This window comes from Lolium perenne, chromosome 7, assembly GCF_019359855.2.
Source record: "Lolium perenne isolate Kyuss_39 chromosome 7, Kyuss_2.0, whole genome shotgun sequence".
Classification (NCBI taxonomy): domain Eukaryota; kingdom Viridiplantae; phylum Streptophyta; class Magnoliopsida; order Poales; family Poaceae; genus Lolium; species Lolium perenne.
In genome coordinates, this window is record NC_067250.2 from 227,302,035 (window position 1) to 227,374,123 (window position 72,089).

The following is a 72,089-nucleotide window of genomic DNA, read 5'->3' on the forward strand; positions in this document are numbered from 1 at the left end:
TGCTCTATATGATATGCTTATACAATTCCTATGATTTGGAGTTCAACCTTGAGTCTACCCGTGATTCTAGATGCTAATTGACTCACGCTTTTCCTAGATATTGCCTAGAACTATGAACGCCCACACAACTCCATGTAAAGCCTGGGACTCCATGTGAGTCATAGAAACTAGGTAATGGCAATAAAAGGGAGGGCCTATAAATTGGGGTCTCTTCCCCAATGTGCCAAGGCTTATGTGTCTAAAATTTTCAACCATTTTAAACCTTTTTGAGCTTTATTACTCATCTCCAATAGACAAATCTTTCCGCCTTGAGGACTCGTAGACGTCTGGAGCCCACTAAGATCTTTACGACTTTTGTGGTTTTGCTCCTATGAAGCTTGTGAAGCATGGAGATCGTTGCAAGATCTTCCTTCACTGGTTGAGTTTGGACCTTGTGGTCAATGCCAGAAGGAGAAGGGTTCCAAACCTTTCCAATGGAGATTAGAAGACCCTCCCCCCACCCCCCTCAAGGATTCGAACTTTGGGCTTAAGTTCATCATCTTTATGATTCCCTTTGGTTATCATCTCTATTAATTGTGCTTAGTGTAACCATAGTTGTTTATGCTCTTGATCATGATTGTTAGTGTTGTCTTGCCATGTAGGTTGTATCACATAGTATCTTATTCACCCACTCTAGTTGACATCATTGATCCTCATCTTGTACCACTAAAATTTGGCCGTATGTGACGTGTGAGAATATAATCCCGGTACCAGATCTACACTTAGATCCCTACATTCCATGTCCCCTCTTTGCATTACTGATGGTCTTCTACTTTGCATGGGGAAAAAATATGTGTTCCATTCTTAGGAAAAGTGTTGTAATAACGAGTGTTTAAGGAATATATGAGCACACATTGGTTCACATGGATATGCAACCTCGAAGATGTAGATGTAGACAAATCCATACCATCGTTGTGCCCCAACTTGTTTTGTCTGAAACGTTTTTGCTCACTATAATTGTTTAGTCAATGCAATTAAGGTGTAGCCCTCCACGATGTAAACTTTTCCTCAGGCTCAAGTGCTCAATGTAGTCACGGGGTTACATTATCTATATGTCAAATGTCCATTCAAGAGGCAAATCATGTGTGTTCTTTTAGTCAAAATTTCAACATAATTTGGCCCAACATATTGTGTCTACTTGTTTGGCATGAATTCGCAAATATCGTACGGAAAGCAGTTTGGAGATGCAACCTAATTAAATGGATTCTTGCAAATAAAATTGTGTTTTTTTTCTTTCTAAAGTTCCCTATCATGGCATGATTATGAATGAAACATCTTTGTGTGCAACAATAGGTGTCCGACGTTTGTACATTGGCTAATCTAAAGGTGTGCTGCACTTTGTTGTCTCTCATGGATGGCGCGCGTGAGATGCAGTGTTAGACAAAAGTCGGATGAAATTTGGCGTATGAATGAGAAAGAGGAAAGGTGTCAAATGGTTGTCGTTGCACGTGCACTAGAGGGTGAAGTTAATTCTACTACTTTAAATTTTCTAAATAAAAATAAAAATATGCACTTAGAAGTCCAAGTCTGTCATATTTTTGTGGAGTTTTTTTTTTTTTTTTGCTTTTACGTTCAAGCCAGAAAACTAAATTTCTTCGAAAAATAAGAAATGTGTTGCTTTTCGAAATATTCTCACATCTGGAATATGGCTGGGTGCTTTTTCGCGAAAACGTAAAAGCCTTGCGCTTCGATGCATTGATATGCATTGATAGAAAAGAGAGTTATATGTACAAGTCCAAAGAAAGACCAACACCACGCCATACAACTCAACCCAGAAAACCTAATCTAGGGGAAAAGTTAGCGGAGACCCCGAGCCCCCACGTCCGCCCATTGTCACACCTCGGCCGAATGTTGTCGAATAGGGAAGCCATCGAAGGACGTGCGTTATCGAAGACTGCAACGTTTTCTATGCTTCCATATCCACCATGTTGTGAGCATGATTAGTGATGAGGTGTCTTGCGTAACTGGTGAGAGGCGGTCCACACCGACAGCAATTACCACTCCACGAAGTCACTCTTAACCGTGGTGTGGTGCTTTACAAGCTATCCTGGGTCAAATTTACTCATGGGTTTCTTACAGTGACTAGTATATATTTTCGTGTATACTCGATATTTTCTGCTATATATTCCAATCTAAATCACTTTCCGAAGGTGAAATTCTGTATACTGCTTCAGAGTCCTATGCGTTGTTCTCTGTCTCGGACAGTTCAGTCTCGACGAAAACACAAGCCTCCAGATCTCCCGGTACGAGCCGAAGCTCCCTTCTCCCATGGCTCTTTTTGACTGACCCGACCACGACCGGGAACCGCATTAACCTCACGCGCACCCTCTCTCTGCTTCTTGCACCATGATCTGCTCCTTGCCCGACTTGAATCGCGCGGACATGGACGTCGGCGGCAGCGGCGGCGCCGACCTGAGGAGTGAGGAGCAGCATCAAGAAGTGAACATCTACCCGGTGTACCTCCTCAACTCCAAGAAGACGGTGGCCGATGGGGTTCTTTCGCTCACATATTATTACTTCTGTCTGTTGTTCATTGCTCTGCTTAGTATATTCAGACGAACTTGAAGTTACCATTAGTACATACAAAATTTCTGACAAACTCGCACTTTACTATCAGTTCACTACGGGAACAACCGGCTACACCGACGGCCCCGCACCGTCGGCACAGTAAGGTTCACCGTCGGCACAGGCTCTGCCGACGGTCACCGTCGGCGTCTCCCCGTCGGCACAGCAGGCGTCGGGGTCTGCGCACGCACCGTCGGCGTAGCAGGTCACCGTCGGCACAGTCGTACGCCGACGGCTGGACGGTGGCCGTCGGCCGCCCCATCGTCGGCAGAGCCAACCAGCCGTCACGCCGGCTGCCGTCAACGTGTTTTGCTTTTTTTTCCCAGAACTGGCGGCAAAACGGTGGCATTCAAACTGGAAAAAACGCGCGAAACCTGGGCCGGCTGTTTTTGCCATTTTGGCTCAATTTGCTCAGAAAATCGCACAAAATGCACATATTATAACATTGAATATCCAGTAACATATATAGCACCATATAGCACAAAAATATCACCGTATAGCACCAAATCTCACAAATATAGCATCAAATCTCACAAATAGCACAAATATAGCATACAAGACCATGGTACATACACGGGATCCACTACAAAGATGGAGGGTGTCATCATGTGCTAGTACAATGTAGAAACTATGGTGGTGCACCACCCGGCGGACCCGAGTACTGATCTAGCTCCGACTGGGTGAAGCGAGGCCGCACTACTTCGACGGTGCTCGGGGAGGTAGAACCACGACGAGAGCCACCGGAAGCAGAACCATGCCGAGGTTCGGCAGAAGCACCAGGAGAATGGCTACCGGGGTGCATCGGCGTACCACAAGGAGTGTCGTTCCCGGATTCTCCCAATCCCTACATGTTGGAGGGAGTTAGCAACTTAGCCATGTCACACCAAGTTAGCAACTTAGCCAAGTTAGCAACTTACCGGGGTCAACTGACGCTGACGCTTGTACATGATATAGAACTCCTCCTTGGACGGGAACACTGGCGTCGGCCCCGGATGAGGTGGCTCTGGGAGTGGTTCCTCTCGCACTCCAGTCATCATGAACCGAGTGAAACTCTGCAAGAAACGGGAGAGATAGCTCAGATTCAAACATGGGGACTTATGATGTTTTGCAACCATAGAGATTGAAACTTACCGCCATCTGGTTGCTCGTCCACTGGACATAGGCATCTTTCACAAGGTCATGCTCCTTAATCTTCTCGAGATACTCCTCGTAAGCTACTGCATAGGCCTCCTCGAGCTGAATCTACAATTTCAGAAATAATGCGTCTCATCAACATAGCCATTCAGGAACAAGAGTCAAAACAGAGGATGAAAGTGTGGATGACTTACATCTACCTCTACCCGAGAACGGCATGTAGTCCGCGAGGAGGTAGCGTAGCTACCGGAGGGGAGGGTAGCCTTGATCTGCGTGAAGTTCCTCTGAGGCTTGAAACCCCCAGCAAGGCGGCGGGACGTCCATGCGGCTGGCCGGACCCCGCCACATCATCGCCACCTCGTCGACCGGCTCGGTCATAGGGTCCTCCACCTCTGGATGGAGCTTGGCGTACTCCTCGCAAAGTATCTTTCCTTCTTCTCTTTGGCCTTGCCGTAGTACATCTCGGGCGCGGGCCGAGGCTCGTTCGGACGGGCGTCACCGGCTTCATGTGCGTCCACGCTTCCATCTCTCCAAGTTCCCTCCCGAGCTTCTTCCCCGCATCACAAAACAAATGTTATGCATATCATCGAAAATCAAAAATATGCAGCTTGTTCCATTTTTATATGTACCAGACGCTCCCGATAGCGATCGGTGCTGCTGCTCCCCGCACTGTGTGTTCCCTGATTCCCACGGTTGGCCTTGTTCCGGTCGCTCACGGCCTTGAAATCGGGGTTTTCGCCGACCCAATTCTTGACCGACTCCATGAAGGCGGCCCTCTTATTATTATCAGCCCAATGTGGTACAACCTGCAAAATCAAAACTCATTTGAAGAACAAACAATATAGTTGCAAGTTAGCCGCAGTACATAGAATCGCATTGACAATTACTTACCGACATGAAGTCCTCTATCGTCATAGCCGGGGCGAGTCCCTGCACAATCTCAGGCTTTGTGTACCTTACGCCCTGCTCAGCATAGAAGTGGCCGATGCACGTGATCCTCTGGTTGTACCACTGCTGCCGTGTCAACTTCCGACACATGTTACGGAGCACCACGTCCGCCCTCTCCTTATGCTCAGTCGCCACCCTATAATTGCGCTGCAATCAAGCATAACAGAAAGTGTGAGAGGCATGAGTTATCACGGTGGGGTTATCAACTACATATGAACGAAACCCAAAGAGTATGCATTACGTACCCAAAACTTCTTGATCACGGCATCGGCGGCGGAAGTAAAGCCAGGGTAAGGCGCTATCTCAAAGTCTTCCCAAGTGTAGGCTAGCTTGGACTCGCCCCCAAGGACCGGAGTGTACATCCCCGGCCAGTACTTCCTAATAGCAGCTCCAATCAGACTCCCTGGCACGCGGACATTCTTCCCCGTGTATGTGAAATTCCTGCACAATTATCAAACATTAGAAAATGCTAAGTGTCATAACGAAAATGAAATCACCTTACTACTTACTCTATCTTTCCTGGGACAAGGAGCCACTTCTCATCCTCCGTAGCAGGTTCCTTACTCTCATCGGGAACCTGCGCTTCCCCACGAATCCACAGAATAGGGCGTACCCGGGTAGGTCATGCATCGAATAGTGGAACCAAACTTTCATGATGAAGTTTCTCTTTGATGCTCGGTCGTATGTCAATGTACCGTGATGCCACGAGTGGTGCAAATCCTCCACAAGTGGTTGCATTAAGACACTCAATTTCTTCCCTGGATATTCAGGCCATGGAAGGATCATCGACAAGAATATGTTCTTCCTTTGCATTACGACTTCGGGAGGGAGATTGAGCGGAATAACAAACACGGGCCAGCAGCTGTACGCGGCAGTCGACATACCATATGGGTTGAATCCATCGGTTGCTATCGCAATTCTAACATTCCGAGCCTCACTTGCCTCATTTGGGTGCTTTTCATCGAAGTGCTTCCATGATTGACCATCAGATGGATGTACCATGGGTACCCGTTTCTTCTCGTCTTGCAATCTTATCCCGGTCTTATGCCATGTCATCTGCTTGGCAGTCTCCTCGAACATGTAAAGCCGCTGGATTCTTTTGATGAATGGGAGATAACGAAGAATCTTTATGGCTACTTTTGTCTGCCTCTTCTGACCATTGCCTACATCTACCTCATGATACCTAGAGTGACCACACTTGGCACAGTACTTGTCATCCGCATAGTCTTTCCAAAACAAAAGGCAAAGTTTTGGACAGACATCATATGTTACATAATCCATTTTCAATGCTTTCAAGATTTTCTTCGTTTCGTACATGGTCTTGGGCAAGCAATGACCTTCAGGCAACATGTTACCTACTGTGTTCAGAGTCTTTTCAAAGGATGCTCGAGTACTCTCAAACATGCACTTGTCGGCTAGCAACTGCGTGATGCCATCAAGTTGAGACATTTTTGCACCCGGGTATAGAGGCCTCCTAGCTGAGGCCATCATATCAATGAAGGCCCTCGCGGTTGGCTCGGGTTCCTCCTCCGAAGTTCCTCCGGTTGTGGCGGTCCCTCCGGTTCAGGCGGTTCCTCCGGTTCAGGCTGTTCGTCCCATGGTAACTACGGCATGTCGGCATCCCGAAGATCATCTAGCAAGTTTAAGATGCCATCGTTCTCATTGCCATCGATCCGCTGCCGCATCACCTCACCTCTATCACGTTCGTGCCGAGAAAAGTCGACCGGCGGGTCGTAGTCACGCATATACCCATTCCACCAAAGGTGTTTAGTCATCTCTAGAATATCCTTAGGATGACGCCTCCTGCAGACATTGCAAGGGCAACGGGGACGAACAATCCCATTCGAACCACGAGCTAACTCCTTCACTAACAAATCGGTCTTCCATTTCCATTCATCTGTCACTTGAGTCGAACTAACACGGCCCTTTGTACATCCACTCATTATCAGCCATCACCGCTTTATTGCGTGACAAACAACAAATAGTAGCATGAAATTGAATGCATCATATTTTTACTTTTCTACCGGCGAAACGTGCATCAACCTACATCTCTACTAGGTGGGCTCCTAGCAGCCCCCGGACCCGTAGTTGGGTACGTTCTCCACGTTACGCTCGGGTGCGAGACAGAATTTCGGCGACACCTCCCCGCTGCTCTCCCGATACACGTCTCGGCAAAAAGCCGAGAGGATGTGCATCCGGAGAACAACAAGGAGGCGCTGACGAAATCCTGTCTCGCACCCGAGCAGAACATGGAAAACGTACCCAACTACGGGTCCGGCGACTGTCCCGTAAATACCACAAGCGTTACGGTTCAAAATATGCTGACCACTAATGCATATTTATCCGCGTAACGCTTGCGGACGGGAATTGACACCAAGGTTACGCGACTTGACGGAGAAATTAAATCTAATGACATAAAAAATGCGGAGGGGGAGTCGGCAATTTAGCTCACCCTCGGCTGTAGAGGAAGTAGTCGAACAACCGGCGATGTCGACGGCCGTAGAGATGCGCCGCAAGATCCGGGATCGTCACGCGGGATGCTCACTACTGGACCTAGTTAAAATAATAAAAATTTGTCAATGCAAATTTCAATTTCCATTTCTATTCCTTCATTTTCATTTCAATTTACATTAAAATTTCAATTTCAATTTCCAAATTCTTTACTTCATTTCAATTTCAATTTGCAAATTCTATTTCAATTTGCAAATTTACAATTACAATTCTATTTCAATTCTTTACTTCATTTCAATTTCAATTTGCAAATTTACATTACAATTTCAATTTCAATTTGCAAATTCTATTTTACTTCATTTCAATTTCCAAGTTACCTAGCTAATTGCAAATACTAAAAAGCTAAAAAAAAAAGAACATCCTTACCATGGCCGGCGGGCTGCTGCGGGGACGGCGCGGCACCGGGTGTCTTTGCGGGACGGCCGGGGGCTCTACGGCAGACTGAGCGAGCGGCGGCGGCGCGGGGGCGAAGCGCGTGGCGCGGGCCGGGAGGGTGCGGGGGGACGGCGGCGGCGCTGGGGGCAGGGCGTGGACGCGGGCCGGGGGAGGGTGCGGGACGGCGGCGGCCGGGAGGACGGCGGCGGCGCGGGGCAGGGCGTGGGCGCGGGCCGGGAGGGTGCGGGGGACGGCGGTGGCGCGGCGCAGGCGGCGGCGCCGGGAGGACGGCGGCGGCGCGGGGCAGGGCGTGGGCGCGGGCCGGGGAGGGTGCGGGGACGGCGGCGGCCGGGAGGACGGCGCGCGCGGGGCAGCGAGGCGGCGGCGCGCGCGGGGGGCAGGGCGTGGGGCGTGGGGGTGCGGTCGATCTGGGAGAGGCAGCCCCGCGTCGACCCCCACTTAAGTGGGTTTGTGTGCCGACGGCCAGGTTGTGCCGACGGTGACCGTCAGCACACTTTTTTATTTTTTTTATTTTTTTTGATCTTTTGTTCTGGCATGACTGATGTTGCTACAATAATGCTGAGAAAAAAGAATGCCTTAGAACATCCCCACTTTTGCCCCATCTTGGTGTTTGAGGGGGTGCCCTACTTAATCAAGGGTTTTATTGATTTTTACAGCAACTATGCATTTCATTCATGGAATAATGATAAATCCCAACATCGAGATAAAACGAATGAAACCAACACACAAACACAACTGGAGATAAATAGTTACCAAAGACGCAAACGACTCTAATTGATATCGAGTTCTGTTGGTCCTCTAGTGAACTGTGGACCCCGGTCCAATTCTCTATACTGAAATACAATCTCAAATCATCTCAAATCACTGGCACCGGAATCACTTTTGTGCATGCCATGTGGACACACACAACTTTTGGGGCCATTCCCTAGGTCCGATGCTCGATTTCTGACGAAACCCTAGTTCTGTTGACCGCGCCGTCTACCCCTTTGACTGCATCCCATCGGGGTTCCCCCGGTGGGCGTATGCCTACGTTTGAGCTTGGTTAGGTCATAGGTACATGTGGAAACAAGGATCATACCCTATGATCCCAAGGTTCTCTCCGGTTCACCTCCGAGGGAGTTCCCCCCTATACATGCAGAATCTGCCTAAGTGTAGGAACCCCATGTCCGAGAAGCCGGGCACACCCGGAGGGGGTAGCATTGGATATAGAACCATCTCAAATCACTTTTGTGCATGCCATGTGGACACACACAACTTTTGGGGCCATTCCCTAGGTCCGATGCTCGATTTCTGACGAAACCCTAGTTTTGTTGACCGCGCCGTCTACCCCTTAGATCGCATCCCATCGGGGGTTCCCCGGTGGGCGTATGCCTACGTTTGAGCTTGGTTAGGTCATAGGTACATGTGGAAACAAGGATCATACCCTATGATCCCAAGGTTCTCTCCGGTTCACCTCCGAGGGAGTTCCCCCCTATACATGCAGAATCTGCCTAAGTGTAGGAACCCCATGTCCGAGGAGCCGGGCACACCCGGAGGGTAGCATTGGATATAGAACCATCTCAAATCACTTTTGTGCATGCCATGTGGACACACACAACTTTTGGGGCCATTCCCTAGGTCCGATGCTCGATTTCTGACGAAACCCTAGTTCTGTTGACCGCGCCGTCTACCCCTTTGACTGCATCCCATCGGGGGTCCCCCGGTGGGCGTATGCCTACGTTTGAGCTTGGTTAGGTCATAGGTACATGTGGAAACAAGGATCATACCCTATGATCCCAAGGTTCTCTCCGGTTCACCTCCGAGGGAGTTCCCCCCTATACATGCAGAAACTGCCTAAGTGTAGGAACCCCATGTCCGAGGAGCCGGGCACACCCGGAGGGGGTAGCATTGGATATAGAACCATCTCAAATCACTTTTGTGCATGCCATGTGGACACACACAACTTTTGGGGCCATTCCCTAGGTCCGATGCTCGATTTCTGACGAAACCCTAGTTCTGTTGACCGCGCCGTCTACCCCTTTGACTGCATCCCATCGGGGTTCCCCGGTGGGCGTATGCCTACGTTTGAGCTTGTTTAGGTCATAGGTACATGTGGAAACAAGGATCATACCCTATGATCCCAAGGTTCTCTCCGGTTCACCTCCGAGGGAGTTCCCCCCTATACATGCAGAATCTGCCTAAGTGTAGGAACCCCATGTCCGAGAAGCCGGGCACACCCGGAGGGGGTAGCATTGGATATAGAACCATCTCAAATCACTTTTGTGCATGCCATGTGGACACACACAACTTTTGGGGCCATTCCCTAGGTCCGATGCTCGATTTCTGACGAAACCCTAGTTCTGTTGACCGCGACGTCTACCCCTTTGAAAGCATCCCATAGGGGGTCCCCGGTGGGCGTATGCCTACGTTTGAGCTTGGTTAGGTCATAGGTACATGTGGAAACAAGGATCATCCCATATGATCCCAAGGTTCTCTCCGGTTCACCTCCGAGGGAGTTCCCCCCTATACATGCAGAATCTGCCTAAGTGTAGGAACCCCATGTCCGAGAAGCCGGGCACACCGGAGGGTAGCATTGGATATAGAACCATCTCAAATCACTTTTGTGCATGCCATGTGGACACACACAACTTTTGGGGCCATTCCCTAGGTCCGATGCTCGATTTCTGACGAAACCCTAGTTCTGTTGACCGCGCCGTCTACCCCTTTGACTGCATCCCATCGGGGGTCCCCCGGTGGGCGTATGCCTACGTTTGAGCTTGGTTAGGTCATAGGTACATGTGGAAACAAGGATCATCCCATATGATCCCAAGGTTCTCTCCGGTTCACCTCCGAGGGAGTTCCCCCCTATACATGCAGAATCTGCCTAAGTGTAGGAACCCCATGTCCGAGAAGCCGGGCACACCCGGAGGGGGTAGCATTGGATATAGAACCATCTCAAATCACTTTTGTGCATGCCATGTGGACACACACAACTTTTGGGGCCATTCCCTAGGTCCGATGCTCGATTTCTGACGAAACCCTAGTTCCGTTGACCGCGTCGTCTACCCCTTTGACTGCATCCCATCGGGGGTCCCCCGGTGGGCGTATGCCTACATTTGAGCTTGCTTAGGTCATAGGTACATGTGGAAACAAGGATCATACCCTATGATACCAAGGTTCTCTCTCCGGTTCACCTCCGAGGGAGTTCCCCCCTATACATGCAGAATCTGCCTAAGTGTAGGAACCCCATGTCCGAGAAGCCGGGCACACCCGGAGGGGGTAGCATTGGATATAGAACCATCTAAAATCACTTTTGTGCATGCCATGTGGACACACACAACTTTTGGGGCCATTCCCTAGGTCCGATGCTCGATTTCTGACGAAACCCTAGTTCTGTTGATCGCGCCGTCTACCCCTTTGACTGCATCCCATCGGGGTTCCCCCGGTGGGCGTATGCCTACGTTTGAGCTTGGTTAGGTCATAGGTACATGTGGAAATAAGGATCATACCCTATGATACCAAGGTTCTCTTTCCGGTTCACCTCCGAGGGAGTTCCCCCCTATACATGCAGAATCTGCCTAAGTGTAGGAACCCCATGTCCGAGAAGCCGGGCACACCCGGAGGGGGTAGCATTGGATATAGAACCATCTCAAATCACTTTTGTGCATGCCATGTGGACACACACAACTTTTGGGGCCATTCCCTAGGTCCGATGCTCGATTTCTGACGAAACCCTAGTTCTGTTGACCGCGCCGTCTACCCCTTTGACTGCATCCCATCGGGGTCCCCCGGTGGGCGTATGCCTACGTTTGAGCTTGGTTAGGTCATAGGTACATGTGGAAACAAGGATCATACCCTATGATCCCAAGGTTCTCTCCGGTTCACCTCAGGGAGTTCCCCCTATACATGCAGAATGCCTAAGTGTAGGAACCCCATGTCCGAGAAGCCGGGCACACCCGGAGGGGGTAGCATTGGATATAGAACCATCTCAAATCACTTTTGTGCATGCCATGTGGACACACACAACTTTTGGGGCCATTCCCTAGGTCCGATGCTCGATTTCTGACGAAACCCTAGTTCTGTTGACCGCGCCGTCTATCCCTTTGACTGCATCCCATCGGGGGTCCCCCGGTGGGCGTATGCCTACGTTTGAGCTTGGTTAGGTCATAGGTACATGTGGAAACAAGGATCATACCCTATGATCCCAAGGTTCTCTCCGGTTCACCTCCGAGGGAGTTCCCCCTATACATGCAGAATCTGCCTAAGTGTAGGAACCCCATGTCCGAGGAGCCGGGCACACCCGGAGGGGGTAGCATTGGATATAGAACCATCTCAAATCACTTTTGTGCATGCCATGTGGACACACACAACTTTTGGGGCCATTCCCTAGGTCCGATGCTCGATTTCTGACGAAACCCTAGTTCTGTTAACCGCGCCGTCTACCCCTTTGACTGCATCCCATCGGGGGTCCCCCGGTGGGCGTATGCCTACGTTTGAGCTTGCTTAGGTCATAGGTACATGTGGAAACAAGGATCATACCCTATGATCCCAAGGTTCTCTACGGTTCACCTCCGAGGGAGTTCCCCCCTATACATGCAGAATCTCTCCTGCCCTTTTTTTACCGCCCCCCCGTTTCCCGCTGCTTCTCTCCCGCCCTTTTTTCCCCGCCCACCCTTTCCCGCTCCTTCTCTCCCGCCCTTTTTTCCCGCCCACCCTTTCCCGCTGCTTCTCTCCCGCCCTTTTTTCCCGCCCACCCTTTCCCGCCCATTCTCTCCCGCCATGTTTTCCCGCCGTTTCAGCCCCTCGTCGGCCTATATATAGCCATGGCTTCTCCACTAACAGCACCAGCAACATTTCTCCCTTCATCACTTCTCTCATCCAATAGAACCACAAAATCCTCTGAGCTGAGCTGCCGCTGAGATGGCTCCTCGTCGCCGTAGCAACACGGGCTTCATCGGCGTTCGCCTGCGGCCTGCTGGACATTTCGCGGCTGAAATCACCGCCGGTGGTACGCGTGTGTGGCTCGGCACCTTCTGCACGAAGGAGGCTGCTGCCCGCGCATACGACGTTGCGGCTTGGAGGTTTGGCCGGCCGCTCCACGAAATGAACTTCCCGGAGGTCAGGTCTCTGACGGAAGCTCAGAGTTTCTCTACTGAGCCACTACTTCGCTCACAGGGTGAAGCGCGGCGGTACAGGGCTGGCCAGCGGCGGATTGATACCACCGAGGCGGACGAGCAGTTCATGGCACAGTGGCGCAGAGACCATCCCGGAGACGTCGAGGCAACGCGCGCATTCTGGAAGGAGAAGCAGACGTACAGGAGAGAGAGGAGGGCGGGAAAGCGGCAGAGGAAGGCCGAGGTTGAAGCAGAGTACGCCAAAGGAGAGGCGTCGACATGGGGGGAGAATGATGAACGGTGGTTGTGGAACCTCACAACCACCGCTTCAGAGGACACCCCCAGCGAGGATGAAGATTTCGACTTCTCTGATTAATATGTGTGTGTCGAGTCCGTGTGTCTAGTGGGTCATGTGTCGACCCAGTGTTAAGTGCTTTGTTCGTGTGTGGGTGTAGTTCTTTAAATGCTTTGGTTTGTGTGTAGGTCTAGTTCTTTAAGTGTTTTGGTTCATGTGTGTGGGTGTAGTTTCTTTAAGTGTTTTGCTTTCTCTGTGTGGGTGTAGTTCTTTAACTGTTTCGGTTCGTGTGTGGGTCTAGTTCTGTAAGCGCTTTGGTATGTGTGTGAGTCTAGTTATTTAAGTATTTTGTATCGTGTGTGGGTCTTAAGTATTTTGTATCGTGTGTGGGCCATTCACCCCCTCCGAGGTTCGATTTACGCGAAGGGGTTCTATACCGCCCTTATACATATATATAGGTTTCCCGCAAAGGGGTTCGCCAAAATAGCAGTGAGAAATAAATAAACAAAAAAAATGATTGGGATTAATAATTATATGGGTAATAATTATCTCTTTGATGCAAAAAAAATGGAAAAACAAAAATGTGCATATCATTCTATGTGCCGACGGCCAGCGTTGCGCCGAGGGTCACAGTCGGCACAGCAGAAGGGGGACCCAGCAGTCAGTCCATGTGCCGACGGCCACCGTTGCGCCGAGGGCTACCGTCGGCACAGTGCAGACGGCTCCGTGATAGTTTAATGGCTGGGCCCGCCTATCAGCGCGTGTACCGACGGTCGTTGCTGTGCCGACGGTGACCTTCGGGTGCCATTTTCCTGTGCCGACGGTCCGTTTTGCACCGACGGTGACCGTCGGTGTAGATAGCAGTGTGCCGACGGTGACCGTGCGCCGACGGTCAGCTCCGTCGTTGGTCGACGAGGGCCTCTGTGCCGACGGCCCCGACATTTGGCCGTCGGCACATGGGCTGGCCGTCGGCACATGAAGTTTCTCCCGTAGTGGTTCCTACACCGCCACATATTTTCTCACAAACTTCTACTTGGCAACTAGTAGGTGCAAAGGAGATTACATTTGTTTTTCACCCTTCGATGGGGGATATGTACCCCTTTTTTGGAGTTATTAAAATACAACATTACAAATGTGGAGCCCTGTGATTAGGTCCATAGGCATACGGCATAGCCATTGATGGTAAATTTAGCTGCCACCCTGTCTAACCATGAATGATTCTATCCTTTTCTTATTTTTATTTGTGTGTCCGTATTGAGATTTTTTCCTTGAGTATCAAACTTATGAATGCTGATTATCTGTTATTGTCTAGTCAAAATTGAAAGTTGATCAAGTGATCAACATGGGAATAATCCCTCCCTTTGCTATATATTGTTAGATAGGATGAGACTCTCCCATCGGATTGACATTAGGATGATAACTCGGTTTAAAGTTTGCCCCTTACTGCGAAATTACCGCGAGATGGGGATTCGAACTCGGGTGAACTGGCTGTGCACTCGCTTGCCTTGCCAGTGAGGTAGAACTCAGTTCTCCGTCTAGTCAAAATTTTAGCAGTTCTGGACAAGATAACCTCCAAGTTTCCGATATAAAATATATGCGGTGGTAGTGACTGTTTTGACCTTTCTCGCCTTCTCCAATCTCCATTATTAATTAAGTCTCTTCTCACATCAGCACATAGCATGAGTTTTACCTGAATATCCGATACTTTTTAAAGCTTGTGGTATGTATTTTACGGGAAGCACAATCATTTTAGACCATCTGAGTTCTAAATGTTAGTCATAATTTTGGTTGATAAATCACCTGAAGAGTTGGCTATATGTTCACTAGCATTGTTGCACACTTGAGAGGTTTGGATGTAATTTTCATGTACCCCACTTTGGCATTTTCCCGTTGCCAGTGGAACTAGAATATGGATTGCAAAATTCGATCAAGCTTGGTTTTTCTCCTCATTGCTTTATAGAAATATTGTTAGTTCAAGTAAAAAGATCTCCAAATTTTTTCTCCGATACGGGGTTAACCCCCAGCCTCGGCATCAATCGATGCATACGGCACCTTATTGATTTTATTGAACGAGTGAGTTACAAACTTATTACATATCACGGGTCACTTAAAGTTTCTACGAAAACCAACCATCCAAAAATAACAAAAAGGACAAGCCGCCACAAGATCTTCATGTGAGCCGCTTGTCAGTACGCCAACCGCACTAGCCGTAGAAATCCCGTGCTACCGTCGCCAAGCTGTTACACCCAATATCCATGTCCCGTCGTTCATCCTCTTGCTGAATAAAGGACCACATATGGATCCAATGGGTAACCAAAAAAAACAACCTGCAAAAAGGATGGAAAACTCTTTTTGTTAAAGATAGAATCATTTCGAACCTTCCAGATAGCCCAAAATAAAGCGCACGCACCCACTCTAATGTGGCCTTTATCCTTCTTAGCTACCCCGTTAACCAATTGCCAACATGATTTGATGACCGAAACATTACCCTGGGCGACTGATACGTCTCCAACGTATCTATAATTTCCGATGTTCCATGCTTGTTTTATGACAATACCAACATGTTTTGTTCACACTTTATATCATTTTTATGCATTTTCCGGAACTAACCTATTGACGAGATGCCGAGAGGCCAGTTGCTGTTTTCTGCTGTTTTTGGTTCCAGAAAGGCTGTTCGGGCAATATTCTCGGAATTGGACGAAATCAACGCCAAACCTCCTATTTTTCCCGGAAGCGTCCAGAACACCGAAGAAGAGTCGGAGAGGGGCCAGGGGGCCACCACACCACATGGCGGCGCGGGCCAGGCCTAGGCCGCGCCGGCCTAGGGTGTGGCGCCCCAGTGCCCCCTGCGCCGCCTCTTCGCCTATAAAAGCCCTTTCGACCTAAAAACGCAGTACCAATTGACGAAACTCCGTAAAGACTCCAGGGCGCCGCCGCCATCGCGAAACTCCAATTCGGGGGACAGAACTCTCTGTTCCGGCACCCTGCCGGACGGGGAATTGCCCCCGGAGCCATCTCCACCGCCGTCTTCACCGCCATCGCTGCCCCCATGATGAGGAGGGAGTAATTCACCCCTGAGGCTGAGGGCTTCGCTGTAGCTATGTGGTTCATCTCTCTCCCATGTACCTCAATACAATAATCTCATGAGCTGCTTTACATGATTGAGATTCATATGAGTTTTGTATCACAATTCATCTATGTGCTACTCTAGTGATGTTATTAAAGTAGTTCTATTCCTCCTGCACGTGTGTAAGGGCGACAGTGTGTGCACCGTGTTAGTACTTGGTTTATGCTATGATCATGATCTCTTGTAGATTGCGAAGTTAACTATTGCTATGATAGTATTGATGTGATCTATTCCTCCTACATATGCATGAAGGTGAAAGTGTGCATGCTATGTTAGTACTTGGTTTAGTCTGTTGATCTATCTTACACTATAAGGTTACTAAAACATGAACATTATTGTGGAGCTTGTTAACTCCGGCATTGAGGGTTCGTGTAATCCTACGCAATGTGTTCATCATCCAACAAAAGTGTAGAGTATGCATTTATCTATTCTGTTATGTGATCAATGTTGAGAGTGTCCACTAGTGAAAGTGTAATCCCTAGGCCTTGCTCCTAAATACTGCTATCGCTACTTGTTTACTACTGCTGCGTTACTACTGCTTGTTTACTGTTTTACTGCGTTACTACTGCTGCAATACTACCATCATCAACTACACGCCAGCAAGCTATTTTCTGGCACCGTTGCTACTGCTCATACTTATTCATACCACCTGTATTTCACTATCTCTTCGCCGAACTAGTGCACCTATTAGGTGTGTTGGGGACACAAGAGACTTCTTGCTTTGTGGTTGCAGGGTTGCATGAGAGGGATATCTTTGACCTCTTCCTCCCTGAGATCGATAAACCTTGGGTGATCCACTTAAGGGAAACTTGCTGCTGTTCTACAAACCTCTGCTCTTGGAGGCCCAACACTGTCTACAGGAAAAGGAGGGGGCGTAGACATCAAGCACTTTTCTGGCGCCGTTGCCGGGGAGGAAAGGTAAAAGGCACTCATACTCCGGTTCCAGGTAAAGTACTTTTCTGGCGCCATTGTGTTTGTGCTCGAAGCTATTTCCTTTAGATCCTGCAATTGCAACTTTTTGTTTCTTGTTTACACTAGTTAGGCATAATGGAAAACAACAAAAAAATTAGTGAGCTTTTTAATCTTTTTCCTGATTTAGAATTGTTTGATGCGAAAATTAAAAAAACCTATGGAACCTTATTTGCATGCTAGTAGCGATGTTATTAGTATGAATGCAATTACTGCTAATGCTATGAAGAAGTCTAAGCTTGGGGAAGCTAGTTTTTGTGGTCTTTTTAGCTTCCCATCTTTAGGGGAGAAAATTTGTTCTGATAATGCTTTATCTGCCATATGCGATAACTCTAATAATGCTTCTGATATTTTAAATCCACCTGCTGAAAGTATTCCGTATAAAATACCCATGAAAATTATTGAACGTGTTATGGACAACCACTATAAAGGGGATGGAACTGTCCATCCTAGAGATCATTTACTGTTTTTGCACGAATTATGTGGGTTATTCAAGTGTGCAGGTATCTCTATGGATGAAGTGAGGAAGAAGCTATTCTGTTTGTTTACTGTCTGCAAAGCAGCGCATTGGTATAAATTGTTGGAGAATAGGCATTCTCTTGGTTGGGAGGAAATTGCATCATTCTTTTATTCTAAATTTTATCCTCCGCATGAAGTGCATATTGATAGGAATTATATTTATAACTTTTATCCTCGTGATGGAGAGAGTATTTCTCAAGCGTGGGGGAGATTGAAATCACTAATGCTCAAATGTCCCATTCATGAGCTCCCCCGTAATGTTATTGTTAACAATTTTTATGCGAGGCTTTCAGGACAACACAAGGACTATCTGGACGCGTGTTCGGAGGGATCTTTCACAAGCAAGGAGGTTGAAGCTAGGTGGGACCTCCTTGATCGGATTGAGGACAACGCTGAAGGATGGGAGAACAATGAAGGTAAAGAGTCAGGTATAAATTATGATTATGAATGCATTGAAGCTTTTATGGATACCGATAAATTTCGAAATATGAGTGCTACTTATGGTCTTGACTCTCAAGTTGCTGCAAATCTTTATAAAGCCTTTGCTTCTCATTTTGAATTGCCTAAAAATAATTTTGATAAGTATCATGAACCTTTTAAAGAGGATGGCACGAAGAATGAAATTGTTGTTAATTATTGCAATAAGCATGCTCAAACTCCTAAGAATGCCATTTCCTATAAGCATGTTAATTTTTGTGGAATACATAGACCTTGTGGAATTAATCAAATCAAAGATGAATATTGTATCCATCATGCTAATGAAAAAACTAGAAAGTGGTTTAGGGCTCTAGATGTTCTTGGTAAAAAAGTTTGTGCCCTCTACCCTTTTATTTGTGAAGTTTGCCATGAAGTGGGTCATTTTAATTTTCAATGCTCCTCCAATGATAATTTGAACCCAATGAGTGCTGCAAATTTGTATTGTGATGATGAAATTACTCCTAATCAGCATGATGAACTTACTTTATTTTTGGGGTGTGAAGAACTGTCGAGAAAAATCTCTTTGTTACATATGAGTGATCTTGATATTGATGATGTCCTGCATGGGTGTTTTTCTTATTGCATTGATAATAGCCATACAAATACTTACATACAAAATATTTTAGAAGATGACACCTTGCCAAAATATGATAGGACCGCTGTGTGTTTTCAACTAATTAATCAAAAGGAGGGATCCTCCCAAGTTTCTTCTATTGTTTCTGAAAGTAAATCAGGTTATGCGGACAAGCCACCCTTCAAGCCTCTTCCTCCTGAAGAAGGGAACGAGGAGAAGGAAGAGAAGAAGAAGAAGAAGGGAAAGAAGAAGAAGAAGAAGAAGAAGGAGAATAAAAAGAAAGAGGTAACGGCGTATCCCCGCGTGAATGAGATAACGCTAGGTAACCGAAAGTATGTTGCTGCTAATGATTATTGTGATAATGAATCTGAATATGATGATCTTCCTATGCCCTTTACATACATTAGCAATCATGATTTGAATGAGCACACTACTTTTGATATCGCAAATCTCTGGGAAACTAATTCTGAAAATGATGATGATAATAATTGCCATAGTGTCGATCTGGCCCATGCTTCCTCCCATAATGATATAGAAAGCTCTAAGCTTGGGGAAGAGGTGTTTGCAAATCCTTTAGCTACTGGTCATTATGTTCTTGATACATCTCCTTCTAATAACAATAATGGTGTGGACACAGATAAACCGATTGTGAAGGATAACTATTCTATTTCTTATGATGACACTGTGCCTCCGATCTTTGATGATTATTATAAAGAATGCTATGATATAGGTTCTAACTATCCTTATGAAACTTGTCATAGTCATGATTGGATTACCAAAAACAATCCCCTTAATAGGCAACTTGTTTACCATGTTCAAATTCTTGATAATAATCTTGCTCCACTTACTATTAATGAGAATAACTCTTCTTATGCCAAATTTAATGATACTTCTATGCATATGAACCATGATAAGAATGTTTTAAGTGATGGGTATATCGTGGATTTCATCAATGATGCTACTGAAAGTTATTATGAGAGAGGGAAATATGGTTATATGCATCTTAATAATATTAAGTTTCCCCTCTTTATGTTGAGAATCTTGAAGTTACTCGTGTTTTATCCTCTTATGCTTGTCACTTTGTTCTTCATGAATTCATTTGTGTACAAGATTCCTCTTCATAGGAAGCATGTTAGACTTAAATTTGTTTTGAATTTGCCTCTTGAAGCTCTCTTTGCTTCAAATACTATTTCCCGCGAATGGATTATTAAAACTGCTGAGCCCATCTTAATGGCTATAAAGAAAGAACTTCTTGGGAGATAACCCATGTGTTATTTTGCTACAGTAATTTGTTTTTATTTTGTGTCTTGGAAGTTGTTCACTACTGTAGCAACCTCTCCTTATCTTAGTTTTGTGTTTTGTTGTGCCAAGTAAAGCCTCTAATCGAAGGTTGATACTAGATTTGGATTTCTGCGCAGAAACAGATTTCTATCTGTCACGAATCTGGGCTGTTTTCTCTGTAGAAAAATCAGAAAAATATGCCAATTTACGTGCGTGTTCCTCAGATACGTACGCAACTTTCATTAGTTTTGAGTTTTCTGATCTGAGCAACGGAAGTATTTATTAGAAATTCGTCTTTACGGACTGTTCTGTTTTGACAGATTCTGCCTTTTATTTCGCATTGCTTCTTTCGCTGTGTTGGGTGGATTTCTTTGTTCCATTACCTTCCAGTAGCTTTGAGCAATGTCCAGAAGTGTTAAGAATGATTGTGTCACCTCTGAACATGTGAGTTTTTGATTATGTACTAACCCCTCTAATGAAGTTTATGAGAAGTTTGGTGTGAAGGAAGTTTTCAAGGGTCAAGAGAGGAGGATGATATACTATGATCAAGAAGAGTGAAAGCTCTAAGCTTGGGGATGCCCCGGTGGTTCACCCCTGCATATTCTAAGAAGACTCAAGCGTCTAAGCTTGGGGATGCCCAAGGCATCCCCTTCTTCATCGACAAATTATCGTGTTCCTTCTCTTGAAACTATATTTTTATTCGGTCACATCTTATGTGCTTTACTTGGAGCGTCTGTATGTTTCTTGTTTTTGTTTTTGTCTGAATAAATGCTCGTGTGGGAGAGAGACACGCTCCGCTGGTTCGTATGAACACATGTGTTCTTAGCTTTTAATGTTCATGGCGAAGGTTGAAACTGCTTCGTTAATTGTTATATGGTTGGAATTGGAAAATGCTACATGTAGTAATTGCTATAATATCTTGGGTAATGTGATACTTGGCAATTGTTGTGCTCTTGTTTAAGCTCTTGCATCATATACCTTGCACCCATTAGTGAGGAAATACATAGAGCTTGTTAAAATTTGGGTTTGCATGAGTGGTTTCTCTAGAGTCTAGATATTTTCTAGTAAGATGTTTGAACAACAAGGAAGACGATGTATAGTTTTATAATGCTTGTAATATGTCTTTTATGTGAGTTTTGCTGTACTAGTTCGTGCTTGTGTTTGCTTCAAACAACCTTGCTAGCCTAAACCTTGTATCGAGAGGGAATACTTCTCATGCATCCAAATCCTTGAGCCAAACAACACTATGCCATTTGTGTCCATCATACCTACCTACTACATGGTATTTTCCGCCATTCCAAAGTAAATTGCTTGAGTGCTACCTTTAAAATTCCATCATTCACCTTTGCAATATATAGCTCATGGGACAAATAGCTTAAAAACTATTGTGGTATTGAATATGTAATTATGCACTTTATCTCTTATTAAGTTGCTTGTTGTGCGATAACCATGTTCACTGGGACGCCATCAACTATTCATTGTTGAATTTCATGTGAGTTGCTATGCATGTCCGTCTTGTCTGAAGTAAGAGAGATCTACCACCCTATGGTTAAGCATGCATATTGTTAGAGAAGAACATTGGGCCGCTAACTAAAGCCATGATCCATGGTGGAAGTTTCAGCTTTGGACATATATCCTCAATCTCATATGAGAAAATTATTAATTGTTGTTACATGCTTATGCATAAAAGAGGAGTCCATTATCTGTTGTCTATGTTGTCCCGGTATGGATGTCTAAGTTGAGAATAATCAATAGCGAGAAATCCAATGCGAGCTTTCTCCTTAGACCTTTGTACAAAGTGGCATAGAGGTACCCCTTTGTGACACTTGGTTAAAACATGTGCATTGTGATGATCCGGTAGTCCAAGCTAATTAGGACAAGGTGCGGGCACTATTAGTATACTATGCATGAGGCTTGCAACTTGTAAGATATAATTTACATGATACATATGCTTTATTACTACCGTTGACAAAATTGTTTCATGTTTTCAAAATAAAAGCTCTAGCACAAATATAGCAATCGATGCTTTCCTCTTTGAAGGACCATTCTTTTACTTTTATTGTTGAGTCAGTTCACCTATCTTTCTCCACCTCAAGAAGCAAACATTTGTGTGAACTGTGCATTGATTCTTATATACTTGCTTATTGCATTTGTTATATTGCTTTGCATTGACAATTATCCATGAGATATACATGTTACAAGTTGAAAGCAACCGCTGAAACTTAATCTTCCATTGTGTTGCTTCAATGTCTCTACTATGAATTTATTGCTTTATGAGTAACTCTTATGCAAGACTTATTGATGTTTGTCTCGAAAGTACTATTCATGAAAAGTCTTTGCTATATGATTCACTTGTTTACTCATTGCATTTACATTGTTTCGAATCGCTGCATTCATCTCATAAGCTTTACAATGGTATGATTAAGATTATGTTGGTAGCATGTCACCTCGTAAATTATCTTTTATCGTTTACCTACTCGAGGACGAGTAGGAACTAAGCTTGGGGATGCTGATACGTCTCCAACGTATCTATAATTTCCGATGTTCCATGCTTGTTTTATGACAATACCAACATGTTTTGTTCACACTTTATATCATTTTTATGCATTTTCCGGAACTAACCTATTGACGAGATGCCGAGAGGCCGATTCTTTGTTTTCTGCTGTTTTTGGTTCCGAGAAAGGCTGTTCGGGCAATATTCTCGGAATTGGACGAAATCAACGCCAAACCTCCTATTTTTCCCGGAAGCGTCCGTAACACCGAAGAAGAGTCGGAGAGGGGCCGAGGGGGCCACCACACCACATGGCGGCGCGGGCCGAGGCCTAGGCCGCGCCGGCCTAGGGTGTGGCGCCCCCAGTGCCCCCTGCGCCGCCTCTTCGCCTATAAAAGCCCTTTCGACCTAAAAACGCAGTACCAATTGACGAAACTCCAGAAAGACTCCAGGGGCGCCGCCGCCATCGCGAAACTCCAATTCGGGGGACAGAACTCTCTGTTCCGGCACCCTGCCGGACGGGGAATTGCCCCCGGAGCCATCTCCACCGCCGTCTTCACCGCCATCGCTGCCCCCATGATGAGGAGGGAGTAATTCACCCCTGAGGCTGAGGGCTTCGCTGTAGCTATGTGGTTCATCTCTCTCCCATGTACCTCAATACAATAATCTCATGAGCTGCTTTACATGATTGAGATTCATATGAGTTTTGTATCACAATTCATCTATGTGCTACTCTAGTGATGTTATTAAAGTAGTTCTATTCCTCCTGCACGTGTGTAAGGGCGACAGTGTGTGCACCGTGTTAGTACTTGGTTTATGCTATGATCATGATCTCTTGTAGATTGCGAAGTTAACTATTGCTATGATAGTATTGATGTGATCTATTCCTCCTACATATGCATGAAGGTGAAAGTGTGCATGCTATGTTAGTACTTGGTTTAGTCTGTTGATCTATCTTACACTATAAGGTTACTAAAACATGAACATTATTGTGGAGCTTGTTAACTCCGGCATTGAGGGTTCGTGTAATCCTACGCAATGTGTTCATCATCCAACAAAAGTGTAGAGTATGCATTTATCTATTCTGTTATGTGATCAATGTTGAGAGTGTCCACTAGTGAAAGTGTAATCCCTAGGCCTTGCTCCTAAATACTGCTATCGCTACTTGTTTACTACTGCTGCGTTACTACGCTTGTTTCTTGTTTTACTGCGTTACTACTGCTGCAATACTACCATCATCAACTACACGCCAGCAAGCTATTTTCTGGCACCGTTGCTACTGCTCATACTTATTCATACCACCTGTATTTCACTATCTCTTCGCCGAACTAGTGCACCTATTAGGTGTGTTGGGGACACAAGAGACTTCTTGCTTTGTGGTTGCAGGGTTGCATGAGAGGGATATCTTTGACCTCTTCCTCCCTGAGATCGATAAACCTTGGGTGATCCACTTAAGGGAAACTTGCTGCTGTTCTACAAACCTCTGCTCTTGGAGGCCCAACACTGTCTACAGGAAAAGGAGGGGGCGTAGACATCAGCGACTAGGGTTTGGCTCCTCCGCCGACGCTCGTCATCGGCGTGAGTTTCTTCTCCATCCCAACTCCAACCCCTGTCGTTCCCGAGTCGGTGAAGGAGATCGGGCTGATCAAGGGGGTGGCCTTGCCCACCTACCCGGCCTTGTCTCTCTTCCTGCCTCCGAGCGCGGGTGTCTAGGGTTTGGTGCGTGGATTCTTTTTGCTGGTTCTATCTATGGTGGCCTCAGGTGGAAGATCTGGGGAAAAAACAAAGGGAGGTGATAGTGCAGTTTTGGAGAGGGCACCGAAGAACTTAGAACTGCGGGAAGGGGAGCTCGACGATGTGATCATAGGGAAAAAGGATTTGGTGGTCCTCCAGAAGCAATCGCGATGGATGGCGGTGACGAGGGCTACATATGGAGACTTGCAATCGATCCAGAGCTAAGGGAGGTGGACGACAACCTTTTCACTTTCAATTTTTTCTGTCTTGGCGACTGGAATAAAGTGATGTTTCAAGGGCCATGGCTGTTCCGCAAGCTGGTGGTGGTGATATCTGAATATGATGGCAAAGGGAACCCAAGATCAGTTCCCTTGGAAAGAACCGAGGTTTGGAGTCAAATTCATTCGATCCCAGAACTGTATAGGGAAGTGGAAATAGTTGATCAGTTACAAGGAGGATTGGGAAAGTGAAGAGCATTGAGATGACCCATCAGCGGTGGTTTGAAGGAGATTATGTTAGGGTTCGTGCTAGCATTAATGTCAACGAACCTCTGATTCGGTTCACCCCGTTGAATATAGAAGGAGAGGGAAGACAGATGCTTCAGGTCAAGTATGAAAAGATTGGCTATTTCTGTCATGTGTGTGGTGTTATGGGACATGACATGGAGGAGTGTGGAGATGGCATTCATAATGAAGAAGATGTGCAATATGGTAACTGGATGTATGCGCAACGCCAAAACCAAATTAACAGCCTGCCCAGCTTCAGGGCCTCGTTTGCTGTGAGAGGAAGAGGTAGAGGAGATTGGAATGTGGAACGGAAGCGATCATCCGAGGACGCTTTTGAGGATGAGAAGGTGAAAGATACGGCATCTAGCCCGCTGAAAACTGGTCCGGCTGTAGCCATGGAGGAGGACACTGTGTTGGCTCTGGGTGTTAGAAAGGATCCGATGCAGAGGCTAAATTTTGATGAAGATCCTGGAGAGGAAGGGGCGCTGGGTACATAGGAAATAGGCACTGATGGCAATGGAACTCCCCCAATGTCGCCACCCTACATTGGTCCAAGAGAGAAGAAACGAACCAAGAAAGGAGATGGGAGTACAAATTCTGCTAGCTCGAGTGACACAAATCCACTAGCAACATCGGCGGCCCCTCTCGAGGGGGACCGCCGGGCCCAATGAGTACGTTGGGATGGAACTGTCGTGGGTCGTGGCATCCTGCGATAGTTCGAGAATTGGACTGCCTTGTGCAGACCTACAAGCCTTGCTTGGTGTTTCTATGTGAGACCAGGCAAAGGGAAGAGCGAGTAAAAAAATTACGTTTTCGTATTGGCATGACTGGATGTTTTGTGGTGAATGGGGATGGCAAAGGAGGAGGTTTAGCTCTATATTGGTAGGATGGAGTTACTGTGGACTTAATCTCATTCAGCAAACGACACATTGATGTCCATGTTAGTGGGGGGCCTTATGCTCATAAGTGGAGGGCTACTTTTGTTTATGGCGAACCAAAGGCCATTGAGCGGTATATTTTCTGGGAGACTGTGAAAGGACTCCGAGTTCAATCTAGTGAACCTTGGCTTATGATAGGGGATTTCAATGAAGCTCTGTGGCAGGAGGAGCACTTTTCTCGGACACGGCGGGCAGAAAATCTTACGCGTAACTTCAGGGAAGCCCTTCAGCATTGTAACCTCTATGATATTGGCTTTGTGGGTGTGCCCTGGACATATGATAAAAAAACAACAGGGAGAGAGGAATGTAAGAGTTAGACTTGATTGGGCGGCTGCGAGTCCGGCGTGGTCTGCGTTTCCTAGAGATGAGACTGAGGCACATTGCATCGTCATGTTCTGACCATGTTCCGTTACTGTTAACTGAGGAGGCGGCGCAGAACGCTCGACAGCCTAGACCGATCTGTCGCTATGAAGTGGCGTGGGAGAGGGAGCCGTCGCTAGGAGCGGCTGTTGAGGAAGCTTGGTCATGGCGCCTCCTTGGTAGCGATTTGGGTGATATTAACAATAGCTTAAAGAATGTGATGACAAATCTGCATCAATGGAAAAATAGCCATTTCAAATCGATCCCAAAAAAATTAGAGAAGAAAAGAAAAATGCATGAAGAGCTGGCACAACGCTCCGATTTGGAGGGCACGCAACAAAGGCAGAACCTTCTGACTGAGATGGACGAGCTTCTTTACCATGAGGAGATGGCATGGATGCAACGGTCTCGGGTTTCATGGCTAAAAGAGGGTGACCGCAACACCAAATTTTTCCATAGGCAGGCCTCTAGACGACATAAGAAAAATCGCATTAGAAAATTGAAAAGGCCCGATGGTACGTGGACATGTGATACAACAGAGATGGAATAGATTGCTTCAGGTTTCTTCCAAAATCTATTCTCAAAAGATGATGCCCTTGAACCTGAAATAATTGCTAACCTTATCTAGCCGTGTATTGATGATGATATGAATGGAACTCTTTGTGCAGCGTTTACGGAGCAGGAGATTGATGATGCACTGTTTCAAATTGGGCCTCTAAAGTAGCCGGGACCTGATGGCTTCCCTGGGCGTTTTCTGCAACGGAACTGGGGGATTTTGAAAGAGGATGTTATAAAAGCGGTGCAGCAATTTTTCGCGACAGGAATTATGCCAGAAGAAGTCAATGATACAACAATTGTGATGATACCAAAAAAAGAATGATCCAGAGGAGATGAAGGACTTTCGGCCTATAAGCCTGTGCAATGTTATATATAAAGTGATGTCGAAGTGTTTGGTAAACCGGCTTCGGCCTATCCTTGAGGACATTATTTCTCCGACTCAAAGTGCGTTCATTCCTGGGCGTTTGATCACAGACAACACCCTCATTGCCTTTGAATGTATACATGCAATTCAGACTGGATTAGCGGCTCGTTCTAAGTATTGTGCGTACAAGCTGGATTTAGGTAAAGTGTATGACCGTGTGGACTGGGTTTTTTGGAGAGGATTTTAGCGAAGATGGGCTTTCACAGTCAATGGATACAGTGGATCATGGCGTGTGTGACCTCTGTACGATACTCAATTCGTTTTAACGGACATATGTTGGATCCCTTCTCCCCTACACGTGGCCTGCGCCAAGGTTATCCACTTTCGCCTTAATTGTTTCTTTTTGTCGCTAACGGTTTATCTTATCTGATTAGAAGGGAGATTTAATTGGGTGCACTAAAGGAGCTGCACATTTGTCGTCGAGGGCCGGGCATATCCCACTTGTTGTTTGCTGATGACAATCTATTATTCTTTGAAGGTTCGGTGAATCAAACCATGGTTATCAAATTAATTTTGAATCACTATGAAAGGAGCACGGGCTAGCAGATCAGCCTCGATAAGTGTTCTATTATGTATGGGGCTGGATGCAACCAGGAGGTTCAGGCCGAGATTAAAAATATCCTAAATTATAAAACTGAGACTTTTGAAGAAAAGTATCTTGACCTACCGGCGCCGGAAGGAAGCATGAGGAAAGGAAAATTTAAACCTATCAAAGAGAGATTCCAGAAGCGAGCCTCGGATTGGTCTGAATGGTACATGTCTTCTGGGGCTAAAGAGACTCTAATAAAATCGGTGCTGTAAGCTCTAACAACTTATGCAATGGGTGTTTTTCAATTTTCAATGGGGTTATTAGAAGATTTATCGAAAATAATCCGTGAGTTCTGGTGGGGAGATGAGGAAAATAAGAAGCGCATGCACTGGATGGCCTGGGACAAGACGGCTCGGCCGAAGGTTCATGGGGGTATGGGCTTTAGAGATCTTAGAATATTTAATCAAGCTTTGTTAGCACGTTACACGTTAGGCATGACGGCTAATCTAGTTCCCAAACAGTCTTTGTACGCGTCTGTTAAAGGCTAAATACTACCCGTCAGCACATCTTTTGGACACAGCCTTTATTCAAAATACATCCTCTACATGGCAAGGTATAGTACATTGTTTGGAACTTCTAAAATAAGGTGCGATTTGGAGAATTGGCTCGGGTTCAGGTGTTCGAATCTTCAGGGACAGTTGGATTCCCAGAGTTGGAGCAATGAAGCTAATGGGGAGCAGAGGCAACTCCAGGCAACTCCCGGCGTCGCTGGGTGTCAGAGCTTATTGATCCAACAACAAAAACTTGGAATGAAGGTGTGATCCGGGAATGCTGCAATCATATTGACTCAGAGACTCTCATGTCCATCAAGCTCTCGTCGAGGCAATGTGAAGACTTCGTAGCCTGGCTGCCAGAGAGTAACTGGTTTTTTCCATCCGCTCAGTCTATCGCCTAGGCTTACAGCCCGCTCTCGACGCTATGAGCCCTGGTCAATCTAGTAGTGCCCCTCTGGGAGATCGCAAGGTGTGGAACGATGTTTGGAAGGCTAGGGTGCCACAGAAGCTACGTGTGTTCGCTTGGAAGGCGACCACATCCACGCTGGCGGTAATGGAAAATGTGCACCAAAGAATTAACACGGTTAATCCTATTTGTTCTATCTGTGGCATAGAGGAGGAGAGTCATCACCATGCTTTGGTGAGATGCACACTGGCCCGAGCGCTCAGGGATGGTATGCGCGCACTGGAAGCTACCGTCGGAAGAAGTGTTTAATCGCGATGGCCATGAATGGTTTCTGAAGCTTCTACATGATGCACCGGCCCTTGGGAAAGCTCGTCTTATTTTTCTCATGTGGCGGGTTTGGCATCACCGAAATAATGTGGTGCATGGTGATGGTAAGGCTTCGATATCGGCTTAAATCCCGCACTTACGTAGTTATGATGAATCTTATGCAGCTGCTCAAGGAAGAAGTTTAAATGATAAAGAAAAAGACCCTATCGAGCAGGAACGAACTGCGCCCAGGACGGCCACGGCTCGTTGGTCTGCCCCGCCGCCGGGCACTCTGAAGTGCAATGTTGATGTGGGCTGGGACGCGGTGAAGAAGATAGCGGGAATTGGAATTGTGATCCGTGATCATACAAGTTTAGCGGTCTTGTCTGAATGGAAGCACATTAGCTGGTGCCCTAGTGTAGAAGACGCCGAAAGCATTGCTTGCATTGAAGGGCTGAAACACCTGGTTAACCTGCGGTGCATCTCGGGAGTACTTGAATCCGATTGTCTACATGCAATATCGAATATGCAAAGCACTACTAATCGGTCAAACTGTTGGTGCTACTACAAAGAAGGACAGGAGATGTTGAATCTTTATCCTTTCATCACTGTTGCGAAGGTGCATCGTGCTTGCAATACTGTAGCTGACGGTCTGGCTAAGCTAGGAAAAAAGTAGGGATAGTGGCATCCTGTATGGGTCCGTTCCGCTGTCTGTGGCGGATCTTACCTAAGTCTTGTTTTCTCTAGTAGGATGTAATCTTTGAACTCTCAACGACAAGTTTCTGGACGCACTCTTTTCCTTACCAGGGTACGTAAGGGGACTGGAAGGTTTTTGATGAGGCGGCTTGCTTGCTTTAATAAAATTGCATCCTTCTTTAAAAAAAAATTTAATCAATTGCCAAAAAGATTAATCACATTTGAAGGTGCTGCAATATTGAAAGTCATATAAATAATGTGCCAAAGGATTTTAGCGGCAAGTAAAGAATAAATGTTGAATTGTCTCATCTTGATCACATAAGCAACATTTAGAACACCCATGCCAATTTCGTTTTTTAGATTATCTTTCATAAGGATGACTTTCTTATGAAGGAACCACATAAAAATTCTAATTTGTGGAACCTTGATCTTCCAGATAATTTTTTTGACATCTCCTATATTACCATCAAGCAAATTAAGATACATAGATTTAACCGTAAATTGTCCAGAATCAGTGAGATCCCAGTGGAAAGTATCATCATTCTCTGAAAGATGAACTTCCATTAGGCGGTGAACAAGATGAACCCATCGATCTCATCTATTGTCTCAGAGCGAACTTCTAAGAGCATCTCCAGTCGCGTCCCCCAAACCGTCCCCCAAAGGGATTTGGGGCGCATCGGACAAAAAAACATTCCCAGCCGCGTTCCCCAAAGTCGATTTTTGTCTGGCGTGGCCTGATGCGGTGTCCGGCGCCCCGAGCCCGTCCCCGCTACACAGGGGACGCTCCGGGGATGCCAGACGCACCGAAAAGCGAGGCGAAGCGATGTGGGCCCGACGTGTCCCGGCACAGAGAAAATTCGTCTGCCGCTCCCGCCACATCGCTCCTCTCCCGCCGCGCATTTCTTCCATCCCAACACCTTTGACCTGTCCCGCCCGCCGATTCATTTCTACCTCCCGCCGTCGCTACCCTGTTCCTCCCGCCGCCACCCTCTCCCCATCCATGGCGCCACCAACTGCCCCCAAAAATATAGCCAAGAAAGGGACCAAGAATCCGCCTGGCAGTGGGACAGGGCAACATCGACAGGGCGCCCTATCGGCAACAAGGCTGCCAAAGCCGCCTTGGCCGACGCTGCGTCGGCCGAGAAGACGCAGGCGTCGCTCACGCAGTGCCTCGTCGAGGTCTCCTCGACCTTGCTCCCCCGCGATAAAAATGCCGAGGAAAGGTGGGCGGCGCTGCTCAAGAGGCAAGAGGAGAAGATGGAGCTAACGAAACGCAGGGACGACATGTCCCTGCTGAGACAGTTGACAGAAGGAATGTCTCCCCGGACGCGGGCGGCGCACAACTTCTATTTGAATATGATCGCGCGCCCAGTACTTTGATCGCCGCTACTCTGATCGCGACGACTACGGCGGGAACGATCTCTTTTGAATGCAAACTATTTGAATTCCTATTTGGGGACGGCGTTTGGGGGACGCGACTGGGGAGCGACGTCCCCCAAACGCTCGATCCGGCACGGTTTTGGGGATGGTTTGGGGGACGCGACTGGAGATGCTCTAAAACCTATGCTTAAGGGTGTCCCATTCATAACATGTGCAATCGAAACATTGGTTCGGTTGATAATACGATAAAAGAAGGACATCGTTCGCAAAAGGGCCTACCGCCCAGCCAAGTAACCTCGTATTCTGACCATTCTCAACCCTCAGTTAATTTTTCAGTTAATGGATGATGGAAAGAAACCAATGACTTAATTTTATCTTTATTTTTACCTCCTCACTACCCCTGAGCTTCAGGTAATGCTGCTACTCCCAATCCAGCTTATATTTCTAATCTTTAAACCCAGCAAGAAAAATGAAAATACACATGTGAAAGAAAATTGAAACTTCTTGGCTTTCGCCCAACGATAAAACTTACGCACACCTGAGAACACAGCAACTCCTGTGGCACTTTTCTACTTTTTTGTTCATGATCAAGGATTATTACAAAGCATATAGGTTTACATAGTACCCATAGTATCCCGATCAATAGTATATGGGCTCAGGCACTTAACTTTATGAAAACAAGTAAACAACTTGTCCTGGACTCTAATTTAACTGAGAATGCAAACATTGCCTTGACTCTGAAAGTACTTACCAAACACAAGTACACCATACTCAACTTGCAAACACTTGTACTACTAGGATATGACGACTTCATGCCTGACGCCTACACGCTAACAGCCATAGATGTTAACTACGCAACTACGCAAGACTACTAAATACACTGTAATTATATTTCCTAATTCGCAGAAGACAGTAGCATATATGATGCGAGTCACAGACAGTGCGTTGCTCAAATCAAATGTTCTTCATGCTGATGCAGACGCTTCTTTCTTCCCACTGTCAGTTGTGGTTCTTGCAGCTTACAACTTATCGTGTAGTTGTAGTAGGGTGGTATGCGAGAGCTCCATGCAACAGCCTCGAATTCTCCACGGGGTAGTGTACCACCACGTTCGAGGAGAATGTCCCGCATACTGATCCTAGGGACTTCCTCACTGGAATCTGACTGATGATACTTGCTAATCAAGAAATATCCGCGGCTCTTCTCCATTCTCCAATAGTATACTGGTTCATCTACACGCACCCGAAGGTTTGGGTGCTTTTCAAACATATGGAGATGTGTCTGTATATATGCTCTCACACAGTGAAGAACTGTGCGCCAAAATCGAGCATTGAAGTTATCTCTCAGTATATCAGCAATAATATGCGCGCTTGTGAAACATTGTCTCTGTTCCAAAGCGATCTCCATGGCCATCTTTGCCAATTTTGGCTCCTCGTCAGGGTTTGTGCTTCCAAATACAAGCGACTTGAAAAAATACCAATAAGCTTCTTGAGACAGATAGTCCAGTTGAAGTGCTTCTGTTGTTCCCAGACTCATAATTCTGTTTGATCGACTGGTGATAATGATTTTACTCCCACCACATGGTGTCATGTCAGTTATGGAAGATTTCAGCCTTCTCCATGTGCCCTGGTTAATGTCCTCGGCTATTTCGACTATAACCAGCAATCTGTTTTGAGAAGAACAATTCTGATGTCTGACTAGACCATTAATATTGTTTTCTTTCAGGTCGATCACTGCTTCATCCCTGAGACAGCCTTCTGGAAAGAAGAGGATCATCGAAAAGCGATCACGCACACTCTCATCCTTACAAACATTCTCAACAAGGGTGGTCTTCCCTACTCTTATTGGACCAACCAAGGGAAGTACAGCAAGATCTGGAGTAGCACTGGAACACAACAAGAAATTCAGGACCCGCTGCCGGTCCATTTGGCGACCAAACATGCAATTGTCCAAGAGCAAATATGCGCCGTAAGGTTGGCGGAGTATCTGACGATAGGACTCCAAGAGAAAAAGAAATTCATTCATACCAGCCATGGTGTCTTCAAGGGTGTCAATCAGCCGTTGCAGCTCTTCTTGAATGTTGTTGTTTGTACCAAACAACTGTGCTTCTGTGTTGCAGCTACCACTGCCGGTGCTGCGAGAGAAACGAAGCCGTTTGGCTGGAATGAATTTGTACAGGGCAGAGGATGAGTGGCTCAAGCTCAACCCCCCATCATTCTCCTCCTCCTCGCCAATGGCTCGAAGTCTCAAGGCATCAAGAATGTAGTGGCCTCTGTACATTCCTTGCCTCAACAGCTTGAGCTGACGGAGCATCCCCTGGTTGGTGATGAGCCGCCCCTCTCCCTCCTCGACGACGGTGTCGACTCTCATTACAACTCTCTCTAGCCTCTGCAGGGTCATATCGATGCCAGGCTGCTGCTGGAAGCATTTGCTGATCACAAACGACGCCGACTCGCTGACGAGGTCACCTACGATTGCAGAGAACAAAATATCCATTGATGGTGATCCTACTCGACTCGAGGACTGCTACGTTCAGCGATGGAAGGGGGATAGATAAAGAGCAAGAAGTGATACTGGCTCTGTACCGTTGGGACTCAGAAGTCAATTTCGACTCAGGACTGCATAGTGTGAGCCTAAATGCTGAATGGACCAACACGCTCTGATGCGGTCCCAGTTGAGGCGAGCCTTCACTGCCGTGTGGACTTGAGTTGCTGACTTGCTGCAAGTCTGGCTTTCCTCTTGAAGGTCCAGTCTGAGGAAGCCCAAATTCAGGAAACTTCAGTGAAATTTGGTGTAGTTTTCAGTTCATTAGTTATGTAGGGAGAGACCGGGGCAGATGTAATAATTTGTAATACTGTTTTAATAATGATGCAATCAAAACGGTATGCATCGATTGATACGTGTCGATTGATGCAGAGGCCGAGGCTTCCCCATTTAGAAAAAAATGTAGGGAGAAACTTGGTGATGAGATGGTTGGATGCTCACCCACATATTTAAAATGTGTTGGCAACCATTTTTGGCCCGGTGCTGACTAAACGAGGAAGCTCCGTTGAAGACTGAATATTTTTGGACAGACGCATCGGCAAGGGAGTCTGATCTAGGAAGACTTGGACCCGAGAGTCACTCGGATGTGGAGAAAGGCGAGAAGATGAAGATTCTAAAAGACCGCGCCAATCAGTGTACAAATCCTCAAGTATCTTCTTCCAAGGAAAATAAAACAACGCCAGAAGGAGAAGTCGGCTACTGCCCGAAGCAGAGACCAACAAACTCCAACACGGAGACCACCTTGATCCAGATGCTTGAAGTCCGGCTTCAACATGATTATGCAGGAAGACCTACTTAGTTTGGAATAAGAGTAAGACTCCGATTCATGCATGTAAAATTGTGGAGATTGTTTGGTGATGGACGATTGACACTAAGCACAAAAATCCAATTAAATGCATCTACTTTTTATCCCCTTCTTTTGTGGTTGCTTCCATTCTTCGGAGATTTTGTAATCAGATTTGGCTCATTGATTGACAACCAAGTTAGAGGCAAGCGGATTGATCTGGCTCAGCCTGTAGCTTCTACAAGCCCTGACAGCTCCCCTCCCGGGTGATTTGGATTTTCGGTTCCAAAATTGCTAGCCAGATTGTCTTGCATATCGCGCTTTTGGTTGGCCTCCTACTATGTGTGTGTCGAGGGTGTAAGTGTACATATTCATGTGCGAACTGATTGGACTACTTTAATGGCTACTACTCTCATATCCCTGTTTCTATGCCATTCCCATTCCGTGTTTGACCAATAGTACGTGAGTAATGTGTCATAAAAATTACTACCAAGGAGTAGTTTTGGATCCAAATTAAGACTATGGTTTTTCAAACACATACTCTTATGTTTTGCTGGTTAAATTAATGGTCAATGTTGAGCCTTGAAATATATATGTGTGTGCAACGAACGGCTCTGTCTAGATGTAGGTATTCAAGTGGAAATTAAATTGAAGTAGAAATACCAAAACAATGCTAAATTGGAAATGCCCCCAATACCAAAGTTGTTATTTGTACGTGTATGTATTTGGTTGTTGGAGTCAAAGAGTAGCATCAATTTCAAATCATATTTGATTTTACAAGCTGCAAAATTCTAAATTTTGTTTATCTAGACATGGTGTGGCTCTAACTCTATTTCAGAATTACGAGACATTTTTTCTTCTTTACTATTTATCTAAAAGTTTTCTATCTAAAGTGGAACAAATTTAGATAGACAACATACAATGGTGTACACGTGCAAAAATATTCATCAGTGATCAATTGATTGTACAAGCATTTCATATACACCTAGAAGGCAAAGTGGATTTCCGATCGTGGAGTGGCCAGTGCTAGAATGACATTACATGTGGTGCCGAACCCAGCGAATTTAAGGCAACGGTACCTACCGGTGTCACATCTACCGTCCGCTCTTTGTTTTGAGATTGGTGAGGTTTTTGATATTTGTCTAATATAAAACTAACAATTGAAACTGAAGTGAAACTTTTATGAAACTAAAGTGATACATGAAAAATATTGTGAAACAGTTTGACAAAAAATTAAACTGATGACATCGTTGCTGATGTCACTACGGTTTGTTTCATAAAAATATTCCTATTTTAGTTTATGTTTCAAATTTGTTTCACAATTTTTTGAAAGAATTGGTCAGCACATGGATGACGTCATTGTTGAAGTCACTCCGGTAGATGTCGTTGCGTGTAAAAAGAGGTTTTCGAGGTGGTGCCCTAAATGCACACTGGATTTTTTTTGAACTTTTAACACTTTTCTCATTAATATAGCTAGCAAGCCGCCTCATTAAAAACCTTACAGCCCCCTTAGGTACCCCGGTAAGGAAAAGAGTGCGTAAAGAACTTGCTGGCTTCAACAGTTACAGAATAGATACATCATCTGCAAGCACATTAAGGATAAAATCAGGGGATCATCCAGCCACACAATTGACTCTGGTCCCCTGAGTGTCTAGCTAACTCATGTGCTGCTACATTTGCATCCCTAGGAATATGAGAAAACTGAACCTCCGTAAAACCCATGCATAACATGGTACACTCCTCATAGATAGTTGCAGCAGGACACAAAGAATTCCCACCTTGTTTCATAATTTCAATCACATCCATGCAACCAGAGACCACTTCTAGCCTGTTGCACCCAAATTGTGCAGCCAATAGGATTCAATCACGCAAGGCTCTAGCCTCGGCCGACGATGGGTCAGAAATGAAAGGAATACCAGAAGAGCTTGCTGCTAGAAAAACTCCGCGATCATCCCTCAAAACTGCACCAGTACTGCCCGTACCAGAATCTGCACAAAACCCTGCATCAACATTACGTTTAACAAAAAAATTCCTTTGGATTAATACATCTATGTCTGGTACTGCCCGACATCTTCTTTTTTGCCCTTGAATAACTAAGTGTTAGCGCTACAATCGATTGCGCCGTTCTTGCAGTATTTTAAACCGGCTCCCCATGAGCTGCCTTTCTTCTCTCCCACCAGATATACCAGACACCCACAACCACAAGATCATTGCGATCCACTTCAGGAAGCAGCAGTGCCGCGATTGATCGATCTCTGAGTAACGCTTCAAGAACTGCTCCTCCATTTTGCTCATGCATGCACACATGTGATATAAGATCACCAAGACCCAACTTGGCCCAAATTTCGCCAACCCTTGGGCACGTGAAGAGCGCATGACAGATGCTCTCGCAATCAATCTGACACAGATTACACTGAGAACTAGTGATCATGTGTCTGTTAGCTAAAACACCATTACAAGGAATAGCGCCTAGGAGAGATCTCCACAAATGAATCTTTACCTTTGCCCGGACATTAAGCGACCAAATAGTCTTCCACACAGGTAAATTCGATGAAGTGCCATAGTTGGACGTTCTCCTCAGTTTAATGTCGTGCTAATGTTCCCATTCTAGATAGTAGTAGGACCTCACGGAAAACACTCCTGTTTTAGTATAGTGCCACGAAATAAAATCCTGCATCATACTAGTAGCTAGAGGGATATTAAGAACTCTTTGAACATCAACCGGCCAGAAAATATCATTAAGAATCTCCTCATCCCAACATCCTGTCTCATCATCAATCAGATCAGAAACCTTTGTTAGGACAACATTACCTCTTCTAGTTGCAATTTTTCGGTTTGGGCTTCCAGGCACCCATGGATCATTCCATATATCAATTTGGGAACCATCTCCAACTCTCCACATGTGTCCCCTTTTAAAAGTTTGGATGCCCGCCCATATACTCTGCAAAGTAAAAGAACTCCTTTTTCTTAAGATTGCAATTCAGAATATCACCTGTAGGATAATATTTAGCCCTTAACTCAGAAGCACAAAGTGAGTTCGGTTCAGAGATCAGCCTCCACACATGTTTAGCTAGCATCAATAGGTTAAAACAGCGCAAATCCCGGAACCCCATACCACCTTGTTTCTTAGGCACACACATTTTCCATCATGTGAACCAGTGCATATGTTTCTTCTGATCATCATCTCACCACCAGTATTGGGACATTGCAGTTATTATCCCTTTAATAATCTGTTTGGGTAGCTTGAACACAGACATAGCATATGAAGGAATGTCTTGGATGACGGCCTTCGATAGCGCCTCTTTACCTCCAAAGGACATATTTTTCTCTTTCCATCCACTTAGAATTTTACAAATCATGTCAATCAGATGTTGAAAACAATCTGACCTATCAACGCCCACCAATGGTGGCAGCCCAACGTACTTATCAGTTATTGCTTCAGTCATAATGTTTAGTATGATACACACCTCCTCTCTAACTTCTACTTCCGTGCAAGGGCTGAAGTAGATGCTAGATTTCGCATCACTCACCAACTGACCCGATGCAGCACAATAATCATTCAAAGCACTACGGAGGCTTAGAGCATTGGTTGCATCAGCTTGCATGAGGATCAAAGAATCATCTGCAAAGAGGAGATGAGAGACCGCCGGAGCGCCTCTACACACTTTCACCCCAATAAGATTTCCAGCCGCTTCTTCATGCTGCAGTAAACTCGAAAGTCCCTCCGCACAAAGAAGAAATAAGTATGGTGAAAGAGGATCCCCTTGGCGGAGACCCCTAGTAGGGTAAATATAATCTGAAAGATCATTATTTAGACGAACTTGATACCTGACAGAAGACATGCACGCCATAATGAGATCAACCCATGCAGGATCAAAACCCAGCCGCACCAGGATCTTCTGAAGGAAAGTCCACTCCACTCTGTCGTAAGCCTTATGCATATCCAGCTTCACCGCACAAATTCCATATTTCCCAGTCTTTTTATTCTTTGTAATATGATAGATTTCATAAGCCACAAGGATATTATCCATAATAAGACGGCCCGGAACAAAGGCACTCTGAGTAGGGGTAATAATCTCTGAAAGAAGGTGCTTCAACCGAATTGCCAAGAGTTTTGCAGTTACCTTGTAAACCACATTACATAAATTGATAGGACGAAATTGAGTGATCGACTCAAGGCTCTCCACTTTGGGAATTAAAACAAGTGTAGTGTGGTTCCAACCTTCAGGAATTACTCTCGAGTTCACCGCCAACAAAACCTCATCAATAATATCCTCACCGATTATGTGCCAAAACCGCTTATAAAAAATAGCATGGAGCCCATCTAGACCCGGAGCCTTAAGATCACCAATATTAAACATGGCCTTTTTAACCTCCTCTCTAAAGTAGGGGGGAGTTAAAGTCTCATTCATTTCATTAGTAACACTCTGATGAACCTTGTTAATTACCTCCTGAATCCGGATCTTGCACCTCAGATGTGAACAGTTGCTGAAAATACCCAGATGCAATACCCATCATCTGATCCTGATCATCAGTAACATCACCAAATTCATTAACTAGCTGTTTAATAAAACTCCTTTTTCTCCTTCCAGATGCAAATCGGTGGAAGAACGCAGTATTTTGATCTCCATGGCGCAGCCAGTTCGCCCTTCCTCTCTGCACCCAATATATTTCTTCTTGTTCCAACGAATTTTCTATTTGAAGCTGAAGTTCCCTTTGTTTTGATAATGCATCATCCGATAACGGACCCGACATCACCAGATTCAATTCCACCTGAAGCTCACGCAGACATTTTCTAGGACCTTTCAGAACGGTTCTGTCCCACTCGTGCAAAGCCTCATGCACTTCTTTGGTATGGTCACAAAGAGAATTTTCTGCATGCAAAAGTTTAGTTCGGTCCCACCCAGTCTGAATAATTGTTTTGACCAAATTTTCACATAGCCACTGAGCTTCAAATCGTAAGGGTGCTCTATAAAACTAAGTTTGAATACCAGCACATCTCTCAGTATCGATTAAGATCGGACGATGATCAGACTTCCCAAACTCCTCATTAACGACATCTGCAAGCGGAAACATGGCCGCCCACCTCGGATCACAGACAGCCCTATCCAATCTCTCTCTGATCTTCCCTCTTCTCCAAGTGAATGTATCCCCCTTGTAGCCCATATCCTCTAGGTTACAGTCAATGAGCGTGTCGCGGAAGGCTTTCATATACCTAAGGGGTCTAACCGCACCCCCTTCCTTCTCAGAAGAATATAAGATTTCATTAAAATCTCCCATTAGCAACCATGGAAGATCAATCACCTCATGAAGAGAACGAATATACTCCCAAGACAAATATTGTCACTACTTGGTTTGCCATAAAATCATGTAAGGCGCCATCCAGCCTCACCATTCTCGTTAATGCGAATATCAATAAAATTCTGCTCCACCTCTTTAGAAGTTACAGTAATGTCTTTATTACAAAGCAACACCAAACCACCACTCCTACCGTCGCTTTCTACCACCAACATCTCATCAAACCCCAAACGTCGACGCAAAGATTCTGCCTTTACTTTACACAGATGTGCTTCATATAGGAAAATCACATCCGGTCTCAACCGCACCTGGATTTCCAGGAGTGCCCGAACTGCCGAGGTCTTACACATTCCCCGGCAGTTCCAACATAAGAGTTTCATTGTGACCGGACAGACCCCTTACTGGAGTCCACCGATCCTCGAGAGTTTGTTGAACATGTACCATCTTTCTTGGGTCTCTTTTTCCTATCCTTCTCTTCAACCCCCACAGTACTGGGATCAACCGGAGGCAGGGGCGGCGCCAGGGGTATTCTTGCGTATGCAGCTGAATACCCAAGATTTTGACAAAACTTTCGAATTTCCTCACAAATTAGGGAAAAATTTAGCAAATACATGAGAATTTTGGCAAAATGAATACACAGGTTGAAAATGAATACCCAGCACTTCACCTCTGGCGCCGCCACTGACCGGAGGGGTTTTGTCCAGAGCCATAGCATTTGGATTTTCAGTCACATCATCAGATCGTGGGGGCTGGAGTGCATCATTAGTGTTTTCAGCTGGAAACTCTAAACTCCTCTTAGCACCAGAACCATTGATATCGCCTTCTTCCATGGTCGCATCTAGCTTTTTCGCTGGGCGAGTACCAGAGTCCTTCAACTCGTCATCATCAGAGCATTCAGTATTGTGCAAAGCATTAAACCTCGAACTGATGTTTGCATGCCTCCCAAGCATACCGCGACCCCTACCCGAGGGCTCCCGACCTCTAAAACCTCCAGAACCCCCTTTGTTTACTCTAGCAAATCTGTCCCGCCATGTTTCAAAATCAGCCTTAATGAAATCTCCCCACTTTAAAGAGTTCTCATCATGTTCACCAGTATTGCACTCAGTATGCATATGTCCAAACTGACCTCAGTAGCCACAAAACTTGGGGATCTTTTCATATTTAACTGCATAAAATTCCCGTTGTTTGTCGCGAGAAATTGTCACAAACCTGGCAAGAGCTTTCCGAACATCAATACGAGCCCGTGCTCTGACAAAGTTACCAATACCCTGCACATCAAGTTCAACGGCAACACACTTTCCAATCTTTTTCTCAACTAAATTTGTTACCACCGATTCTTTCCTGTATCCGATCGGGAGCTTGTGGATTTGGATCCAGACAGTAATGAAATTCAGATCGATCGACTCTGTAGGTGCCATGCCATCGTACTTTTCAATTGAGACGGCGTTTTGACGGAACAACCAGGACCCCCTGCTCCACCTTCAGCCAATCACCTAGACACGAGCACTCGATCGAAAACAATTTATCTTCCAATGGAGTAAACTTGATTTCCTGCGCAGGGCTCCGGGCCACACGCATATGCTGTTCAAACGTCTGTGGGCTGAAGCTATTTGTAGTATGAACCCTAGCCAGAGCAGTCCACTTCATCCCCTCCTTTGGAACGTCTTCTTCGTCTTAAAAGACGAGATCGTCGATCTCCTCCTCATCAATCCCCCGACGTAAGAGCATGTCGTCTAGGTTTTCTTGTTTCTTTGACCCCGAGATGCCGCCCTGGTACGTACCACTTGCCTGCGGCGACTCCATAGCTGCGCCTCGTGCGCTTGAAAGCTTCGGAACGGAGACTCCACACCGGCGATCCACCGTCGGGAGGTAGAGAACCCTAGCTGCCGGACGATCGCAAGTCGGTAGACACTAGGTAATGGCAATGCAAATAAGGAAACAAACACCTGCCATAATCTAAATGGGGAATTGGATCAATAGTTATGTCAATCATTCTGATGAATAATTTCTGAAAAATCATAAGAAAAATGTGCATAGATCAACCTTCTCATCCCATTTCATAGCTTCTTCAAGAGAATATACGTAGTATGCGATTTGTTTTGGCAAACCCCGAGGAGGAGCCCAAATTTGATGACCCTGTAAACTTACAACAGATCAAAACAGAACACCTGATATTTTAATCCAAATCTTGATCAGGTGAAGCGAGCTAATACAAAATTCACACAGATGCACATCTATTCCGCCTATGGCTCGCTATGTAGAAGCGGCCCATATCCGGGCCACTAAATGATGCGCTCCCAATTCCCAATAGAAACAAAAAGCCACGCCCTCATTTTTGCATCAGAATTCGGAAGAGCAAACTCAATACTTATAAAATGCTCAAATATAGGGATGGATGGTCTCACCTTGGAGGACAGCCTGCTCCCAGACTCAACCTCCAGAATGCACAAACGTCACAGCCGTCTGCACCGCTGCTCGCCTTCTACCTGGCCATGCACACAAACACAGATGCATAGTGTGTGTCCTCTTGGCATCCTTAATGGCTCATCAATCCGGAACCCAGACCAACCATCTCTCTACTCGGGCGAGCTTGTATCTCCGCCGCAATGGCGATATGACACGAGGGTAGGGAAGAGGGAGATGTTGCATGGGTTTGGAATTGGAGGGGAGGCGGCACACCTCGGATGCCTTGTCAGGTCGCCGGCGCACGGAATATATGGAGGCAGTGAACCGGCACAAGCGGAGATGGGCAATCCGGATCCTGCGTGGTGGCGTGGCACGAGGAGAATATCCGGTGGTGCGGCGAGTCCTCATGGGAGATTTGATATGATACCGTGTTTAGTCTCAAAGAGATAGATTTAGGAAAGATTAATAATGATAACTAGATGATTCCCCGCGCCTTGCTGCGGGAATTAGTAGCAACATATTTTGATTTAGTAAAGTTTAGAACATATCAACTTCAGAGCAGCTAGGTTGGAAAAACCAACGTGAAGTTTCAAGAACTATGAGTTCGTCGTTGCGTTTGGACAACAGCCGGTTTCATAATATGGACAAAGCCATGAAATATGGCTGATAATTATTAATTTTATATATTCTATCAAACCTTTTGACAATGATTATAATCTGATAAATATAAACAATGATAGGAATAAAATATTTAGCAAGCAAATCAACTGGTCGGAAAAATGGTATAAGGTGGATGCTCAAAATTGTTGATTCCCCCATATTATAGTAGGAATCAGGGGCCTCGTCTCACCTGAAATTCAGCAGAAATAAAGTAAATTGTGCATTCATCCATTATATAATAGCAATCTAGTTATCTGTAGTAATCTGCCATTGTAGGTAGGGCCAAGACTAATTGAGGAAAAAAATGTATCGCAGGAAACACAAATCCTTATGGCAAGACTCTCTAATTAGCATCATCCTGATTTGCAATATCACTCAAAATAGCATTTTTATTTGTTCTTCAAAAAGGATGAGGGCAATCTTTCAAAAAGTAAAATGTGATACTCTATAGGTCATATTGTAAACTGAAACGTTTTCTCTCACAATTTCGAAAATACTACATATACACAATTGAACGTATATGAAATACAAAGGTTAAGAAAGTTGTACATCAAAAGTTTAGGCAAGTAGTAAAATAAATTGGTTAAGAATCTTACCTTGCACTATTCTGCTGTAGTACGAACAATGAGTGAGAATCGCCGTTTTCTAGTTGCCATTGATCTCTGTACGAAATAAATACTTTATCATATTCTGAAGAGATACACAATATTGAAAACATCACTTAATTGGTAGTTGGATCTGCAGGGACAAACAATCAGCGGGTCGCTGTTCAAGACTAATTCAAAATGATCTTTATAGTCTCACAATACACGTGTTCTACCATCTACAATGCAGATTTTCCAAGACCTTTAGTTGCAATACGCAAGTAACAGGCACAACACGCCATGATAAAAGAAGGAAAGGAAGAAGGCCAGTAGTTGAACTGAATAGGAGAGGAAATACACAACAAAGGAATAGTTCCCCAAATCAACTGGAGCTACAAAAGACGATCACACCGCGGTTGCAGTCTATCGCCCGTGAACTGTAGTCACATGCATGAAATTCTCGGGTAAAACATTGGAAGGCAAACGGCCAAAAGCTAAGATCTTATATTAGTTCAGATCTATGGGAGTGAGCGGAAAGAGGAATTCCATGGCAGCTTGTCTTGGATCTAAGCTCCTACCTATCTGTACCAAGTTTGAACCAAAGCTGCGAGAAAGAGGCTTCACCTAATGGAGACGTTTCCTGTTCTTTGCTCATTCAACAAAGACTGAATGGATCAAGAAGGTGGAGTGGATGGGAATATAAATCATGATGAAGTGGAGACGTTTCAGCATGGAGAAGTCGAGAGGCATGAAAACAGGACCACACTTAGAGCTTCGGTGGAATATGAACTGGATCCCTGCTAGTACTGATAGTGTGGCTAATTATTTGAGATGGTGATGTGAATGTCATTGAATTGACGTGCTAGACTGGGCAATGTGTTGATGTGGTAGATTTTGTAAGATGTGGAAGGCTAAGATTGGTTAGAGAAACTTGATGAGGTGGATTGCTTGCATGTTGAGATAAATACCCTAAGTGGGTTGCTCCAATTTAAATATTATAGATTAGGAAGATTTTGGTAAGTAGATTAATGACAATTAGGGAGGTTTTGGGAAGTAATTTGAGGTATGGTGCACGTCGGTGGATGTTAAGCCCAGACCGTGAGATTAGATCGGATGGTCCAGATTATTTTAATGACAACCACCAAAGTGCGTTGAGTATCAAACGACCAACTCTCATTTAATATATTTTATGTTATATTTTCATCAAATATATTTTGTGAAGGCGAAATTTTGTGAGAGAATAGCCAAAATACCACTAGGCAAAACCGAAAGTGCCAAAATACCACTAGTGAAAACCGAAGAGCCAAAATACCACTCAACTTAGTTTTTTCATGCCAAAATACCACTAGCGGCTAACTGACACTAACATTTTCAAAGAAAGACATAGATGACCACGCCTCTTCCACATAGAGCAACTTCTATGAAAAGAATGTTTTGCTAGTTTAATGTTGATTAAGAGGTTGTGGAGGTGCTACGAGCTGCAACCTGCAATCAACATGCTCCAAGAGACCAAGAACGAATGCATCCATGCATCGGGCTAGAAGAACAAGCAGCGGCGACATAGTTACGAACCCAGACGAGCAGTAGCAGACCACGTTCAATCCATCAGGTACGACGGCGACGGCCTGGCTGGATGCACGAGCATACTATGTAGAGTAGCAACCACCAAAGCACCTTGCCTCTGGCGGATCTTGTCGGGGAGAAACCCTGCGCGGCATAGCAATATAGGCCTAGTCCTCGATGCTAGCGTAGCTGGTTGGAGGAGTGCCTGTGAAGCGTGGGATTAGCTGCAGGGGCGGCGAGTCATGGGGGATTGATGCACCGGCACCGGCGCCGGCGAGTGTTCCCTTTTTTTTTTCATTTAGATGAAATCAAGGGTATTTTTGTCAAGTCAAGAAAAAATAACGGTTTGACTAACGGAATCTGTTTGACATCACACGGTAGTGGTATTTTGGCATGAAAAAACCTAAGATGAGTGCTATTTTGGCACTTTGGTTTTCACTAGTGGTATTTTGGCACTTTCGGTTTCAACTAGTGGTATTTTGGCTATTCTCTCAAAGAGTTAAATCCACCAGTAGTCATCAAACTTGTTGAGTAAAATCAGTTTGGTCATTGTACAACAGGAATACAAATTCACGGTCACTGAATACGCGTCAAAGGTTCACACACGGTCACCGCTCGCACCGTACCGTCGTATTTGCTGATGTGGCGAGCTGCAGGCCCACTGTAAGCTAACTTGACACGGAAATAAGAATACCCAGCTAGAGGAGGGTGTTTTTGCAAAGCAATCCCCTTCCAGCTGGCTCTCTAGCAATCTCCTCTTGGCGATGAGCCCGCGCAGCCGCCTGCTGCCGCCCCGGCCAATGCCAGCCGCCCCCGGCGCCGCCGATATCCGGAGGGCTTCGCCTCAACCTGCTCCTCCGATTTTCCTACTTCTCGACGCCCCCCTGCACCTGCTTGTGCCCCCATGGCTAACCCTAGCCCCGTCTGGGCTTGGTCACCGGCACAGCTCACCGTGCCGCCGTGGCTCCGTTCCGCCGCGTCCTAGCGCCACCCCGGAGGAAAGGAGGAAGACATTGTAGGACTCTCAAAGCAGATAAATATTTAGCTCAACAACACTCAAATAATGTGCTTGAGAAAAACAAAAGCGTAATGTCTTGCTTACAAAATCTTACCTCATGAACTAATACTCAAATCATCTGCCACTGTTGTGCTGCTGCAATGCACAGCTAGTATTCAGATACAGGTGTAGCAGGGAAGTGCGGAGTAACAGTACACAATTCAGATAGCTGGAAGCCAAATTGATTCACGTTATATCATCAGGTAACTAATATTATATCATGGATGCAGTTTAAGATAGAAGACTGATGTATCGACGAACCAACCTGGCATCTGCAAGGTATGCAGTGAGCCAATACATATTAACATAATATAGTTGGACAAAGTTAAGGCTGCCAATTTATACCTGATCTCAAATGCACGAATAGGTGTTGGCAAGTACAATGAAGAGGAAAAAACCAAATGCAATACATGACAAACTGAACCGAATTTGTATTGGTAAGAGCAGGGGAGCAATCTTGAGCAGGCCGAAAAGACCAGTCAGGCATAGTACCTTTGTTTGTGATGAACCACTTCCTTGTAGAATGATTATATTTGGCCCTGCATAAGATGGCAATGCATACATTTCAGAGCTGAAGTGAAAGAAATATGGCCTAATACTCTAATGCCTGAACTTGATTTATTTTCACGACAAAAGTAAATCACAAAAGGTCAAATAAACTTTGCAAGTGCAGGTGCGCAGGGTATTTTTCAGATGAAAGAAAGTTCATTAGCAGTTGCTCACTGCAATTTCCAGATGAAAGAAAAGTGAGCACATCGGCGCTGACCTTCTGCCAGTCGTCGGCAAAGCTGTATACGTGCACCTCATCGACGCAGGTCTTGGTGGGCACAGACGCTGCGGCAAGCACCAGGCGCGGTTGACCTTGACCTGTTGCGGCGCCGAGCGGAAGATGGACACGGAGGACAGCGGGAAGGCGCCGCCCTCGACGGTGGCCGCCGCTGCCAGAGGCGGAGGAAGCAGAAGGACGGCGTCCAGAAGCATGAGGTGGTTGGGGGAGTCATCTTCCTGGTATCGAGGACGAGCCGACAGGAGCCACTGGGAACTCCAGTGGGTGGGAGATAACGAGGGATGGTGTTGGCTGCTGATGTGTTTTAATTGAGGTCTTGTTTGCAAAACAGCGCAGCCTAACAGTGGGTCTCATTCAGCGCCACGTCGTCCAATACAGCGCTACGCTAGGAACGGTGACCGTGTGTGAAGCTCCATCGCGTATTTAATGACCGTAAATTTGTATTTTCATAGTACGATGACCAAACTGATTTTGCTCGACAAGTTTGATGACCGCTGATGAATTTAACTCTTCTCTCAAATTTTGTACGGAGTATACTGCTCCGGAGTCCTGCGTGTTCAGACAGGCTGTGCGTTTCATCGCCATCATCCAAACCCTCCTGTGTCTCGGAGCTCCGTCAGTTTCGGCGAAAACGCAAAGCCTCCAGATCTCCCGGTACGCGCCGAAGCTCCCTCCTCCCATGGCTCTCTTTGCCTGATCCAACCACGACCGAGAACCGCATTAACCTTGCGCGGGCGCCCTCTCTTTGCCTCTTGGACCAGGATCTGTCCCGTGCCCGGCGCGAATCGCGCGGAGATGGACGTCGGCGGCGCCGACCTGAGGAGCAGCATCAAGAAGTGGAAGATCATCTACCCGGTCTACCTCAACTCCAAGAAGACGGTGGCCGAGGGCCGCCGCATCGCCGCCGCCAAGGCATGCCCCGACCCCACCTGCATCGAGATCGCCGACAGCTGCGCCTTCCTCAAGATCCCCCGCGCGATTGAGGTACCCGTATCTTTTCCCCCTTTATTTTCGTTGAAAATTCTGCCGTCGGGGATTCTCTTTGCTCTTCCGTAGATTTGTTATTCATGCGTCGATGATGTTTGGACTGCTTATGGCGCGTATATGCAGTTGGATAAGGCGTATCCGCGAGATTTCTTCCAGGTGGGGAGGGTGAGGGTGCAGCTCACCAATGATGACGGCTCCCCAGTCAATCCAGCAATCAGAACGAGTAAGCCCTAAAAACTACTGACTTCATCCTGGAAGACCCCTTGGTTTTCATCTTTAAGCATTGTTTGATAAAGTAGAAGCTATGCACTGTGAATAAAGTGTAAGGTCATCTTATTCTATAGTATAAAATTTATACCGTTTCAAGCTATCCCAAATCCTGTTAGTGCAGCTAGTAGAGCTGTCAGGAATAGATATCTGCTAGGTCAATGGTTTGATTACTTCTGCAAAATCCTAAAGATGATACTACTTTTGCTCTTGATACAACACACACTGTCGATTCCATAATTTGGTCCATTGAAATTTTTGTTGAATTCTTTTCAAGGTTTTGCGAGAACACTATTCTCATAGTAAGTCGACAGTTTGAATTTCCAGATTTTGGCGCACAGCAATGTGCTTGGTAAGAAAAAAAGTTACATGACATAACAATAAGTAGTCTATTTTCAGTGTTGCCCTCTTCTTTATTTCACCAGACCATTTTCGCTTGATTATTTTGATCTGCTCTTAGTTAAACATCACCTATACCTCCAAATGCATGAACAATCTTATCCCTGAATCACATGCCTGTATGACCAATTCATCTCAACATCCTGACGCCTATATATGCTTGATCGATCAACAAATAACAACATATAAGTATTACAAATATTAATTATGAAGGGTTAATTTGATATGAGAAAGTGAGGTTGCAAATATAGGAAAATAAGTATAGTAGCCGTAGAATGATGCATACTAGGTGAGATAGGAATAAATAAGAAATTATTTTGAAATGAAATTGATAATGCTAACATATTCTGACATAATACTGGTTAAACAAAGTTACTTATCCATTATTGCACTGTGAAGTCAAATTTAAGATCTTTTCTGACTATGCACTTCACATTTTCCCAATCAGTGTGGTCTTATTATGTCTGCAACAAGGTTCTGTGAACCTGGAAACAACCATTCTGGACTTGTAGCATTATGGTGCACATATATGAAAAAAAATGGAAAGGCTGCAGCTTGGCTTGTTTTGGTCTGTACAATAATTCTTGTGAGGCCTTGTTTGGCATAGCAAGGTAAGGTTAACTAAAAAGTAGAAACTACTTTGATGTGTTCCCCTGTAAGTTAGTTGGTTAAACAGTAAATTAGATTAAGAAAACTGTTTTCCTTTTGCAAATGTGTATGGTTTGCTTATGCAAAACTGGATTTTTTTCTGGTAAATAAGCTTTGGAGCAGTGAATAAAGAAATGCATAAATAGAGGAAATAAGACTATGCTTGTGAAGGATCTGAGAGAAGGGTTTATAGAACCCTATATCTGACACCAGAAAAGGACGTATAAGGATCTGCTGTAGTCCTGGAGCTTCAACCACAACATTGGCAAACAAAATATTCCCTATGCTTGATAATACCTTTTCAGGAAATAAAGTATTCTTAGCATGGATTGCCAGGCATGTTTGTCATGATTGTTTGATTTCCTGTTTGTAGTTTGGTATTTTTAGCCGATTCTCTGCTACTTTGAACTATGTCATTATGTAGCTTAGATGCAATGAATAAAGAAAAAGAATGTGGCAATCTACGGATGGGAATGGGACTCTCTTAACGAAACCTCCCTATGTCCATTACGGTGCAAATAGATTCTTCTCTGATTGAATGTCTTATGGCATCAAAGGGCTAGGGGGCAAAGTGTGTTGCCTTATGTGGATCATGTACTTCCTGGGTTTTGCTTGGTAGTATTGTCAAATCTGGTCAATGATGCTTGTATTTTGTTCATCTTGTTATAGACAATTATGCAGCACAAGTATGTAGTTATCATCAGCTATCCTTGATGCTATATAATATGGCTAGATTGATTATACCATCTCTGTGTAACTATGTTGGACAATGCATAATCGTGCTGAATCTTTCCTAAGTAGAGTTGATGCATGATAGTTAAACGTTGGCTTTCTTTTTCCTCAAAATTTAACTTGTTTTCAAAGTCAACGAAAATTTCAGTCACATAGCTCTTAATGTGGTTAAAATTGTCTAATAGGATAAACTTAGCTGTATCAACCTGAATCTTGCTCCTGTAAGTTTTGCCTTTTATAATTTTGTAGATTTTTTGATGCCAGTTAAATTGCCCTGTTGTTCCTCACAACTGTGTGTGCATGTATGCGCAGTGTTAGTACATAAACCTTTTATCTGTTGATTTGTAGTGTCTTAAGTCATTTGGAGACGTCTTTTGCTAAATTTCTCAGAGGATTTAAGGGGCAATTACAATGTTGCTTAGTGCCATTATGCTACTGAAATTTGATGCTGTCTTTTAAACTTTCCTAGGGCATATTTTTCCTTTTTGTTTAGAGTAAAGCATGACTTACAGCTGCTGATACTTTGAGAAAACAATGTGACCACTGATCTGCAGACAGATTTCTTGTACTTTGTGTCACTGTGATGCTGAAGTTAACAGTATTCCTAATCCTAGTTATGTCTAATCTCAGATTTTTCTATGTCTGACAATCCTTGAAGTCCTTAAACCTTGAACATGTTTTGTGTAACCTACTGACACCAGTCCTTTTGCATTTCAGAGAAGCAGTTAATGATCCAAATAGCAGAGCTGGTCCCCAAGCATCATGGGAGGACTAAGAAGCAGGAACCAGCGGCTGGTCCGTCAGTAGTATCTAGTAACAACAAGAAGAAGAACAAGAACAAGAAGTGATGGAAGCAGCATCTCATGTTGTTTTCTTCTGTTCATAGAAAATTCATTTAAAAATTCGCCCGAGAGAGTTCTCAGTTCTCTGTCTGCTATGACGTCTGAATAACTTGAGTTGTTGGGGTTCTGAATTTCTCATCCATTTGGCAACTTCTGTAACCGTCAGGAGCAGCCTACTGTTGTTTGGGCAGAGGCAGTCGAGCAGATGGTTTCAGTTTGGTAGAACTTCATTTGCAAATCTAATAGAGAGGGATGTTGTTAGAAGCGGATGTTCACCTGAAATGATCGATGTTCATGTGGTTTGGCCGTAATTTAAGCTTGTTTGCGGGAAGCAATTGGAACAGAATGGGACCACCACCACCCACTTAAGGAATGCATCAAACTGCAACGAAACCAACTGGTTCCACCAGCACTAGAGCAATGGCCATGGCGCCCAAGCAGCTAATTGGAACAGAGGATGTTGGATAAAAATAATGAGTTATGTCGAGAGGTTTAAGTTGATGTTTTTTCTTCGTAAATGTAGAATTAACAAAGATGAATCCATAGGAAACATCCTTAAGGATTGAAATCACGCGAATCAAAGGACATCCACAGGGAAGAAAATGATCCTTAGGACGCAAATCTTCCAATAATATTATGCACTGATTTATTTGAATCATGCATTCTTACACACGATTCCAAATTCATTGACCATTCTTGTGGGTTGTTTTGTACTACAGGATTTTTTTTTTTTTTGAAACTTACTACTAAAGGATTTTGTTAAATACGATTTGCTATACTACTCAATCTCGTAAATTTATTGAGTACTTGTGCTAGCGCGCGTTGCAGACAGACGGCGGCATGGTGGAGCGCATCAAGTCCAAGTTCACTCGGCCAGGCACATAGACGTAAGCTGTTCGTACGGCGCATGCATATGCGTATCGATAATGGTGATCTCGTAGATATATTAGTACTCGTGCTAGTATATGCGTATCGATAATGGTGTAATCTCTTACGTACATCGCCATTGGAAAACGGCGACGAGTTGGAGCCGGACTTCTTGCAACAGCTGTTTGCCTGTTTCCATGTCCGATCACGATGATGAGTTCGCATCCGGCAGCGTCTTCTTCACCATGTTCGACTCGGTTTGATACTACTGCAGCTTTCCATCTATATAGCTACGGACACATGGGGTATAGGCCAAACAGGAGAAAGGCACGAATCCGCGCTGCTAAACGAACTACTATCGAAACCCCGCCCAGACATGACGACAATCGTCGAAACAACCGACCGTGTCGCCGGCCGCAAGAGGCCGCAAGCGATCGCGCTGCCCGGGCAGCACGCCAAGCGGGCGACGAAGAAGATAAACCTCTCGGCGAGCACGGGCGCCTTGGTCCCGTTCATGGCGCCACCCTACCCCTGCATCGACGCCGTCCCGCTCGCGGCCGTCGCGCCCGGCCGAGCCGAGCCGTCGTGGATACGCGAGAGGCTGCTCCGGGAGCTGGGGTTCCGGGCCGACATGGAGGTGCGCTTCATCGCCCAGAAGGCCGTGACCAACACGGACCTGGACACGCAGCAGAGCCGCTTCCGCATCCCCAACGACGGCGTGCAGCACCGCCTCCGCGGGATGCTCTCCGACGCCGAGCTCGAGGCCGCCAACCTGCTGCACCTGAAAGCGCCCTGGCCGAGGCCGCGGAAACAGCCGCCGGCGATGATGATCCAAGCCCGGCAAGGGGAGCAGGGAGGGAAGAGGACGAGGCAGAAGGGGAGGGACCACGTCGGGCTTCCCATGGTGCTGGTGGACGCCCGCGGCCGCACCAAGGAGATGAAGCTGACGCAGTGGGACAGCAGCCGCAGCACGGTCATCCATGGGGATGGGTACTTGGAGTTCATGCGCCAGTGCGGATACGAGCCGGAGGATGTCGTCGAGATCTGGGCCTTCAGGGAGAAGCCGTTCCGTCTTTTCGGTGTCAACATGTGTGCCAAGAGCCCACTCCATGTCGTGATTGCTTACAAGGAGAAGCAATTCGCAACATAGACCTGAAGCGGATTCCTTTTTTTATTTTATTTAGTGCACATATATTATTTGAGAGTCCTGCTTCAATAATTTGTACTATATCGGAGTTTGTCAATCACTAAGCAAGCTTTCAATTACTAACTCACATCATAGATCGGAAGAGAAAATTGTCAAATGTGAGATGAACGGCGTGTTAACAAAAGGTGAAAAAAAATACTTCATAACATTAATATCTACATGTCATGTTCTAAACCAAGTTCTCACGAAGAATATACCTTGACTCCATTTGATAAATGGAAAAGAAAGGATGATATTATCTTACCTACGTACTTGGGTTGTTTGGCGGAACACTGTGCCAGTACCGAAGAAGCGCAAATTTAGACCATAAATCCTATATTGCGTTTTTCTAAAATATGTACACATAGCATTGGCTATAGACTTTTAATAGTAAAATCCAAGATAGCCAACATAACTGTTGGTATAATTATAGAGTCAAATGATGTAAATGTGAAGAAGAGGTATAATAAGGTTGATGGAACTTCGGTCTATGGGGATTCGGGATCGGCGGCATCAATCGAGGATGGCCGCCGGGTCCAATGAGTTGCCTCAGCTTGAATTGTCGTGGTTGTGGGAATGCTGCGACAATTCGAGAGCTCGATGTCTTAGTTAAGACACACATTCCCAAGTTGTTTTTATGCGAGACCTTTCAAAAAAGTGAGTGAGTTTAGTAGACAAACTTAGAGCATCTCCAGCGTCCCCCAAAGCGTCCCCCAAAGGGATTTGGGGCACACCGGACCAAAAAATCATTCCAACCGCGTCCCCCAAAGCCCATTTTTGTCCGGCGCGTCCCGATACAGTGTCCGGCGGCCCGAGCCCGTCCCCGTCCCACAGGGGACGCTCCGGGCACGCCGGACACAACGAAAAGCGAGGTGGGGACTGGCGGGGCCGACCCGTCAGCGGCACAGTTATTTTTAACCTAACCGTCGCCTACCTCGCGACGGAAGTTATTCGAGCGCAGTGACACACGGCGGCATCTTTGCCTTAATGGCGACGGAGGGGCAGGCGAGACGTCTCGTCGGTGCTGCGCAGCCTCCACGCGTCGCCGGCGTTCGCACGCCACCGCCCGTTCCCGCGCTTTCTTCCCGCCTCTTCTCGCCTGTTCCCGCGCTTTTTTCCCGACGCCGGCGTCTATAAAAGGTCTCCCGGCTCAATGGTAGCCAACACACCCCGCCGGCAACAAACACAACCCTCGTCGCTCTACCGCCGTCTCCTCCACCACAAGTGGCAATGGCGAACCGCCCCGGCGCTGGCCACTTCCCTCCACTGCCGTCTCCTCCACTTGCAGTCCCGGAAACGCAGGTCGACACCGACCCCGCGGCCCGGGAAGAGCGGTGGCGCGCACACCATCAGCAGCGGCGGGAGGCAATGCAGCGAGGCTCGCCGGCCAGCCGGGAGGCGGCGCAGGCGGCGGATCTAGCGGCGTTCTGCGCCCATGGCCCCGCTGCTGGCGAGCCCGCGGCGGCAGCAGCGTGGCACGAGCAGCAGTGCGTGTGGGGATTCGTTGCATAGAAAACAAAAATTTTCCTACCGCGAGAACGCAATCCAAGCCAAGATGCAATCTAGAAGATGGGAGAAACGAGGGGATGAACGAGACTAACCCTTGAAGATTTCCAAAGCCTACAAGAGGAGGCTCTCGTTGTTGCGGTAGACGATCACTTGCCGCTTTCAAAAGCGCGTAGAAGATCTTGACGGTGCCACAATCGGGCAGCACCTCCATACTCGATCACACGTTCGGTGTTGATGACGACGTCCTTCTCCCAGTTCCAGCGGGCAGCGGAAGTTGTAGATCCTCCTCGGAATCCCGGCAGCACGACGGCGTGGTGGCGGTGTTGATGGAGATCTCCGGCGGAGCTTCGCTAAGCATATGCGGGAGAGGTGGAGGAGGAGAAGTAGCTAGGGTTTGGGGAGAGGGGGCTTGGGCGCCGGCCCTCAAAGGGGTGCGGCCAAGGTGAAGCCAAGAGTGGCCGGCCAGCCCCTCTCCTCCTCTCTTCATATAGGTGGAAGCCCCAAGGATTAGGTCAAAAGTCTCCGAATAAGACCCCAACATAAACCTTCCATATGACCAAACCTAGGGGGAGTGGGACTCCCCCCTTTCCTTGGTGGGGTGGCCGGCCACCATGGGGAGGAGTCCACTTGGGACTCCTCCTCCCTTAGGCTGGCCGGCCAAGGTGGGTGGAGTCCCTCCTTCCATCCTTATTTCTTCCGGACTCTTCTAGAACCTTCTAGAACCTTCCAGAGAAAATACCGGATCATTTTCAAACCTAGAAAATGACTTCCTATATATGAATCTTATTCTCCGGACCATTCCGGAACTCCTCATGATGTCCTGGATCCCATCCGAGACTCCGAACAAAACTTTGAACTCCATTCCATATTCCATATCTACTTAAACGACATCAAACCTTAAGTGTGTCACCCTACGGTTCGCGAACTATGTAGACATGGTTGAGACTTCTCTCCGACCAATAACCAATAGCGGGATCTGGAGATCCATAATGGCTCCCACATATTCAACGATGACTTTAGTGATCGACTGAACCATTTACATACGATACCGATTCCCTTTGTCACGCGATATTTTACTTGTCCGAGGTTTGATCATCGGTATCTCTATACCTCGTTCAACCTCATCTCATGATAAGTACTCTTTACTCGTACCGTGGTATGTGGTCTCTTATGAACCATTCATATGCTCGCAAGCTATTAGACGACATTCCACCGAGAGGGCCCAGAGTATATCTATCCGTCATCGGGATGGACAAATCCCACTGTTGATCCATATGCCTCAACTCATACTTTCCGGATACTTAATCCCACCTTTATAACCACCCATTTACGCAGTGGCGTTTGATGTAATCAAAGTACCTTTCCGGTATAAGTGATTTACATGATCTCATGGTCGAAAGGACTAGGTAACTATGTATCGAAAGCTTATAGCAAATAACTTAATGACGTGATCTTATGCTATGCTTAATTGGGTGTGTCCATTACATCATTCGTATAATGACATAACCTTGTTATTAATAACATCCAATGTTCATGATCACGAAACCATGATCATCTTTTAATCAACAAGCTAGTTATACAAGAGGCTTACTAGGGACTCTTTGTTGTTCACATAACACACATGTATCAATGTTTCGGTTAATACAATTCTAGCATGGTATGTAAACATTATCATAAACACAAAGATATATTGTAATAACCATTTTATTATTGCCTCTTGGGCATATCTCCAACATTCTCCCACTTGCACTAGAGTCAATAATCTAGTTTACATTTGTAAAGATATAACACCTTGGCCTTCCGGTGCTTTATCATGTTTCGCTCACGGGAGAGGTTTTAGTCAACGGATCTGACACACTCAGAAACGTATGTATTTTGTAATTCATTTGCGTCCCAACGCATCACTTATTTCTAAATGAGTCGGCATTAAATATGTTTGTCTTCTGGTGGAACCTTAATTCCACGGTCTGAAATATATCACTAATATTGTCACACACAATATAGCTTCAAAGTTCTGACTCTGTCGGAACTACACCAAGTTCTCAAAGAACTTCTTGACTTAACATCCTTTGTCATTGTCAAATCAATGACATACTCTGCCTTCTTTTGCAGAATCCGTCACAATATTTAGAACTCTTCTAAATCTAGCATAGACAATTTCTAGCTCATTGTGCTACCTTTTAAACAACTCTTAGTCTAATTTGAGATTGAAATTTTATTTTCATATGTGACAAAACAAATATCGGTGCAACACCTTACAGCGATTTGTTTGTCATTTCTACATACAAAACTATATATATATATCCTTGGTTCTTCTTAAGTACTCAAGAATATTCTTACTGTTTTTCAATGATCATCATATGAATCATTCTGGTACATGCTCATAACATTTTTAAGAGCACAGAACATCTGATTGTGTACATATTATTTGTGATCTATAATCACTCATGTGTTTTTACTCATTGAGTGTCAGATACACTCAAGTTTTGTTAAACCTTCACATGATAAGAACATTTTATTAATATTTCCATATTGAACTACTTCAATATCCATTCTATGTACTTTGATTTAAACTTATTATGTGTTTCGATCTATCTTCATAGATCTTGACACTAAATTTGTTTCAGTCCATATCCTTTCATTGAAGTTAATTTCTCAATGAAATCTTTTTAATCAAGTATATAATTACATCATTTATAACCAACTATATGTCATCTACATAAAGTATTATAAATATGTCTCAGCGCTCCCACTTAATTTCTTGTAAATGCAAGCCTCTTCATTGTCTCTGATGAAATAAAAAACTCTTTGATTATTTCATCTGGTGAAGATTCCAACCCCGCGATACTCACTTCATCCAATTGAAATTTGTATACCTATCTAGTATTCCACGGACCAGCAAAACTCTTGGTTGTATCTTGTATACACCTTTAATACACACTTTTGTTAAGTAATGTATTTTGCCATCCTACTAGCACATCTCATAAAAGAAATATGTAGTGATTACTAGAATAATCCACATAGACTATTGATACGTCCAATTTGCATCACTATTTTATATCATAATTTGCTGTTATTCATTGATATATTTCATATTGGGACACATTACTTATGTTATTTCATCTATTTTGCATGTTTCATCGTTATTGGAGGATCGAACACCGGAGCCAGGATTCTGCTGGAAAAAGCACCGTCAGAACGCAATATTTCGGAAGATCAACTCTGGAAGGAAATTATACCAAAAATCCTATTTTTCAAGATGACGAAGGAAGCCAGAAGGAGGAGCCAGGAGCAGCCAGGGTGGGCCCACACCCTAGGGCGGCGCGGCCCAGGCCCTGGCCGCGCCGGCCTGTGGTGTGGAGGGCCCACGACCCCTTTCGCCTCCTTTTCTTCGCCAAACCCTTCGTCCCGAAGACCTAAGCCACAGAGGGTACCTCGCGAAGAGTTACAGCCGCCTCTGCGGGGCGGAGAACACCAGAGAGAAAAGAGCTCTCCGGCGGGCAGGAATCCGCCGGGGAAATTCCCTCCGGGAGGGGGAAATCGACGCCATCGTCACCGTCATCGAGCTGGACATCATCGCCATCACCATCATCATCATCTCCACCATCATCACCGCCGTCATCACCGCTGGACACCACCACCGCCGTAGCAATTTGGGTTTGATCTTGATTGTTTGATAGGGGAAACTCTCCCGGTATCGATTCCTACTTGTTGTTGATGCTATTGAGTGAAACCATTGAACCAAGTTTATGTTCAGATTGTTATTCATCATCATATCACCTCTGATCATGTTCCATATGATGTCTCGTGAGTAGTTCGTTTAGTTCTTGAGGACATGGGTGAAGTCTAAATGTTAGTAGTGAATTATGGATGAGTAATATTCAATGGTGTGATATTTAAGTTGTGGTGTTATTCTTCTAGTGGTGTCATGTGAACGTCGACTACATGACACTTCACCATTTATGGGCCTAGGGGAATGCATCTTGTATTCGTTTGCCAATTGCGGGGTTGCCGGAGTGACAGAAACCTAAACCCCCGTTGGTATATCGATGCAGGAGGGATCGCAGGATCTCAGAGTTTAAGGCTGTGGTTAGATTTATTTCTTAATTACTTTCTTGTAGTTGCGGATGCTTGCAAGGGGTATAATCACAAGTATGTATTAGTCCTAGGAAGGGCGGTACATTAGCATAGGTTCACCCACACAACACTTATCACAACAATGAAGATTATTTAGCCGTATGTAGCGAAAGCACTAGACTAAAATCCCGTGTGTCCTCGAGAACGTTTGGTCATTATAAGTAAACAAACCGGCTTGTCCTTTGTGCTAAAAAGGATTGGGCCACTCGCTGCAATTGTTACTCTCGCACTTTACATACTCGTACTTTATTCAACTGTTACATCAAACCCCACGAATACTTGTCTCTGTGAGCATTTACAGTGAATCCTTCATCGAAACTGCTTGTCAACACCTTCTGCTCCTCGTTGGGATCGACATTCTTACTTATCGAAGATACTACGATACACCCCCTATACTTGTGGGTCATCAAGACTATTTTCTGGCGCCGTTGCCGGGGAGCGAAGCGCTATTGGTAAGTGGAAATGGTAAGGAAAACCTTCTTGTTGTGCTGATTTTATTTCTGTCTGCTGCTATAAGTCATTATGGAGAGATCTTCTCTTCATTTTCTATTTGGGAAATCTACTACTACTGCAACGGTAGTGGATGAGGCGCCAGGTGAGGAAGTAATACCATATAAAATACCTATGAAAATTATTGAACGTGTTATGGATAACCGCTATGAAGGGGATGGAACTGTCCATCCTGGTGATCATTTACTGTTTTTGCATGAATTATGCGGTTTGTTCAAATGTGCAGGTATTGCTATGGATGAAGTGAGGAAGAAATTATTCTCTTTATCGCTGTCCGGTAAGGCGGCGCATTGGTATAAATTACTGGATAATGGGGATTCTCTTGAATGGAATGATATTGTGCCCCGGTTTTATTCTAAGTTCTATCCTCCAAGTGAAATTCATAAGGATCGGAATCGCATATATAATTTTTGGCCTCATGATGGAGAGAGTATTGCCCAAGCTTGGGGGAGATTGAAGTCTTTAATGCTCAAATGCCCCATTCATGAGCTTCCTGGTAATGTTATTATTGATAATTTCTATGCAAGACTTTCTTTTCAAGACAAGACCTTGCTGGATACTTCTTGTTCTGGATCATTTACACGCAACAAAGAAGAGTTTAAAAGGGACCTTCTTGATCGGATCCAAGAAAATACTGAAGGTTGGGAGAACGACAAAGATCGAGAATCAGGTATAATTTATGATTATAAATGCATTGAAGCTTTTATGGATACTGATAAATTTCGTAATATGAGTGCTACATATGGTCTTGATTCTCAAGTTGCTGTAAATCTTTATAAAGCTTTTGCCTCTCATTATGAATTGCCAAAGAAGAATTTTGATAAGTATCATGAACCGTATAAAGATAAAATTGATTCATCTATTAATAAATGTGTAGTGGTTGAAACTGCTGATCATGTTATTCCTGAAGTTTATATTGAAAAAACTCCTTTCCCAGCTAAAATGAAGGAGTACTCTGTTATAAATAGTGTGGTTCATAAAAGTGAAAAGAAACCTGTAGAACCTGAAGAACAAATAAAAGTTGAACCTGCTGTTGCAATAGTTAAAGATCTTGTGACTGAAAATGTGGAGGATGGTCATATTATTTTCTGTGAAGATGCTTCACACATTGTTTCACATCCTAATAAACCCAAACAAGCTAGTGTTCCTATGCTATCTGTTAGAATTGGTGATCATTGCTATTATGGATTATGTGATATTGGTGCAAGTGTTAGTGCTATTCCGTATGAGCTTTACACGGAGATTATGCACGAAATTGATTCTTGTGAACTTGAAGATATTGATGTGGTTATTCAGCTGGCTAATAGAGAAACTATTTCTCCAATTGGTATTGTTCGAGATGTGGAAGTTCTATGCGGTAAGATTAAATATCCTGCTGACTTTTTGGTACTTGGTTCTGCTGCTAGTGATTATTGTCCTATTATTTTTGGTAGACCTTTTCTAAATACTTGTGGAGCTATTATAGATTGCAAGAAAGAAAAAAATTTGACTAAATTTGCTGGTGAATCTTATGAGTTTAACTTCTCTAAATTTACTAAAACTCCTTATAAAGCTGATTTGCCTAGTAATGATTTTAAAATGGAGCAATGTGCATCTATTGTTCTTGTTCCTAATAATCCTTTGCAGCAACATTTGGAGGATAGCGAGAGCGAAATTTTTAGGAAAGAAAGAGATGAGCTTGAGGAAATTTTTCTTCGCCAACCTATTCTCAAGCATGATTTACCGGTGGAAGATTTGGGTACAACACCGCCACCAAAGGAAGATCCTGTTTTTGATTTAAAGCCTTTACCTGATAATCTTAAATATGCTCATATTGATGATAAGAAAATATATCCTGTTATTATTAGTTCTAAGCTTTCAGAGATTGAGGAAGAAAGGTTATTGGAAATATTGAAGAAGCATCGAGGCGCTATTGGCTACACTCTTGATGATTTGAAGGGGATTTCTCCTTCTATTTGCCAACATGCTATTAATATGGAAGATGATGCAAAGCCTGTTGTTGAACCTCAGCGTCGTCTAATTCCAAAGATGAAGGAAGTGGTAAGGAATGAGGTATTACGACTTCTTGAAGCTGGTATTATATATCCTATTGCTGATAGTAGATGGGTTAGTCCTGTGCATTGTGTTCCCAAGAAAGGAGGGTATGTTGTGCCTAATGATAATGATGAGCTCATTCCTCAAAGAGTAGTTGTAGGGTATAGAATGTGCATTGATTTTCGAAAAGTTAATAAAGTTACTAAGAAAGATCATTACCCTTTACCATTTATTGATCAAATGCTAGAAAGATTATCTAAAAATACTCATTTTTGTTTTCTTGATGGTTATTCTGGGTTTTCACAAATTGCTGTTAAAGCTAAAGATCAAGAGAAAACCACCTTTACTTGTCCCTATGGAACTTATGCTTATAGACGCATGCCTTTTGGTTTATGTAATGCTCCTGCTACTTTTCAAAGATGCATGTCTGCTATTTTTCATGGTTTTTGTGAAAGTATTGTAGAGGTATTCATGGATGATTTTTCCGTCTATGGGAATTCTTTTGATAGTTGCTTGCGAAACCTTGATAAAGTTTTGCAGAGATGTGAAGAAACTAACCTTGTTCTTAATTGGGAGAAATGCCACTTTATGGTTAATGAAGGAATTGTATTGGGACATAAAATTTCTGAGAGAGGTATTGAAGTTGATAGAGCTAAAGTTGAAGCAATCGAGAAGATGCCTTATCCGAGGGATGTTAAAGGTATTCGTAGTGTTCTTGGTCATGCTGGGTTTTATAGGAGATTTATTAAAGATTTCTCTAAGATTTCAAAGCCTCTTACTAATCTTCTTCAAAAAGATGTACCATTTGTTTTTGACGATGATTGTAAGGAAGCGTTTGAAACTCTTAAGAAAGCCTTAACAACTGCTCCTATAGTTGAACCCCCTGTTTGGAATTTACCCTTTGAAATTATGTGTGATGCTAGTGATTTTGCTGTAGGCGCTGTTCTTGGACAGCGAGTAGATAAAAAACTGAATGTTATTCATTATGCTAGTAAAACTCTTGATGCTGCTCAAAGAAATTATGCTACAACTGAAAAGGAATTATTAGCTGTAGTTTTTGCTTGTGATAAATTTAGATCTTATATTGTTGATTCAAAAGTTACTATTCATACTGATCATGCTGCAATTAGATACCTAATGACAAAGAAAGATGCTAAGCCAAGGCTTATTAGATGGGTACTTCTTTTGCAAGAATTTGATTTACATATTGTAGATAGGAAAGGTGCTGATAATCCTGTTGCTGATAATTTGTCTAGATTGGAAAATATTGCTTATGATCCTGTTCCTGTTAATGATAGTTTTCCAAATGAACAATTGGCTGTAATAAAGGTGAGCTCGCGAGACAGTCCTTGGTATGCTGATTATGCTAACTTTATTGTTTCCAAGTATTTGCCTCCAACCTTTTCAGCTCAGCAAAGGAGGAAATTCTTTTATGATTTGAGGCATTATTTCTGGGATGACCCACACTTATATAAAGAAGGAGTGGATGGTATTATGCGAAGATGTGTTCCCGAATATGAACAACAGGAGATATTGAGTAAATGTCATGGTAGTGCTTATGGAGGACATCACGCCGGAGAAAGAACCGCGCAAAAGGTTCTACAATCAGGTTTTTATTGGCCAACTCTCTTCAAAGATGCGAGAAAGTTTATTTTATCTTGTGATGAATGCCAAAGGGTTGGTAATATCTCCAGACGCAATGAAATGCCTATGAATTATACTCTTGTTATTGAACCGTTTGATTGTTGGGGATTTGACTTCATGGGACCTTTTCCGTCTTCAGAAGGTAACACTCATATACTTGTTGCTGTTGATTATGTTACTAAATGGGTGGATGCTATACCTACAAAAAGTGCTGATGGTGAGACCTCTTTAAGAATGCTCTTAGATATTATTTTTCCTAGATTTGGAGTACCTAGATACATTATGACTGATGGAGGTTCTCATTTTATTCATGGAGGTTTTAGAAAAACTCTTGCTAGGTATGGTATTAATCATAGAATTGCTTCGCTTATCATCCTCAAACTAGTGGTCAAGTAGAATTATCAAATAGAGAGATTAAATCTATTTTGGGAAAGACCGTTAATAAAACTAGAAAGAATTGGGCTAGTAAATTGAAGGATGCACTTTGGGCTTATAGAACTGCTTATAAAAATCCCATGGGAATGTCACCTTATAAAATGGTTTATGGGAAAGCTTGTCATTTACCTTTAGAACTAGAGCACAAAGCTTATTGGGCTGTTAGAGAATTAAATAAAGATCCTAAACTTGCCGGTGATAAGAGGTTGTTGCAATTGAGTTCCCTAGATGAATGGAGAAGTGAGGCTTATGAAAATGCTAAACTCTTTAAAGAGAAAGTTAAAAAATGGCATGATAGGAGGATTATCAAAAGAGAATTTAATATTGGGGATAAAGTCCTATTGTATCGGTCTCGTCTCGCATTCTTTGCGGGAAATTACTCTCGAAATGGGAAGGACCATATGTTGTCGAGGAGGTGTATCGTTCAGGAGCAATCAAAATTAGCTCTCTCCAAGGCAATGCTACGCAAGTGGTGAATGGACAAAGACTCAAGCATTATATCTCAGGTGATTCCTATAATGTTGATGTCGATATTATTCAAGTGGAGACACCGGAAGATTTCATCAAAGGGCAAATTGACAGTCCGCCAGAACTCGACTTTGAATAGGTAACAAGATGCGGTAATGAAAAGTACGCAATTTACCTTCCGAACTATATTTTTGCTGTTTTTGGAAAATATGAGAAATTACGAGTTCGAAACGGAGTGGAAAGGACGCACGAGGTGCCACCATAGGGCGGCGCGGCTGACACAGGCCCGCGCCGGCCTATGGTTTGGCCGCCTCCCGTCGCTCCTTTCCGACTCTGGTTCGATCTGGTATTTTCCTTATTTCGCGAAAATATTTTCTATATAATCTCCCGGACCCCTGGAGGTCCGTATATCGTGTTTTCGACGTGTTTTGTTTTGAGCTGTTTCTGCCAGGATCTGTTTTCAGTTTAGAAGCACCATGGCCTCCAACAACAAGGGCAAGGGGCTTTCGGAGGAAGAGAAGGAGGTGCCATCAAGACAAGAGCAGCAAGCCGGAGGAAGCAAGCAAATCTTGGTGGGATCTCATTGACACTCGACGTTCTTTTTCTCATAACCCGGGGACCTTTACCACCAGCTCTTAGCCTCGACTCCTTCCCCATGATGGAAGAAGTTCTACGGGTTACCGATGAGTTTTGTGATCAATATCGGGCTCTGAGAAGAGAAGTGGAGATACTCAAGGAGGAGAACTGCCGTCTCCGAAGATTGATTGAATACCACTCGATTCGCGTCACAAGGTCGTCATCGCCAACTTCAGATAACAATGAATCTCTTCGAATCTTAGTGCAGAATTATCAAGCTGAGAAACTGAGGACGAAGGAGCTTATTAAGAAGCTCGGGAGGAATTCATCACCACCATCACCGCAGGAGTAATTCACCATCGGTATTGGCATCCCCTTGGTTTGTTCCAAGCTTGGGGGAGTGCCGCGGTATCACATTATCACTACCTTTTACTTTTATTGTCAAGTAGTGTCATATCATGAGTAGGAAAGTTATCGTATAAGATGGGTTGCGTTTGGAAGTATCTCTCCTTTAGTTGGTTATCTATGTATCCCTTGGTGTGAGTTATCGTTATGGAATATTAATGAGAAGTCTTATCATTTACATATTGCACATCTTATTTTAGTTTGCAATCTCTATGATTCATCTTGTTGTTAGTATTGGTATCACTTTGGGAGCATTGAATAAATCTATTTGGTTTTGGCAAACTTAGCATTGGTCAATAGCAACAACACTTTGAGGTTTAAATAGAAAAGAGAAATACATGTAGATGTTTCATTGTCTTTCTTGTTAGCTCATAGCTTATTATTCTGAAGTTAAAATTGTTTGTGCTTACAAGGAAGATGCATGATTGTTTCTATCACATGTATATTTGTTTGTTTCCCTCGACTCTTATGCTTGCTAATTAACCTTGCTAGCCAAAGACCCTGTCTTGAGAGGGAATACTTCTCGTGCATCCAAACCTTAAACCAAACCTATGCCATTTGTGTCCACCATACCTACCTACTACATGGTATTTTCTGCCATTCCAAGTAAATACTTCATGTGCTACCTTTAAACGATTCAAAACTTAGTATCTCTTATTTGTGTCAATGTTTCATAGCTCATGAGGAAGTATGTGGTGTTTTATCTTTCAATCTTGTTGGGCAATTTCCACCAATGGACTAGTGGCTTCATCCGCTTATCCAATAATTTTGCAAAAAGAGCTGGCAAAGGGATTCCCAGTCCCAAATTAATTAAACTAAATAGACACTCCTCCATGGTATGTGATTGATGGACGGCACCCGAAGGATTCGGTTAGCCATGGCTTGTGTAAGCAAAGGTTGGGGGGAGTGTCATCATCATAATAAAACTTAAATAAAAAGGCACTCCTTCATGGTATGAGATTGTTGGCAGGCACCCGAGGATTCGGTTAGCCATGGTTTGTGAAAGAAAGGTTGGAAGGAGTGCCACACAAAATGAAAATAATATGGGAGCCGCTCTTAGGGGGTTGTCCTGGGCAAGGGGTTAGAGTACCCGCTACCGGTCGTTGACAACAACAAACACCTCTCAAAATGTTACTTTTATTCTCTTTATATGATTGCAAAACTGAAAAAGCTCTAGCACATGATTTAATCCCTGCTTCCCTCTGCGAAGGGCCTGTCTTTTACTTTATGTTGAGTCAGTAAACCTATTTCCCTCCATCTCAAGCAAGCATTTGAGTAGTTGTGATCAAACCATTATATTGTGATTTGCTACATCATGTCTTTTATTCTTCCTTGTTTAGTACAAGTTTTATCTGAATGAATATAGCTTTGCAAGTTATCAATGACCATGAGAAGACCGTTATGATTGAGTATGCAAGTTGTGCCTTATAAACTCTAACATGAGAGCGCTGCTCAATAAGATAAATATAATCTGTTAGTTGTTCTCTGACCAAGAACGAAGTTTGCCATCACCAATCATGATTTCTCATGCACCTTTACTTGTGATTACCCTATACTTGTTTCAATATGAGTTATAAGAGGTTGTCTACTATAATGTCCTGTGTGAATGAATATGATGCTTCTTGTCCGTATTTTATTTATCGACTCTTCACTCCATAAACATGTGGTCATGTCTATCGAGCTCGGTTCGCTTGGGGACAAGCGAAGTCTAAGCTTGGGGGGAGTTGATACGTCCAATTTGCATCACTATTTTATATCATAATTTGCTGTTATTCATTGATATATTTCATATTGGGACACATTACTTATGTTATTTCATCTATTTTGCATGTTTCATCGTTATTGGAGGATCGAACACCGGAGCCAGGATTCTGCTGGAAAAAGCACCGTCAGAACGCAATATTTCGGAAGATCAACTCTGGAAGGAAATTATACCAAAAATCCTATTTTTCAAGATGACGAAGGAAGCCAGAAGGAGGAGCCAGGAGCAGCCAGGGTGGGCCCACACCCTAGGGCGGCGCGGCCCAGGCCCTGGCCGCGCCGGCCTGTGGTCTGGGGGGCCCACGGCCCCTTTCGCCTCCTTTTCTTCGCCAAACCCTTCGTCCCGAAGACCTAAGCCACAGAGGGTACCTCGCGAAGAGTTACAGCCGCCTCTGCGGGGCGGAGAACACCAGAGAGAAAAAGAGCTCTCCCGGCGGGCAGGAATCCGCCGGAAATTCCCTCCGGGAGGAAATCGACGCCATCGTCACCGTCATCGAGCTGGACATCATCGCCATCACCATCATCATCATCTCCACCATCATCACCGCCGTCATCACCGCTGGACACCGCCACCGCCGTAGCAATTTGGGTTTGATCTTGATTGTTTGATAGGGGAAACTCTCCCGGTATCGATTCCTACTTGTTGTTGATGCTATTGAGTGAAACCATTGAACCAAGTTTATGTTCAGATTGTTATTCATCATCATATCACCTCTGATCATGTTCCATATGATGTCTCGTGAGTAGTTCGTTTAGTTCTTGAGGACATGGGTGAAGTCTAAATGTTAGTAGTGAATTATGGATGAGTAATATTCAATGGTGTGATATTTAAGTTGTGGTGTTATTCTTCTAGTGGTGTCATGTGAACGTCGACTACATGACACTTCACCATTTATGGGCCTAGGGGAATGCATCTTGTATTCGTTTGCCAATTGCGGGGTTGCCGGAGTGACAGAAACCTAAACCCCCGTTGGTATATCGATGCAGGAGGGATCGCAGGATCTCAGAGTTTAAGGCTGTGGTTAGATTTATTTCTTAATTACTTTCTTGTAGTTGCGGATGCTTGCAAGGGGTATAATCACAAGTATGTATTAGTCCTAGGAAGGGCGGTACATTAGCATAGGTTCACCCACACAACACTTATCACAACAATGAAGATTATTTAGCCGTATGTAGCGAAAGCACTAGACTAAAATCCCGTGTGTCCTCGAGAACGTTTGGTCATTATAAGTAAACAAACCGGCTTGTCCTTTGTGCTAAAAAGGATTGGGCCACTCGCTGCAATTGTTACTCTCGCACTTTACATACTCGTACTTTATTCAACTGTTACATCAAACCCCCCTGAATACTTGTCTGTGAGCATTTACAGTGAATCCTTCATCGAAACTGCTTGTCAACACCTTCTGCTCCTCGTTGGGATCGACATTCTTACTTATCGAAGATACTACGATACACCCCCTATACTTGTGGGTCATCAACTATAAGCATTGCTACGGAGGATCTAATCTTATCGTAGTCAACTCTTTGAACTTTGTCGTAAACAACTTTTCGACAAGTCGAGCTTCTTCAAGGATATTTCATCCAAGTCCATCAATTTTATAGATCCATTTACTTTCAAAAAGTATTCATCTACCTTGGATTTCATGGCGTATAGCCATTTTAACGGAGTCAGGGCCCATCATAACTTCTTTTGTTTGTAGTTGGTTTATCATTATTCAAAATCAATCCTTTGTCCGCAAATCATTTATTTGATCACAAAGTAAACCATACCTACAAGGTTCAATATGTACTTCGATCTCCATGTCTATAACACTTTGTAGTCATGGGAGCCATGATCGTCGTGGCCGCTTCCGGAACCAATTTCCGATGCTGCGCTACACTGATCATTATGCTCAGGTTCATAAACCTTATCAAGTTCTATTGTCCTCCCACTCAAATATTTCGCTAGAAAACAATTTCTTGGAAATAAGCAAGTAACATTAACAAACACTTTTGTCTTTTACTTCATAGTGGAAAGAATTCCCAATCAATTCTTTGGGATAACCAACAAAGACATTTATCCGATTTTGGTTGTAAACTTTTAGACCAAAATTTAAAGAAAGGACTATTAGGGTTCATACCCATGCCATATCTTGTATGGTGTCATTTCAACGGATCATGATGATGCTCTATTTAGTGTAAAAGCGGTAGTCTCTAATGCATAATCCACAAAAAATTATAATGGCATTAATATTTTATCTCATCATTGACCCAACAAGGTTTGGATACATCTCTCGGATACTTCATCATCACTATGATATTCCAAGAAATGTGAGTTGTAGAACAATTTCATAACTCTCTTAGATGTTCGCTAAAACTCGTAATTCAAATATTTCCACCATGATCCAATCATAGATATTTGACTTTTCTATTACGATGATTTCCACTTCACGCTGAAATTTATTTGAATCCATTCAAATGTTTCAAACTTCTTCCTTATCGAATATATCCACATATATATACTCAATTCATTGTTTGAAGTTTTCATGAAGTAGAAGAATCTCCCGCACACAACTATGCCCAGTGAACCATATACATCATCATGTATGTTTCCACTAAGTTAGTTGCCCGTTCAAATCTTGGCCTATGAACGGTATTTCAGTCATTCCTTTTTTTTAGAAGAGATTTGGAAGCGCCAAATGATTCAAAAGTCAAATGACTCCAATAATCCATCTGCATGGAGTTTCTTCATGCATTCCTTTCCAACATGACCTAAATGGCGGTTCTACAAATAAGTGGAATTCAAATCATTTGCCTTACGGCATATTAGCGTTAGTGTTATGTATGTGTGTTTCACCATTAAGATTTATAATAACTTATCCATCGTACATGGAGTAAGGTCATAATTTGAACAACTCATTGTTTTCATTTGACCAGAGCAAAATAATAATTATTAAGTTCTTTATTATAAATTCTAAGGGCTAGATAGAATGTCAACGATGAACATAATAACACTTTATTTTTGTTCCAGACGTGCATTCCTATCATATTCCTTGTCAGTTACTTAGGCCATTGTATTCTTGTATTGCGTTGTTTTGTATGACACTTCATACCAACCAATATGGTACAAATACCCAAGAATTTCATTGTGTGACCAAACAAGGAATACATCCATAACATGTATATCATTTATATACATCTGAGCTAGACTTTCTAGTCTTTTCTTTTCTTTCTGCCAAAATATCTTTTGTAATTTCTCTTTTAGCTTTCCTCATTATTCAGAAAACACTTCATCTTTAATAACTTCTAGGTTTATTGGTAAAATACCAATAACCTTGAGGTTCTTAAGTTGATCATCATATGACAAGTGTTCTAGATTTCAATATTAGTAACTTTGTAATACGATGAACAATTTCACTCATAATTTTATCCATCAATTCATGACGACTTTCTGAGACCATGTCTGTACATGCTAGGCTCATAAAGTTTAACCTTAGTATTCGCATGTGCAAATATGGTTTGCACCCGTTGTAAGCACACGTAGAATCTATAACACCCGATCATCACGTGATGCTTCGAAACAACGAGTCTTAGCAACGGTGCATACTAAGGACAATCACTTCATGGATATGCGAATATCGTTAGTGCCCCAATAGTTGGAGGATTGGGACGCCTTGCGTCTTCAACCTTCGTACATTCCCATAAAACTTATGAGTTTATGTAGTCTCACCAAATTATATTCTATCATCTTGCAATAAGGTCTTAGATATCACATATATCTCATACCTTAATTATTTCTGAAAACTAAATTTTCAGCTCCTTACTTTTCAAACAGATTTGAACTTCAAATTTCACGGAGACAAGATAACTTTAGGTACTAATTGAAACCATAGCTCATTGACTCAACAATGTGAGGTTTACTAAAAATTTGCAATAGGACTTAATCATTTCTTGATTCTTTAACAATACGGTACCAGTCCGTAAAGTTTCTTATCAGATATTAACAGTATTTCTATCTCAATTATAAGACTAGCGCATGGTATAAAATGGATGCCAATACTACAAAATTAATTCAAAATACTACTCAGACTATGTTCATGATAATTAGTTCATGTTTTAATCTAATTACTAATGAACTCCCACTTAATACAACATCCCTCATAGTTGTTAAGTGGTACACGATCCACATCCACTACACCAAAACCGATCATCACGTGAGATGATGTAGCTTCAATGGTGAACATCAACATGTTGATCATATCATCCATATGACTCGTGTTCAACCTTTCGGTTTCCGTTGTCCCGAGGCCATGTCTGTACATGCTAGGCTCGTCAAGCAAACCATAGTATTCCGCGTGTGCAACATGGCTTACACCCGTTGTATGTTGAGTTTATCACACCCGATCATCACGAGATGCTTCAAAACGACGAACAATGCAACGGTGCATACGAGGGGATAACACTTTATTATCTTGATATTAATGCGAGGGATCATCTTATAATGCTACCGTCACGTTCTAAGCAAAATAAGATGCATAAAGGATTAACATCACATGCAATTCATATGTGATATGATATGGCCCTTTAGTCTTTGCGCCTTCGATCTTCATCTCCAAAGCACGGACATGATGTCCATCATCAACGGGCATGATCTCCATCATCGTCGGCGTAGCGTCAAGGTCCATGGCGCCGTCTTCATGGTTGTTCACCTCATGTAGCAACTATTACAACTACTTTGAAATACTACTCAAAATGAAATTTAAAGACAACCATAAGGCTCCTGCCGGTTGCCACAATACAATAATGATCATCTCATACATATTCATCATCACATCATGGCCATATCACATCACCAAACCCTGCAAAAACAAGTTAGACGTCTCTAATTTGGTTTGCATATTTTACGTGGTTTAGGGTTTTCGAGTAAGATCCAATCGACCTACAAACATGAACCACAACGGTGATACTAGTGTTGTCAATAGAAAGAGTAAATTGAATCTTCACTATGGTGGGAGAGACAGACACCCGCAAAGCCACTTATGCAATACAAGTTGCATGTCGAACGTGGAACAAGTCTCATGAACGCGGTCATGTAAAGTTAGCCCGAGCCGCTTCATCCCACCAGGCCACAAAGATTCAAAGTACTCGAACTAAAGACAACATAAGCATCAACGCCCACAAAACAATTGTGTTCTACTCGTGCAACCATCTATGCATAGACACGACTCTGATACCACTGTAGGGATTCGTTGCATAGAAAACAAAAATTTTCCTACCGCGAGAACGCAATCCAAGCCAAGATGCAATCTAGAAGATGGGAGAAACGAGGGGATGAACGAGACTAACCCTTGAAGATTTCCAAAGCCTACAAGAGGAGGCTCTCGTTGTTGCGGTAGACGATCACTTGCCGCTTTCAAAAGCGCGTAGAAGATCTTGACGGTGCCACAATCGGGCAGCACCTCCATACTCGGTCACACGTTCGGTGTTGATGACGACGTCCTTCTCCCAGTTCCAGCGGGCAGCGGAAGTTGTAGATCCTCCTCGGAATCCCGGCAGCACGACGGCGTGGTGGCGGTGTTGATGGAGATCTCCGGCGGAGCTTCGCTAAGCATATGCGGGAGAGGTGGAGGAGGAGAAGTAGCTAGGGTTTGGGGAGAGGGGGCTTGGGCGCCGGCCCTCAAAGGGGTGCGGCCAAGGTGAAGCCAAGAGTGGCCGGCCAGCCCCTCTCCTCCTCTCTTCATATAGGTGGAAGCCCCAAGGATTAGGTCAAAAGTCTCCGAATAAGACCCCAACATAAACCTTCCATATGACCAAACCTAGGGGGAGTGGGACTCCCCCCTTTCCTTGGTGGGGTGGCCGGCCACCATGGGGAGGAGTCCACTTGGGACTCCTCCTCCCTTAGGCTGGCCGGCCAAGGTGGGTGGAGTCCCTCTGGGACTCCACCTTCCATCCTTATTTCTTCCGGACTCTTCTAGAACCTTCTAGAACCTTCCAGAGAAAATACCGGATCATTTACAAATCTAGAAAATGACTTCCTATATATGAATCTTATTCTCCGGACCATTCCGGAACTCCTCGTGATGTCCTGGATCCCATCCGAGACTTCGAACAAAACTTCGAAGTCCATTCCATATTCCATATCTACTTAAACGGCATCAAACCTTAAGTGTGTCACCCTACGGTTCGCGAACTATGTAGACATGGTTGAGACT

General features: G+C 44.4%; 2 protein-coding genes across 4 annotated transcripts; one reads left to right on the top strand and one right to left on the bottom strand.

Moving 5' to 3' along the window:
• Nucleotides 1-2,251: 2,251 nt before the first annotated feature.
• On the top strand, nt 2,252-50,630 carry LOC127313817 (signal recognition particle 19 kDa protein). Of its 3 annotated transcripts, none has more exons than XM_051344282.2 (4): nt 2,252-2,282; nt 47,253-47,475; nt 47,602-47,701; nt 50,242-50,630. In XM_051344282.2, the coding sequence occupies exons 2-4, from the start codon at nt 47,287-47,289 to the stop codon at nt 50,370-50,372; spliced, it is 420 nt and encodes a 139-aa protein (XP_051200242.1). In that variant the 5' UTR covers nt 2,252-2,282; nt 47,253-47,286; the 3' UTR covers nt 50,373-50,630. The 3 variants fall into 3 exon arrangements, with proteins under 3 accessions (XP_051200242.1, XP_051200241.1, XP_071679459.1); XM_051344281.1 differs by lacking the exon at nt 2,252-2,282 and adding an exon at nt 46,963-47,145; XM_071823358.1 differs by lacking the exon at nt 2,252-2,282 and having other exon boundaries at nt 47,161-47,475.
• On the bottom strand, nt 31,760-33,307 carry LOC127313816 (putative disease resistance RPP13-like protein 1). Its single transcript, XM_051344280.1, has one exon. The coding sequence runs from the start codon at nt 33,302-33,304 to the stop codon at nt 31,760-31,762; it is 1,545 nt and encodes a 514-aa protein (XP_051200240.1). The 5' UTR covers nt 33,305-33,307.
• Nucleotides 50,631-72,089: the final 21,459 nt, after the last annotated feature.

Coding starts and splice junctions, on each gene's coding strand:
- LOC127313816 (XM_051344280.1), bottom strand. CDS start 33,304: ATGGATATTTTGTTCTCTGCAATCGTAGGTGACCTCGTCAGCGAGTCG.
- LOC127313817 (XM_051344281.1), top strand. CDS start 46,979: ATGACCGCTGATGAATTTAACTCTTCTCTCAAATTTTGTACGGAGTAT. Junction 47,146..47,252: donor CAAAGCCTCCAGATCTCCCG/GTACGCGCCGAA, acceptor CTCTTGGACCAG/GATCTGTCCCGTGCCCGGCG. Junction 47,476..47,601: donor AGATCCCCCGCGCGATTGAG/GTACCCGTATCT, acceptor GCGTATATGCAG/TTGGATAAGGCGTATCCGCG.